General features: G+C 41.8%; 3 protein-coding genes across 6 annotated transcripts in view; 2 read left to right on the forward strand and 1 right to left on the reverse strand.

Moving 5' to 3' along the window:
• slc48a1a (solute carrier family 48 member 1a) overlaps positions 1-462 on the forward strand; it is a 4,854-nt gene extending 4,392 nt beyond the window's left edge. Inside the window, exon 3 of the mRNA XM_074642817.1 lies at positions 1-462. This exon is cut by the window's left edge and continues 881 nt beyond it. The gene's annotated coding sequence lies outside the window, so the exon portion shown is untranslated.
• A 14,088-nt stretch (positions 463-14,550) lies between these two features.
• LOC141772132 (solute carrier family 26 member 9-like) lies at positions 14,551-29,408 on the forward strand. Its single transcript, XM_074642808.1, has 21 exons — positions 14,551-15,157; positions 16,166-16,292; positions 16,513-16,652; positions 19,575-19,685; positions 19,839-20,014; positions 20,121-20,285; positions 20,362-20,514; positions 21,639-21,721; positions 21,839-21,986; positions 22,068-22,181; positions 23,291-23,368; positions 23,464-23,559; positions 23,656-23,762; positions 23,853-23,922; positions 24,011-24,103; positions 24,191-24,331; positions 24,456-24,698; positions 26,751-26,805; positions 27,143-27,279; positions 29,071-29,130; positions 29,240-29,408. The coding sequence occupies exons 2-21, from the start codon at positions 16,168-16,170 to the stop codon at positions 29,249-29,251; spliced, it is 2,307 nt and encodes a 768-aa protein (XP_074498909.1). The 5' UTR covers positions 14,551-15,157; positions 16,166-16,167; the 3' UTR covers positions 29,252-29,408.
• On the reverse strand, positions 24,123-57,628 carry tmdd1 (transmembrane and death domain 1). Of its 4 annotated transcripts, none has more exons than XM_074642816.1 (5): positions 57,490-57,628; positions 56,899-57,087; positions 55,963-56,157; positions 55,043-55,195; positions 24,123-24,234 (listed from the first exon to the last, which is right to left on the reverse strand). In XM_074642816.1, the coding sequence occupies exons 1-5, from the start codon at positions 57,554-57,556 to the stop codon at positions 24,167-24,169; spliced, it is 672 nt and encodes a 223-aa protein (XP_074498917.1). In that variant the 5' UTR covers positions 57,557-57,628; the 3' UTR covers positions 24,123-24,166. The 4 variants fall into 4 exon arrangements, with proteins under 4 accessions (XP_074498917.1, XP_074498915.1, XP_074498913.1 ...); XM_074642814.1 differs by lacking the exon at positions 24,123-24,234 and adding an exon at positions 53,100-53,488 and having other exon boundaries at positions 56,038-56,157; positions 57,490-57,627; XM_074642812.1 differs by lacking the exon at positions 24,123-24,234 and adding an exon at positions 53,100-53,488 and having other exon boundaries at positions 57,490-57,627.
• Between the last annotated feature and the right edge of the window lie 14,461 nt (positions 57,629-72,089).

Here is a 72,089-nt window from a genome sequence, read left to right on the forward strand (position 1 = left end):
ACCACATTTTCTTTTAGAAGAACTGAAGAAAAGGCATTGCTGTGGAATTTGTGCTCTTCATCTTTTGGTCCACCAGGGGGAGACTTGCTTTTTTCTGTCAAGAGTCCACTGGAAAATTATGACATTCCTCTTAAGAGAAAACACAAATGAATTTGATAAGTAATTGCACTTTAGTATTTGATATTGATGCCATTGTTTTGCACACAAATCCTGATACAATTGAAATAGTCATGTTTTACAAGTCTCACCCTTTTAAATGTTGAAATACTCTTATTTGTATGTATCATTTATTTTACAGTTAGTATGATTTGTAAGTTAAACTAGGCTTTGTACGTGGTTTAGCTCCAGCTGTTGCTCATGTCTACCCATGTTCAAATGTATTTTTGTTGATGAGAGAATGAATGTGAGGATGCTCATGTAAATAGAAACTGAACCCATTAAAGTTGCATTTATTGTTAATTACATGATGTTGTCTCCTTGCTCTATACTACACACGGGGCTTGTTGAAGAAAAATGCCCCGACCTTGGGCCAGCAAAAGATAGGGCGTCTTTCTTCAGCACTTTTATTGTTATAATAATTAAAACTATTGGAGTTCTCAAAAATCAGGTTCAAAAATTGGTCGAGAGAAGTCAACAGATCTTGATGCAAAAGTGTTTATTTCTGTCATCAAAAACAAACACGAGTCGTCAGTTTGAACTGAGGACTGACTTACATGACAAACCAGTCCTCCTTATATACCATGGGCTTCATTCACAATTCTCTTTCATGTTCTTTAACCTTGGTGGGCAAAATGCCCAAAACTCATTATTTTCTTGCAAACTCAGCAATTCGGACTTATTTTGGTCCCATCGCTGACAGATTTACCCGATTTTCTGAACTTTTTACCCCGAGCTTCCTCCATTCATGCCACCAGCTCAAGGTGTAAAATCTCAGAGCCTCCTCATCTTGCCTACAGCATCAGCCCCCGTTCGTGTGTCGCCACTCGCTTGCAAACCGTTTTGGCAAGTGCTTCTGGGAATCCCGGTGGGGGGTCTATCTGGAACCATCCTCCTGAGACCCACCCTTGCAGTGGGAACTGCTGTGGTTGTGTGCCTGGACATGGCACTGGAACTGGGTGTGGGGGTGGATCGTGGACTGGAGTTACATATCCTGATGGTCCTGGTCGCTGAGTCATCCATCCTGGCTCTGCTGGTCTCATTTCCATGGATCCCTGAAGGCTTGGTCCTGCTCCGGAGGGTCCTGGAACACGTCCTTGTTGGTACCATGGATTACGAGCTGTAGGCACCATGTAAGATCCCTGAGAGGCACACCCCAAGCCTGGAGCCATCTGGGTTTTGGTCATACTTTCACCAAACATCCCTTAAGATAATCCATTATTACATCTACTGTACGTTTCCCAGAATAGATCAATATTTTATCCTTATATAAACTATAGGCACATTTGCATCTATCAGAGAGACGTTTAACGCCTTTCCTTCCATGCTCGGCCAGTGTGGTATGATTGCTGAATAGTACGGTATGTCCTAAAATTACCATGATAACCTCCATCTCACCCTTGGTGAATAATGGCATGCAACGTTCCCAACTCAACTGTACCAAGTCATAGGTATACTTAAATGTTACTATACTACGTTCTAAACAAATTCCTTTAAATAATACATGGTTATATGTACGCCACTTTCTACACTGAACTTCTGCAAGGCGAACGATGGGAGTTGATGACAGCAATGGATACCCTTCTGACTGCACCGAAAAGCCAAGATATTGTGGGACTGTTTTTTTATGAAGGTGGATGGGTCCTTTTAGTAAAAGATCTAATACAGGCTGAACAGCTTTATTATATTGTTTATCTGTTTTACCTTTGTTTTTTATCTTTGTTTTTCTTGCTATTAAGTGTTCCGCCATTTTGGATATTTGTTTTATAGTCGAGGTGCCAGTTCTGATAAACCTTACCTTCTCCTAGTGGGTTATGTTCATAGTCTGATTTGTTCAACAGTTCGCTGTCAATCTGTGTCATAGCTATTCCAACCTCTGCGTCTTCGTGGATGTGAAGAAGAAACTGTCAAGTTACTTAGTGCAAGTGCTCTTACTAATCATCAGTCTAATCAAAGGAAACACGCAGCCTGTGGGTCTACTTGTTTAGCTGAAAACTGCATCCATTGGTAAAACATATTCTGTTCCCATCCTGTCGTTTTCAAATTCCCTGTCCTCCTTTGTAGGCTTCTACTTGTATGCTTATTTTGGTGGGATTTTGTTAAATTGGTCCTAAATGCAGATACTACCATGTTAACTTCTGTGCATCGTTTCGTTGAGCAATTAACCATTACTCTCACCTCCCCTTCAATCACGCATCGCTCGTCTGGAAGATTGTCCAATTTAATACCTTCTAAGCTCAAAATCAATGGTTGGTTGGTTATGGCTGATCTGGTATAGATTAGTTCAATATTTTGTAACCCGGCCACTTAGGAGAAACCCAGACTATTAGAACCCGACAACGCCACTCTGGGAATTTCCCCAGAGAATAACCCAACCAAATTACACTAGTTCTTTGATAAAGAGATGGGGCAGAGATGTGAGTTTCAAGTTTAAAAATCAAATAACTTTTATTTAATTCAAAAATGGTGATTAGTTGCTGCAATGATAAAAGCTGCAAGAGAGGCCAGGTTAGAAAAAAAAAAATTTATTACAAAAATAGAGTTAAAATGTTTAAAAAAAATGTCAGTACACCACTAACCTTACCAGTACAGGAGGAAGGGTGCCAGGGAAATCCACAGGAGGAACGGAGTGAGGGAAGAGGAAATGCAGAACACTTCACCACCACCAGTAGTTGGAGAAACACATATTTACTTACACTCACACTGCAAGGTAAAGAGCACACAGGGGTTAGGAGGACACAGCAAGCCACATGCAATAAGAACCCCAACACAGGAAGAATCCCTCCACCCAGTGACCAACCACCTGCAAGGATATAGCAATCCAACCGTCCTGTTAACTGGCAGAGAGCTAGGAATGTTCACTTCCCGATTACCTATACAACAGTTGGCTTACAGATAAACAAAATAAATACCCCCTTTCCTATTAAAGCAAGAAGCCTATGTTGGTGTTGGGCCACCACTTTAAACAAAAAGAAAGAAGAGAATTAACAAAAGCAAAACACAGTAACCCAGTGCCACTGGTGCCTTCCATGGGGACTTAAGCCTCTGTGCTCACTGAAGGGGTGGTGACTGCAGCGGGCCCTGCTGGTGTGGGTAGTTGGGGAGGAAGGACAGTTGTTTCCAGAGCAACTGTGGGCATTGCCCTCCTTGTTGGCTGGGAACAATCCACCACTCGCCATCCGGTTCCTCCCATCCCTCACTGGTGGTGGCTCCACCAGATCTGGTCCGCATGGAAGAGGGGCGGTTAGGGGAATAGGTCACAACGGAGTTCGATGGACATGTTTGGTCTCTCCTGGACTATCCAGAGGTGCAATAGAGTACACGGCTCCCCCATCAGAGGGGGTCTTAACCACTTGATACTTCCTGGGACCCCAGACATCCTGCATCTTCGCTCTGCCTCGAACATTGTGGTCTCGAAGGTAGAGTACTTCACCCTCTGTCAGGTTGCCACCGGACACATGTTTGTCATTCCGCTCCTTCCGGTAGGGAGCCGCTCCTTGAATCCGTTCCTTGGCACCGTCAAAGGTAGTCTGGAGGGGCAGTTGATGCTCCTGCAACTAGTCGTTGAGTGTACCCCCAGTAGGCTCCTGTATTCTGCCAAGGAGAAAATCCACAAGTAGGTGAGGTTCTTGACCAAACATTAAGAGATGTGGCGAGTCACCAGTGGTCTGATGGGTGGTGGTGTTTTAGGAAAAGAGTACATGTGGGAGGTAGTTGGGCCAATACAGCTTCTTGGTAGGCGGCTGGTTACGCAACAGTGCATGCAAAGTCCTATTGAACCTCTCGCATTGACCGTTCCCCTGAGGATGATAAGGGGTGGTGCTTCTGTATGCCGTAGAGATTGCAAAGCTGCTGGATCAGCTGACTCTCAAAGTTCTGTCCTTGATCAGAGTGTATTCAAGCTGGCACTCCGAACCTGTAGAACCATTCCTGGACCAGCACCCCTGCCACTGTGGGAGCTCGTTGATCCCTGGTGGGTACAGCCTGTGTGAACTTAGAAAAGACATCAGTCATTACTAGAACTTGCTCTCTCCCGTCCCGGGAGCGTTCTAAATAAGAAAATTCAATGGCCAGAATTTGGTTGGTCGAGAGGCCAAAAGATGGCCCATGGGTGTTCTCACAGTAGGGTGTACGGGTTTGGCCAGAGTGCACCAGTCACACTGCTGACACCAGGTCTTGACATCTTGATACAACCCTGGTCAATAACACCGTTGTCTTACCAAGTCCGTCGTTCTCTCCACTCCGCACTGGTTTTGAAAATGTCTGCCGTTCTTTCTTGTCAGGGACACGCTTACGGCGCCAAAACTGGAGGAAGACACTCAAAACAGGGTCTGCATGCTGGATGGCAAGAAGATGGTCAGAGGAGTAGGAGGGGAGGACAGCCATTGACATTTGGGTTACCTTTAACAGTTTATCGGTCCTCCGGCACCTCAGGGACTCGGGAAGGGCGGTTCCGGGAAGGGCTGTTCCCAGCCTGGGGGTCAACTGGCGTTTTGGTGCTGCCTGTAAAGGGAGTCGGCATTAGCGTTAGAACGGCCTGAGTGGTACCGTATGGAGAAATCGAAGTGTGGCCCACTGCTGTTCTGTTGCACCCAACCTTGCAGTGTTAAGGTGGCTGAGGGGGTTGTTGTCAGTCCACACTACCCACTTTTGGCCCAGCAGGTACTCACGAAACTTCTCAGTCATTGCCCATTTTAGGGCCAGAAACTCAAGTTTCATTTAGCTGTAGTTGGGCATGTTTCTTTCTGACTGCGTCAAAGATCTGCTGGCATAAGCTATCGGCCTCACTTTGCCATCATGTTCCTAGGAAAGTACCGCCCCCAATCCGCTGAGGCTGGCATTAACCTCTAGAATGAAAGGTAGAGAAAAGTTAGCGTAGGCCAACACAGGGCTACTCACTGATTTGGACTTCAGATCCTTGAAGCTCTTTTCACATTGATCAGTCCAAAATTCCCCAACTTGCTTCCAAGATGGTCTTTTTGTGTGACTGTCTGCAATGTCCGAAACCAGGTGATGAAGAGGAGCTGCAATCTTAGCAAATCCCTCCATAAATCGAGTTGCTCAAGATGTTCATCTATGGTGGAAGAGAACACGATTACATCATCAAGATACAGTAGTAAGGTCTGAAAATGTTGAGCGCCAAAGGTCCTTTCCATCAGCCTCTGGAATGTGCCTGGTGCGTTACAGAGGCCGAAAGGCATGCGGTTAAACTCGAACAGGCCAAAAGGAGTACAGAAAGCTGTTTTTGCTTTGTCTTTCTCAGCTACTGGTACCTGGTTATAGCTGCTTGCCAAATCCATTGTAGAGAACCACCGCCTGACAGAGCATCAAGGGACTCCTCTATCCAGGGTAGAGGAAAGGCATCCCTGCGAGTCTTGCTGTTAAGTTACCGGTAATCCACACACATTCGCAGGCTGCCGTCCTTTTTCTTGATAAGGACTATGGGGGAAGCATAGGGGCTGCAACTCTCCCAGATCACCTGGGTCTCTCTAAGAGCTGGTTGATATGGGCCTTCACAGAATCATAATCTGAGGGGGGGACTCTCCTAAACCTCTGCTGTACTGGCACATCATCCAGCAATTGGATTTCATGCTCAATAAGGTTAGTACACCCCAAATCCCCTTCAAAGGCTGAAAAGACGGACTGATGCTTTCTTAAAAGGGACCTGACCTTAGTCTGCTCTGCCTTTGAAACATTACCCAACTCGAGGGACTCAATAGTGTCTGAAACGTTGCTCACCTGCCCTGCCTGAGACCTGATGGTGGCCATGGTGCCCAACCCCTCTGGCTCCTTGGGGACCTCATTGTATCCTGCCGGTAGGCTCAGAATCCCTAGAGCACAACGGGGGTACAGTTTAGTGTCAGTAGTTCCAACATTCACCACTGGGATGTATGCAGTACCTCGGTGCACAGTAACCATGGCAGGAGATACTAGCAAGCCTGAGGGGAGGGCATCATGGTTAGTAAAAGGCTCAAATAAAGCTGCTTGAGAGGAGGAAAAGCATTTCTGGGTAAAGGTTGCTGCCACCAACTTAGCAGTTCCCGCCAGTGTGTAAACTGGGTGTCTCTCCCTTACCCTAGCAACTCCACTGGCACGTGCTGATGGCCTGACCCGTGCTTCATGGCACTCCTGTAAATCTTGCCTCCAGACTTCTGGAGCCTCTTTCACAAGTGGGAGATCAAAAAGGGATGAAGCATGTTACCCAAACAACTCTGTATAGCATTCAAGTATCACATTCATGCCTAGTATACCAGGGACAATGGGGGAAGACCCTGGGAGGTCCTTTGTGACTACGATTCCCCTATTAGAAATGACAGTACCCAGTCCAGACACATCAAGCTCTACATACCCCACATATGGAATGCTGAGTCCATTAGCTGCGTTTAATTGCAGCCATTGGCATGCATGAGGAGATCTGCTAAAATGCTGATGGAAAAAGGTTTCACAAGTATCAAGTAGTCATAATACCTCTACCCCCCCTTACATACGGTGACATTAGGGCAGGGACTCACAATTTGTGAAAGAGACTGCTCATCTATTGGACCCTGAAATCCTGAGCCTGTAATGCCCCCTTCTGAATTGTGGCTCTGGAAAACAGAGGGAGTTAGTTTTCTGATGGCTGACTGTGTGCAGCTGACCTCTGCATGGGCCGGGACTGGGGGTGCTGTACATGGGGAGTAACCCTTTCATTGTCACAATTACGGGCAAAATGACCTAGCTGCTGACAGCGTCTACAAATCACAGGGCCATTATTTGGAGGCTGGACCCATCTTGAGGGTTTCTGTAACTGCAGAAGGCACTCAGAAAGTTGATTAATTTGTTCCTGTTGTTGTTTTAACATGTCTTTTAACTCTGCCATCTCTGATTGAGGTGGCACACTGCTGACTGCTCATTTGATAACCTAGATGTATGGGCGGCACAGATTGAGGGGACTGAGAAGCTGCGTGGCCTACCTTCTGATGGTCTACCTTCCCTCTCCCACCTATTAGCTTCACTTCGTACATCTAGCAGCGTGGCGCACATGTTCAATAAACAAGTCCCTCAACAGAATAGCAGAGTTAGGCATCACCTAAGGAGCATTTCTCACAATTTTCTCCATGAGCTCAAATAAGACATGGGAATATTCCTGTAATGACTCGACCTCTAGCTGCTTTCTGGATAAGAAATCCTTCTGCAAAGCAACATACGACAGTGAACACCCATACACTTCCTGCAGAATGGACAAAACCTTCTCAGGGTCCTCTCGATTTTGCTTGGGCCTATATTTAATTTAAATTTCCTTCCAAGTGATCATAAATGAAGCATGCCTGCTCTATGGGAGCTAAATGCCGGGCCCGCATGCTAGCACGAACCTCTTCAACCCACTCTACTATACCCATCCCCATATTACCACGAAACATGGGCACTTTCTCTCTTGTGGCAAATAGAGAAGGCGTTCAGGGGCCACACTAGGAGGGCAGGAAGACCCAGTAGGACCAGAGTCAGAAGTAGTGCCTTGTGCCACAGTAAGCTCCCGTACCAGGCTTTCCTTTTCAGCCCTGAGCTGTATTACCAGGTCCCCCAAGTCCTGCTGTTTATCCTCCATATCTCTGAAACAAAGTCAGTATGTTGGATTGTTAGTAGGAAACAAGAGTCCCCAGAGCCATTATGTAGATCCCTCCCCAGAAGATCAGATTTGTCGGTGAGTCCCAACTCTTCGAGTTGAATTACAGACCAACTGCTGGTTTTGTCCCGTAAGAAACCAGGTTACACTTTTTTAAAGGAAATAAAAACAAATCAAAACCTCAGAAAATGCCCCACGTGTGATCCTCCAGCATGCGAACGCACACACACCGTATCCTACGCTCTTCCAATAAAGCTGCACGAGCGTCGCGGGGGGGGGGGGGAGCTAAAACTGCAAACGGCACCTGCAAAGATGCCATGGAGATTATTAAGATTAACACGAATAACATCTATAAAAAAGGAAACCGGTAAGGGGCATACCTTAGTCTGATGTTCATCTCCCTCAACAGCAGTAACGGGGCAGAACAGAGTGAGCCAAGCCTCCGCTTGGCCACCAACTGCTCCTTTTAAGGGGCTGCTAGACTAGGGGAGTAATCAAGGTGTCAACTGTTCTCAATCTCAGTGATTAAGGGGTGTGGCGATGGGGGAAAGCTCACCCATTACAATTTGATCTAGCATAGACAATCTCTGTTAATTTATCTGGTGGTAATTTACTTTGTTTTACTGCTATAGTTCCAGCTGCTAATGCGTAATTAATCAACAACTTTTGCTTTATGATTGATTCTAATGCTATTAGTCTGTTAGTTTGTGATCCCATGCACATTAGATGTTGGCCTGTATGCACCCCCAAAATTTCTGCTTTATCCCTAATATCTTGACTGTTGTCTTGCTAAATTGTGCTACAAATGTGGTCCATTGTCTGAGCTTATCTCTTTACACAAAAACTTGATTATGGATTTACAATCCAGTTATGCTGTTGGTACTGCCTAAATCCACCTATTGAATCTGTCAATCACAACCAAAATATATATCTCAACCTTTCTATCCGTTGAGTCATGTCCACATAATCTATCATAGATGCCTAAAAGGGCTTGGGGGCCGAAAATGTTTTTCTTGCATTATATTTTATATTATATTTTGCACACTCTTTCACACTTTCATGCAACATTCTTTCAACTGCAGCTGCTAAGAATGGTGTCCACCAAACTGCCTGAAGGCGTTTAATCACTTCCCCCTTGCGCAGTGGTCTTCTCATGACCATGTGCATTTTTAATAACAAAACGCAATAATGAAATGACTGATAAAAAAGGACCCTTTTTTTTATACAGTCCTTTCACGAGGATCGGCTTTCTCTTGAGCAGTTATTGAGGAAAACAGAATTGTGAGAGGCTCACATTCTGTCACAGATAACGACGGGGCCATGTTAGTACCTATGGTCGCTTACTTAGCTGCTTCGTCTGCTAAGTTATTTCCTGTAACTATTAAAGAGCCTGTTCTTTTAGTGGGCTGGACACTTACTAATTGCAACCTCCACTGGGAGTTGCATGGCTTCCAGTATTGCAGAGACTGCCTCCCCATGTAATGTTGGGATGCCATTAGCCCTATGAAAACCTCTTTGCTTCCAAATGCTATCGGGCATATGACACACACCATATGCGTACGCAACTTTTTCCCTGTGCTAATTTACACGCGACAATCAAAGCTTTGATTTCTGCTAATTGTGCAGAGCATGGTTGAGAACCTTTAGTTGCCTACACAGTTAGGTATCATCTTTATTTAATTGAACAATGACATATCTTGCCTGATTCCCAGTAGCATCTCTGAAATAGGAACCATCTACAAATTACATAAGGTCTGCCGTTGTTGGCCAGTTGTAAAGGTCGTCTTTGGAAAGCAAAGGTCGCGGCAGTTAACCGTTGATAACAAGGTAGTAGGCATGTCTCAATGTTGTTTAGTTTGGTGCTATAATATGCTAGTGGTTGTCTATGTGTTGGCGTATCTTGCATTAACATCGCGCTCACATATCCTAATCGCTCTGGGACATATAAATGAAAAATCTTGGAGTAGTCTGGGTTCCCAAGTGCTGGGGCAGTCTGCATGTCCCCCTTTAGCGCTTGAAAGCCCCTTCAGCCTTCTCTGTCCACTGCAATTGTGCAGAGCTGTTTTGTTTGTCATGCAGCTCATGTGAGGGCTCGCAAAGGTGCGGTTTTGACAGCATAATCACAAATCTATAGCGGCTGTACCCCACAGTCCCCTGAAAAGAGCATCTGTCCCACCACTTTGCGGTTTGGGAGCTTCTGTTAGTTTCTATTCGTGATGGGGCAATTAGTCTATTATTTCCACATAGTTTAAGTATTCAACTTTAGTTTGACAGAATTGTAATTTCTCTCTACTGACTTTGTGTCCCCCTTTTGCGAGCACTGTTAGCACTGCAATTGAGTCTTTCTCACACTGATGTTTTGTTGGTTTACAGGTTAACAAATCGTCCACATAGTAAATTACAGTACTTGGAACATCTTGATCCAACGCCCTATTTAAGATTGATAAACTTTCGAGAAAACTTGACCTTCAATGTAGCCCTTAATAAATGGAAGCAAATAAATATTGTTAGTCTGGATGTAATGGCACACTGATCACAAATCAATTACCGTGTACCAAGTGCATCAGGTGGATTAGTAAGTAATGTGTGGGGATCAGGTACAACAGGCGTTTCAGCATCACAATGGAGTTGACGGCTCTCAGATCATGCACTAAGCGATAATCATTAGAGTGTGGCTTTTTAATTAGAAAATTGGAATATTGCAGGGGCTATTGTTTGGTATTAAGACTCCTGCTTTTAATAGACCCTCAAATAGTGGGTCTAATTCGTCTATAGCCTGTTGCTTCAGTGGATATTGTTTCTGTATGGCAGTCTAGCATGTGGTTGAAGTTTTACTCGTATGTGTTGTGCTGATTTAGCTAGTCCCACATCTGTCTTATGTTTTAACCATACTTCTTGTGTGACCTCATTTGGCATATGTTTGTGTTCTGATGTTAATAGCGTGTGTGTAGGTGCTCTTTCATTTGCTATCACTTTCTCTGCTATTGTTTCATAACATGCTGTATTGGTATTTTAAAATATTGTCTGTTTAATGACGTATGAATATATTTGTTATCAGTGGGCTTTCATTCCTGCAATTTCGACTAATATGTACCATCGGGTCGAGTTTGTGAGATTCAGGAGTTTTGAACTAGAAACCAGTCTTGTAGTTCAGTGGGGAATGTTACCGCCACTTCTGCTCCTTGTGGTCCAATGTAGGAATTTTCTTCTGGACCGGCTGTGTAAGGGGTAGCACCTGAAGTTTCCCAGAGAGGCCTTGACTGATGAGTTGGAGAAGGGGAGTTTTAAGCCGTTTTTTCCAATACATGAGCGCACATGCATGTCACGGCTATAGTGGGTTCATCTCGTGGTTGTGATGAGACAACCGGTGCCATTAACTTCCCCTCAGGCTCCTCTGGGCCTCCCTATTGCCAGTTTGCTGCCGGTCCTGTCTGCGGTTTTGTTGGGCAGTCTCTCTGACGGTGACCTAACTTTGACAGGTTTCATTTCCCACCTGAGCTTGGTCCAGGCGAGGGTTGGATTGGGAGCGCCTGTATTGCTCTCTTCTTCGTCCATAACGGACTGGTCCTCCCCGTTGTCCTGGTCGTCCCCTGAGGTGATGAATGCCGCTTGGTGTGTTAGGGCCAACAAACACATGAATTGATGGAAGCGATTCAGCCACAAAGTTGTCTGGCCTGCTAGTTGTGGAACCTGTTGGATCTGAGGGTGGGCCACTGCCTGGGGAGTGGTTGGAACCTGAGGTGCCATCGTTGCGGCTGGCTGAGCCTGGTCAATGGTTACCACAGGGGCTTGGGCCCTGGTTTTGTCCTTCTTAGGCTTGGTCGGTTCATTCAGTTGTAGTTGTGTCAGCTTGTTTGCCAAATATTTATTAGCCTCTTCTTCTTTTTGTTTCTCTTTTCTGTGGTTTTCCACATGGTGCACAATGTGCTCTGAGAAGAGAGGCCACTCCATCTTTATCTCCTTCTTTTCTTTTGTCTGTGTCTGCTTCTTCATTACATATGCCTGTGTGTGCCTGCACCCTTCTTGTCTGAACCCACCTAATATTTCCCTTTCCTTGGCTCGTTTACCTTCCCGCTTATCAATCGTGTCTTTAGCTTTGTAGTGTTTTATGTTAGTTTCCACTTCATCGCAACAGGTTTCTTCTAAGGTGCCTTCTTTTGGCCACTGTCATCTTCCTGATGTTCTTTTATGCCACCTCTTAATGCACCGTTGAATCTGCTTTTTGGGATCTGGGAATTGTTTTATTATCAATTCCATTGGTGTTGATGACGCATCGTCCTTTATTACTGTGGATTCCATGTTTGTTTGTCTGGCACTACTGGCTGGTGATTCGAGAATGATCTAGCTCCTTGTTTGTATCTTTTGTTGTTTTTAACACAAATATTTTGCCCGCAGTAGTGTCAGGCTTGTATTTATTTTCTTCTTGTGGAGTCAAATGTTAACTTCTCTGTCCTGTGTCTTGAGGGATTTTAAGTTTGCCTGTTTCCCCCTTGACTCTTCTTAAGGACAATGGAGGCACAGTCCAGGATTCAGTGCCACTCATTTTTTTCCTTGTAGCTCGTATTCTTCCGGTGTTTCAAAATATTAGACTCAGAGGAAGCGTAGTGGCTGCACCAGGTTCTTACGGAGGCTGCTCCAGCATTGGGTTCAAATGTAAATGAAGACACAAACCCTTGTATTGTTTCCCCCCACGGTATATCTGAAAATTATTCTTGTACCTGATTTAAATTCACAATCTTTGTGACTTGTTTGTCTTGTTTCTGTTTCACACATTCCGGTGAGAAAGGTTCAACCAAAAGTATTTTATTCAATGCGGTAAGAGATTATTATTAGATATTATTATTGTTTACCAACTACTTGTTATTTAATAATTGGTTAGTGTCTATAACTAATCAACTACAGTTTTACGAAGCAATTGATTATTGTTAACACAAGTATGTGTAATGTTTACAAAATAAGTAATTTTGGTTAATAGAGCAATTAATTATTATTTGTGAAAGTACTTTGTTGCTGCCTATAAATAATCAATTACTGTCCATGAAGCAATTAATTATTATCTTCCAAGTGACTTTGTTATTGTTTACAAATAATCACTTTTGCTTGCTCAAAAAGCAATCAGTTATTTACAAAGTGATTGTTACTGCTGACAAAATGATCAATTACTAAAGCAACTAATTATCATTTACTCAGTAGATCATTTATTGTTTACAAAACAATTAATTATGACTGATAATTGGTTAAATGTTTATTAGATAATCAGTTACAGTTTACAAAACAAATGGTTAATATTTGCAAAAGCACTTTGTTATTTAAAAAAATAATCAACTGCAGTATACTAAATAATGAATTACTGTTAACCAACAATTAATTATTATTTTACAAATTAATTTGTTGTTGTTTACAAGTTAAATGACTTTATTGTTCACAACGTATTTGGTCATTGCTTGCAACACAATCAATCACCGCTATACAGGAGCAATCAACTATTGCTTGCAAAAAAACAACAACCTTCCACCGTTCACACTATAGTCAAAATACTGTTTACACAGCCAATCAATTATTGCATGCAAAAATCCACTATTAACAACACACTGTCAAAGAATTTATTATTGTTTACCGAAGTAACACAAAGCAATTCATAGATATTATTATTTATATGCAACTATTATTGTTTATGTTTTGGATTTATGTAATCACTTAGTGAGAGCAGAATAGAATAACACTTTAAAGTATGAATCTTCCCAAACTAAGTCACTGAAATACTGGTAAGGTAACAGTTACTATACAACAATACTATGATAATACTGCCTCTAATTGGTAACAATGATGAGAGTAATCAGTAACTATGACCTTGGCAAATAAAATAACACTTTAAAACTGCAAATGTCCCAATAACTAGGTATACCACAAATACTGGTTAAAATACTGGAATGATAGGCACTTTCTGACTTTGTAAGTGACTTTTTATGCATACTTATTGTTTTTTATTGCAACTAAGGTGACAGGTTGTAAGCAGAAGAGTTAGTTTAGCTCTGAGAATATCAAGTGAGTGTACAGTGGAAGTTTGTGCAGAAATAAATGCTGCAGCTCCTCCAGACCAACAGAGGTTTCCCGTGTCTTGTTTTCTCCTGCTGCTGAGTGAAGGGACAGCGTTCCGGAGCGAGCAGGAAAAGTTAATAATAGTTTTTTATTTTACGTTTGGTCAGCTAACATTACTGCCAAGCATGTGAAATAGAGTGATATTGTGGGTTTTAACTATTAATTCACATGTGTTTCCCTCCTGTCTTCACTCACACACACACGCACACGCACACGCACACGCACACGCACACACACAAGCCCCCACTTTTGCTTTGCTGTCTTCCTTCACCACGGGCACGCTCACTCACTCACTCACTCACTCGCTCACTCAGCCCCCACCTTTTTTCCTCTGACTTTAGAACACAGTCATGCGCAATACACCCTCTTTTATTTTTGAATAACTCCTAGATTTACACAAATACGGCGTTTAAGAACATGGTAATTCAATCAATTTTGTCTAAAATATCCTCACTATTTATAATTGGCAATGTGTATAGCCTTATTAGGAGGATATTTTTACTGGACAGGGTGCTTTTTGTACACCCTGTGCTTTTTTGTATTTACAGTTTATTTGTATACATAAAAGCGGTTTCATAAAGCACTTATTTACACTGATCTGGCCAATTCGCTGTACCACAACTGGGTTACAGCAACCACGCGCCAACTGCCGGTGAAGTAAGCTTAACTCGGTTTTGATCTAAACAACGACAGCTTTCACAAACATAACAACTAAACACCCTTATCTTTGTACACTTCCCCATACACTTATGCTTAAATGTCCACACTATTTTCATCAGTGTGTCATATACTTCCCTACATGCTTTACCTTTATTTATTCTTTCCTAATGTCATCCAAAATTACTACCAAAAACACCAAAACATGCAGTGAGCCAACATGCAATGCATACACTTTCAGCAACCGTTCATCAACGCTCCACCCTCTTTCATCCTTCCCGGTGTTTACACACGCAATACTTAGACATACGGTACATGTATAGTGTACAGTACATCTACTCTGTTTTCAGACATTTTAAATTCAGAATTTCTAAAAATAAATGATCATCTTGTCACAGCATCTTCAGCACCCCGAGTCTGGAAATTTGAGTCTTGAAAAGTATGGAATTTTGAAATGGGAAATGTGAAGGAACAAATCAACAATTTAAATGATTCAGCTGTCCCTGTAATGGTTTTCAGTTTCTAAGCTCCACCCAGGAGGTGTAGAGGGTCTTTAGTAGTGTAGCTTGATAAGTAATCAAACAAGTGGAGAATACACACATCTGAGCCAAATGCCTGCAGACGTTGTGCTTCAACAATAAGGTACAGTGCTGTCATCTTTTCACACTTCTACATAAGCTAATACAGAATCAGAGCGTCTAAAGCGTCTTGACATTGAAATCAACGTGTACAATTCTAGAGGTCAGCTCATTACTTGCTGCTGTCATTTTGATTAATTTATCAATGACCTCATAATTCAATTCAATTCAATTTATTTTTATATAACGTCAAATCACAACAGAAGTTATCTCAAGAGGCTTCATATATAGAGCAGGTCTTAGACCGTACACCAGAGTTTAGAGACCCACAAGATCCACCAAGCGCGCTGTGGCCAGGAAAAACTCCAGAGTCTCTCTGCCAGGTCCTCATAAGAGGACAATGGCAGAGATTAAACGGAACAAAGACTTTTACCAGACACATATTGATGACTGAATAATTGAAGCTAATATGCACTGGATTCTCAACAGGTGTTCTTTTGTTAAATGGCAAGGAATCTCTTTGCAACTCTGTCTTTATATTCAGTTATTTATTCTTGAGCTTTAACCCTCCTCCTTAAACTTTGTTTTACAATAACAAGCACTTTTTTGCCTTCAGCGAATTAGATTTTCTTATAGAACATGGATTGTGGTAGACTTGTCAAATTTTTTTCTACAGTGCGCCGACTGTAAGACGCAGAGTGATCTTGTGCATATGCTATTATTTATTGAGCAAATATGTTAGCAGTCCAACTACCTGTTGGCTGATCCTTCACTCTTCAAGGTTAGATTAAGGCTGTGCACTTGAAATGTGCCACCTAAATGTAAAACAACAGAAGTGCAATCCTAAAGATCACCATGTGTCCATAACTGTATGAATATAATCCTCAAATTCTGTTTTTCTTTAAGGGTGAAAAATCAACTTGTTTAAAGCTGTAAAATTAAATTGATGAAACTTTGACTCAATTAATGACTATAGGAAACTAATTCCTCATGTAATTCCTCAAATTGCACCTTGAGGACGTAGCATAAGAGAGAGTTTCCTATGGTCTTCATGTATTTCAATATGCTATAGCCATGCACCGGGACCGCCCACGCTATGTGATTGACAGGCCGGCATATAACCTCCCGGACTTCGACAGAGAGTTTGACAAGAAGAGTCGACAATTCCCCGTCGGAGAGAAAGTGAAGAAACTCTTCAGGTACAGAATTGCAATCTCGCCACACAGACAACACAAACTACATGTCTTCCCATCACACAAACTCCTCTACCTCTGACAAGCTTTGTGTTGTGATCAGACAGTGGAGAGCCCTGTAGCTATGACTCAATATGAAGTTTAGACATGTGTTATGGACTTTTTCACAGTAACAACCAGAAAACCCGAGCTCTTCAAAGAGATTCCCCTTGTTTGTTTCTGTCAGATGCTCAGCTCTGAGACTGAAGGGCTTGTTATTCAGACATCTGCCTGTACTGAGCTGGCTCCCCAAGTACAAAGTGAAAGAGAACCTGCTGTGTGATGTCATCAGCGGGGTCAGCGCCGGCACCATTCAGGTTCCCCAAGGTCAGTTAGTACTCTGCTCTCTCTGATGCCTCTGTATAAACCCACTGACTGAACCTAGTTGCATCAGCAATGCTCCGGTATATAACATAGTTGGCCTCATGCAGCAACATTCACTTAACCTCATTTACTTTCTCTTAATTTTCTGTTAAGAGAAAAAATAAGAGAAGTCAACTCCAGATGCACCAAATGTTCTAATCCCTCCAAATCTACTCTTCCCCAGATGTAACCCAGATGTACTGAATGATGAACCCTACTTGATCATAAATTGGAGGCGTGTTGACGATGGTTCATTATTAGCATAGGTAACGCCCCTAAACACTATATAAGGGAAGGTATTAGCATAGGTAACGCCCCCTAAACACTATATAAGGGAAGGTATTAGCATAGGTAACGCCCCTAAACACTATATACGGGAAGGTATTAGCATAGGTAACGCCCCTAAACACTATATAAGGGAAGGTATTATTATAGGTAACGCCCCCTAAATACTATATAAGGGAAGGTATTATTATAGGTAAAGCCCTCTAAACACTATATAAGGGAAGGTATTAGCGTAGGTAACGCCCCCTAAACACTATATAAGGGAAGGTATTAGCGTAGGTAACGCCCCTAAACACTATATAAGGGAAGGTATTAGCATAGGTAACGCCCCTAAACACTATATAAGGGAAGGTATTAGCATAGGTAACGCCCCCTAAACACTATATAAGGGAAGGTATTAGCATAGGTAACGCCCCTAAACACTATATAAGGGAAGGTATTAGCATAGGTAACGCCCCTAAACACTATATAAGGGAAGGTATTAGCATAGGTAACGCCCCTAAACACTATATAAGGGAAGGTATTAGCATAGGTAACGCCCCCTAAACACTATATAAGGGAAGGTATTATTATAGGTAACGCCCCTAAACACTATATAAGGGAAGGTATTAGCGTAGGTAACGCCCCTAAACACTATATAAGGGAAGGTATTATTATAGGTAACGCCCCCTAAATACTATATAAGGGAAGGTATTATTATAGGTAAAGCCCCCTAAACACTATATAAGGGAAGGTATTATTATAGGTAACGCCCCCTAAATACTATATAAGGGAAGGTATTATTATAGGTAACGCCCCCTAAACACTATATAAGGGAAGGTATTATTATAGGTAAAGCCCTCTAAACACTATATAAGGGAAGGTATTAGCATAGGTAACGCCCCTAAACACTATATAAGGGAAGGTATTAGCATAGGTAACGCCCCCTAAACACTATATAAGGGAAGGTATTATTATAGGTAACGCACTCTAAACACTATATAAGGGAAGGTATTATTATAGTAACGCCCCCTAAATACTATATAAGGGAAGGTATTATTATAGGTAACGCCCCCTAAACACTATATAAGGGAAGGTATTATTATAGGTAAAGCCCCCTAAACACTATATAAGGGAAGGTATTAGCATAGGTAACGCCCTCTAAACACTATATAAGGGAAGGTATTATTATAGGTAAAGCCCTCTAAACACTATATAAGGGAAGGTATTATTATAGGTAAAGCCCTCTAAACACTATATAAGGGAAGCTATTATTATAGGTAAAGCCCTCTAAACACTGTATAAGGGAAGGTATTATTATAGGTAAAGCCCTCTAAACACTGTATAAGGGAAGGTATTGTGCTGTGTGCAAATACTCACATGCTCAAGAATTGGAGAGATGCCACCAAAATGCTGTTAGAAGAACAAGGATTTCACCTTCATTTTACCAGGAGTCCCATTGGGATCAGAAATCTCTTTTACAAGAGGGACCTGGCCAAGGTGGCAGCCGTACAAAATCACAACACAATAAAATACAACATATACAACATGATATACATTAATTCACGTAAAACAGAGGAACAACTGTTTAACCAACAACAACCACATGCCTCTATCACCACATTTGATATGATGCCCTTGAATTCAATGCATGCATTAATGCATTTGCACTATGGAGGGAGCATGCATATAAATGACAGTGCCATTTGTTATGGTGTTATTTTCAAGCAGAAACTCTTTTAACTGTACATTTTCCTGGGATTCAAAGATCTTAGCGAGGATTGAGAGTTTGGTCAACTATGTCATACTAGCTTGTTGTGATGAAGGCTAAATAATTTAACATCATTTTGGTGAGGAAAAACTGTCATGGCCATTTTCAAAGGCGTCCCTTGACCTCTGACCTCCAGATCAGTGAATGTAAATGGGTTCTATGGGTACCCACGAGTCTCCCCTTTACAGACATGCCCACTTTATGATAATCACATGCAGTTTGGGGCAAATCATAGTCAAGTCAGCACACTGACACACTGGCAGCTGTTGTTGCCTGTTGGGCTGCAGTTTGCCATGTTATGATTGGAGCATATTTTTTATGCTAAATGCAGTACCTGTGAGGGTTTCTGGATCAATATCTGTCATTGTTTTGTGTTGTTTATTGATTTCCAATAATAAATATATACATACATTTGCATAAAGCAGCATATTTGCTCACTCCCATGAGTATTAAATACAAATCTTCCTTAAAGTACATTTTGAACAGAATAAAGATGTGCAATTAATTTGCAATTAATCGTGATTAACTACGGATAATCATGCGATTAATTGATTAAATATTTTAATCAATTGACAGCCCTATTACTTACTTATTATCAACTAAGATGTTTTTTTCTTATCTTGCTCTCGACCGCTCGTAAAATGTTCTCTTACCTAAGAGAAGAGCAAAAATAGGAAAACATTGGTAAATCAAAGGGTACTAACAAAATAAAAACAAATGATGGATACGAACAAAAATAAGTGGAAATTTGTTCTTATATCGCTTCCTGCATGAGGCCCATAGTGTTTGTCATTTTCTATATGTTGTCATGATTTGTGTGACAGTTATTAATATGTTTCTGTTCTTTCCAGGGATGGCATTTGCCCTCCTGGCAAACCTCCCTCCTGTCAACGGCCTCTATTCCTCTTTCTTCCCCCTCATCCCATATTTCTTCATGGGCACTGCTCACCAGATGGTCCCAGGTAAATCAGAGTGATTTATCTACAATGATTTCATATGATGACAGTGAGAAATTGCCAGAGCTGCACAGTGCAGATCAGCTGCACTCAGCCTGAATCTGCCAGTTTGCAGTATGGCAGAGAAAATAGAAGTGACACACTGCTCTCTATGTCTAGGTACGTTTGCTGTCCTCAGCATTATGGTGGGAATGGTGTGTCTCAGGCTGGCCCCAGAGTCGAACTTCAGTCATTTCAATGCCACTCTTAATGCTACAATAGTGAACACAGAGCTGATGAATGAGGTCCGTCTGGGAATATCTGGAACCCTGGCCTGTCTCACTGCCATCATACAGGTATGCGGCACTAAAAGCTCCGTCTTTTAACATGAACGTTTGATAGAAATGTGAGGTACAGTTTCATGTAAAAGTGACACATTGATAACTATTTATGTCTGTACAGATTGGCCTTGGCTTCATGCAGTTTGGATTTGTAGCCGTCTATCTGTCAGAATCCTTTGTCAGAGGCTTCATGACGGCTGCAGGATTGCAGATCCTCATCTCAGTGCTCAAGTACATCTTTGGCATCCAAGTGCCACCTTATAGTGGTCCGCTGGCCGTTGTATATGTAAGTGATTCCTCATATTGGGGTCAAAAGACTTTGATTCGTCATTAAAAGATGTAATTTTAATTCTTTCTCACAGACTCTTGTGGATATTATACGTGGCCTTCCTGATACCAACATAGCATCGTTAGTATTTGCTCTGGTCAGCAGCATCATTCTGATTGTGGTGAAGGAGCTGAGTGCACGCTACCGCCACAAGCTGCCCTTCCCCATTCCTATGGAGATCATAATTGTAAGTAACTTATAGTTAGTCATTTCTCTGAGAACACAAAAGTGCACTTCTCTGATTTTTGTTTAATTTCATCAACCTGTTATTTTCTGTGGAGGACCTGCCAAAATCAAAAATAAATGACTTGATAAATAAATAAATAAATATGTCATTAAATGTAGAAAAACATATTAAAAATAAATGTAGCTATTAATTGATAAAGTGCTACATAAATTTATATTTCTGTTTTAATTTACTTCTTTATTTATTTATCTTTGTATTAATTCCCTTATTTATTTACTCTTCTGTTTAAAGGGACTGTTTGTAAGAATCAGAAATTGCTTGTTAACAGCGACACCTGTGGCCGCTAAGTCAACGAAAGTCAGCGTCGGGCTTGCGCTTGTGCTCGCGCTCATGCTCGCTCTAAATAGACATGAGCGAGCATCGCTCAAAACAGTGAGGCGACACATGTATGTGTGTGTTATCGCATGGGACACCGACCCGGATTGATTTATACGTGTAAGAAGTTACAAACAGTACCTTTAAGTTTTACCCTTTTATTTATTTATGTATTTATTTTAATTTTTTACATTGATTTATTCATTTTTGTTTTTATGTATTTATTTATTTATTATTTATTTATTTTTAAATGTATTTATTTATTTATGCACAGTTTCCCCTTTGCATTTCACCCCTTATTTATTTCCCCAAACTTATTTATTTCTGTATTCTTTTCTCTATACATTTCTTTACACATGTCTTTTTACTTTTCTTTATGCATTTCTCCCTCATTATGCAAATGAGGAGGCTGTCACACAAACATATGCTAGCTAGCAAGCTAGCTAGTTAACGGTGTCTGCTTCTGCTTATCAACTCAATTAATACAAAGATAAATAAATAAATAAGAAAATTAAAACAGAAATATCAATTTATGTCACATTTGATCAATTAATTAATGGCTACATTTAATTTTAATATTATTTTTTACTACATTTAATGACATTTATTTAGTTATCAAATCATGTATTTATTTATTCATTGCTTTTTTGATTTTGGCAGGTTCAATCCTCCATCATTTTCTAGATATATGACAAATATACAGTATAAGGACGATAGTGGTGATTGATCCCTATTCCTGTTCTACACAGGTTGTGGTGGCCACAGCCATATCAGGCCCTCTGCATCTTCCTGAGATCTATCACATGGACATAGTTGGAGAAATTCCTTTGGGGTAAAGCATACATCAACATACTTAGAATCATTGGTTGCTTCTTTACTTAAAATGACTCATGCAACTAATTTTTTCACTGTTCAATTTAGATGTAATTCTTGTCTCTATATTTTCCAGATTCCCAGCACCAATCCTGCCAACAGTGAGTCAGTGGGACGACATGTTGAGCACAGCTTTCTCCCTTGCAATCGTGGGGTATGTCATCAACCTGGCTATGGGCAGAACACTGGCAGCCGAGCACGGCTACGACGTGGATCCAAACCAGGTAGAAAAAAGGCATATTTTTTACAAGCTCAAAATGTGTATTTTATTCAATTCTGTAAATACAACATGTGTGTCTGTGCAGGAAATGTTGGCTCTTGGCTGCAGCAATTTCCTTGGGTCCTTCTTTAAGATCCATGTGATCTGCTGTGCTCTGTCTGTAACCCTGGCTGTGGCCAGCGCCGGTGGAACATCACAGGTGAGTGCTGCGTTACCACTCCAAGGTACTATAACTGCAGTGGTAGAAGAAGTACTGAGATCTTTTACTTTAGTAGAAGTAGTAATGATGAAGAAATACTCTGTTAAAAGTAAAAGTCCTGCATTCAAAATTTTACTTAAAGCTGCAAATATGGATCAAGATTCTGTTACTGTAATGCCTATTTCTCGCCTCAAATGTTTTCAGAAACATGTTTTAGTGTACTAAGCATTACAGTAACAGAATATTGATTCATAATTGATTAGTGCTGCCTAGAGTTTCGTACGCAATGATTGACAGCTGCTGTAGAGACTGCTTGGCTCTAGTAGGTTGTTTTTCTTCAGCGCTGTGAAATCTTGCAAGTGCCATCAGAAGTACTTGGAGGACACAGGATTCTTTTTCAGATTATTTATCAGGATATAGTGACAATTGTATTACTTTTCTTTTATCATATATGCTCAAAGTGATCAACTACAGCTTTAAGTAAAAGTACAAAAGTATTGGCATCAAAATGTACTTAAAGTACCAAAAGTAAAAGTCCTCAATATGCAGAACGGCCCATTTCAGAATGATATATATATTATATTATATTATATTATATTATATTATATTATATGATATTATTGGATTATATTTATTGATGCATTAATATGTACATTATTTTAATGTTGAAGCTGATAAATGTGGGGCTTTTTTTTAACTATATACCCTGCTGGGTAGCAGTCAAGTCTTATCTTTATCCATAACACATACATCCATACAATACATCATAAAATTATATTTTGTATTATTAGTCTGAAGCTGAAGCTAACTAATAATTAAAGTTATCAAATAAATGTAGTGGAGTAAAAATTACAATATTTGTCTCCAAAATGTAGTTTAGTAGAAATATAAAGTACCATAAAATGAAAATACTAATGTAAAGTACAAATACCTCAAAATGTAACTTAAGTACAGTACTAAATGTACTTGGTTACTTTCCACCACTGTATAATTATTGTGTGTAATGCATGAAGTGCCATGTCATGAATGTCAAAAATAGTATGTACTATAAGAAAACAACAGCTCAAATTGCTAACCTCTACTGCACCTCTGTTGCTGCCCTCTCGTAGTTTGCCAGTCTGTGTGTGATGCTGGTCGTAATGGTTACCATGCTTGCATTGGGAGCCTTCCTGAAACCACTTCCAAAAGTAGGTGGACATGGGAGTATCATACTTGAAAAATGAGACAAAACATTTAAGTAGAGGTAAGAGAATGATTCCCTGTGTAATCTTGGTTTCCCCAGTCAGTTCTTGGAGCCTTGATTGCAGTGAACCTGAAGAACACGCTCCTACAGCTCTACGATCCCTACTACTTATGGAAGAAGAGCAAATTGGACTGCGTAAGTCGAAGCCTGCAAGTCTGCAATATTGCAGAACAATGTGATGTCTTTTTTTCCTCCATATTTGATCTTAATCTATTGTTCTTTCTCTTCCAGTGTGTGTGGGTTGTGTCATTCTTGGCCACATTCTTTCTCAGCTTGCCTTATGGAGTTGCGATCGGAGTGGGCTTTTCTATCCTGGTAGTGATATTCAAGACACAGTTGTGAGTAAGCGCTCTGTTTTAAAAAAGGACAATGCAGCAGAGTGTAAAGTGTTAATTAATGTATTACTCATTATATTAATGTGTTCCTAGTCGTAACGGTTCTGCAATGGCTCAGATTATGGATACAGATATCTACAAAAACCCAAAGGTGTACAGTAAGGTATGAGAACTAAGTATTTGTGTATATTCTTGTTGTGACACATAATATAAGGGTAATTGCATCTAATCTTTTCGCAATAACTCCACAGGTCATGGCAATAACAGGTGTGAAAATAGTGAACTATTGCTCACCACTTTATTTTGCAAATGCTGAACTATTTCGCCAGAGGGTCATCAAAAAGGTACAGTGAAAAAAATGACCTCTTTGCTGTCACTCGAGGTTAGCCAGGTTAATGTGGAGGTGTTTACATAGGCATGTTTGTGTCTAGACCAAGCTGGACCCTGGCAAACTGATCCTGGCCAGGCGGAAGTTCTTAGAGAAAGAACAGAAGGAAAAAGTGAAAGAGGAGAAGAAGGACAATGAGACCAGAAGGAGGAAACCCAGCTCTTTGGCTAACATGAAGGCTCAGGTGGATATATGATACACGACACATAGATGTTTGACCTAACAGCTGATATTTTCATAGATTTTCTGAAAATACAACATGTGACCTTTTCTGTCCACCTCTCTCTATGTATTTCCTCTAAATCTAGACCATATCTCAGCTTGAACTTCAGAATGACTTTGATATGAACGAGGTCAGTGCCAACAAAGCTGAACCTCCCATCAGCTATGTCAACTTCAACCATGGTGACATTGAGCTGGGCGAGCAGGCGTCTGACCAAGAGTCACCCAGTCCCACACTGGAATCCCAGCCCATGCCCTTCCACACCCTCATCCTCGACTTGGCAGGGGTCTGCTTCATCGACCTAATGGGCATCAAAGTATTGCTAAAGGTTAAAAGCTTGTTTGCAATACTAGATTCACTTAAAACAAATGGTTCTATATTGAACCTTTTTAAGTCATAGTTTTGTACATTCAGTATGCAGTATTATACTTATATTATATACTCTAAAAGGTTCAATAACAAGCATATTAGAGGGTTCATTCAAAAGAATCTTTGAGGTTCTTTGTAAGCACAAAAGGTTCTTTAGATCACAGAAAAAGTTTCCATTTAAAGAGGAACTGCACGCTATACGATATCCAGAGCATTAATTAGAAGCAAACAACTATTTGCTATGTAAAGATATCGAGGAGTAATGTCTACCTGAGCAGAGAATGAAGTCGCTCTCCCTCTGTCTGCGTTGTAATCCGAGCTTCTCCATGCTTTGTTTACATAGCCGGGCTGGCCGCACGTGCCTTTTAGTGCATGTTAGTGCCAAGCCCCCAGGAAGAGCGCCAGGCTTTGAAGCAAATTTTCGTAGTGGCCAAACAGCGGTACTACAACTTCTGTGTCCATCACATTATGACATTGGGCCCAAAAAGACTTTTCCCCAAAGACATACATTGGGAAAGAGACGTCTGTAATTTGGTGGGTAATTTTTTTGAGGTAAATCAACTTCCCATTATGAACACTTGATTAGCACTTATTATGCACTGATAGCCGAATCCAGAGTTATTTCCCTTCCTCCTTTCATGTGAATGAGCCCCAGTCCGAGGCTAGACCGAGGCCTGGGAGGCGGAGTTAAAGGAAAACACTAGTGCGCCTGCTCTATGGGCCAAATGGATGCGGAACATCGCCGGATGATCCGGATAATTTTATCATTCAGCACTTGAGCCATTTTGCCTTCTTGCGCCACTGAGCAACTCTCATAGGAATGAACGGAAGCCCGCCAACAACGCTGTATCCAATTCTCTTTATACATTCATGGTTAGTGCATGTGAGCATGCCCCACTGGCTAACTCATGGCTGCCGCTCTGCACTGCGCTTATAACTGATAATGCAGAGGGCGACGGTGTGGAAGCGTAGGGCCTAGCCTCTTGTTACCCCCCAGGTTAACACAGTTAGCTCTGTCAGCACTGTTGCCATGGTTTGCAATGTTAGCGCTGTTAGCACCATTAGCTTCGAGCCACCGGCTCAGCCTTCGCCATGTTGAGAGCTGTGTGGAGGCAATAGAAATGCTCTGAATTTTGCGCTTAGTACCTTTAAACTTATTTTTGGAACTGTAAACTAAATGATATGACTACTGTGATGAAAAACATTAATTCTGGTGTTAATATTCTCAACACACCATCTAGGCTACTGTTTTAAATCAGCCCTGAACTTAGCCAGGCCAATAGAGTTGACCAGTTGGGACTAATCTACATCATGAAACATTACGTTTCCACTCAGAGACTGCCCCCAATCTCAGCCCTTCGCTCACTTTTTTAACCTTTTTCAAAATTATGGCTAATGTTAGCTACCATAATTAGCTCAGCTACTCTCTTGAAATATAAAAGCTTTTATAAAAACTGCAAGAAGACATACTTGTGGAGCCGTTATACATTAGTAATTAGTAATACATGAATAACCTAGCTTATTTAAATTGTGTTAACATTACAGGAAACTTTAAATTTTCAGTAGATGGTTAATATTAGCTAGAATTGACAAGCTAGCCACTAGTCTTAACTGATATTTAACTGACATTTAAGTTAGCTGACACAAGCACAATCAGAGCATAATTCAACAGTTGAAATGTTCATACTAAAGAAACACAGACAGTTGAAATCTGAGAGAATCGTCTAAATAAAACAGAGCTACTAACCTGGATTAGGCCAAATTGTGTTACTGCAGAGCGCCTCAACACAGTCTGTCTGCAAGTCAAACAACCCCTGAAACATAAAAGGTTCTAATTTCTGTACAAATCGATTGAACCTTTTTGTGACAAAAAGTTCTGTTATTTGTGAGATTGAACCCTGGCGTTCCTTACTGAACCTTCTTATGAGAGAACGTTTAAGTATGGGTGTATACAATCATAGTTATTTCAACATGTCCATGAACAGTCTCCCTTCCTTTATTTCCCTCACAGATGAACTCAAGCTACGCGATGCTGGGCATTAAACTATACCTGTGTAATGTTCAAGGTAAAACCTTAAATGTCTTAAGTGCATTTCACACCCGTTGGCATAGAAACAGACCTAGTCATTCATTCAACATTAAGTCCATATTTAGTCTTTGAAGGACACTGGTAGAAATGAGTGTACAATTGTAAATTAAATAAAAAAAGAGATTAAATGTCTGAACACTTGTCGGGAGCATGTGACTTCCATTTCCTAATGAGATAAAGATATATTGGTGATACCGGTAATTTGTTCTTCTCTTGGCTTTTATTTCTCTTTAAATACCACATGAACGTCACAGCAAAATCACTTGTTTTGCTCTATTTACGTCCTTGTGTGTTTGTTGTCTTGCCGCCTGCAGCCCAGGTGTATGAAGAACTGGAGGTTGGAGGAGCGTTTGATGACGGCAATATTTCCCGCAGTAATCTCTTTCTTTCTATCCACGATGCCATTGTGTTTGCTCAGCAGACCTCTGGAGAGAGGCAAGTCTCCCCAAAGGTAGGCTCCCCACTGTATGAAATAACCGTATCATACAAATCCTTTTCATAACATCACATACAAACACCTGCTGTTCACAGGTCCTAAGGTTAGGGATATAGGCAGAGATTAAGACGAGTAGAAAAGAAGGATTTCTTTTCTAAGTAACAAATTCCTCTTTTTAGCACAGCTTTTGTCACCTTATCTGGTTCAATAAGGGTAAACAGAAATATCACACAGGTTTTTGAGACACACTAAGTGCCACAGCAAACAAAGTTGTAAATTAGGCCAAGGTCATGCTGCATATTGCGTGTATGCTGTGTGCCTGATTTTGTCTTCTCTTACTGCCTGATAAGCATAGGTAACTTTTTAAAGCTAGGGTTGGTAATGTTGAGAAACTAACAAGAGAACACTAGATTTGAAAAATGATCAAACCGAAAAACCCAGCCCAGAAAGGCACCAAGTCGGCAACACTGACAGTCCGTCCCTTCAGGCCTCCCTCCAAAGACACTCCCCCAAAATTATCATTATGAACATAACATGGCTATTGTTAGTACTCACCGCTGTCAACATAGCAGCTTGTCGAAGACTTCGGTTACGGTTAATAAGTGCACGGCAGAGTGCTATGAGGGGTGGAAGGAACAAAAATGAATTGATAAAAATGGAGGTGATGAAAATGGATGGGAATTGAAAAAAGGAGTGATAAATTATCAAGTGATTTGATTCATTTATAGCCGATTTGACAAACAGTCGTGATATGATGAAAACAGCCATGTTTCATAATTTTCCCTGTCTTACATTCATCATTCACAACACAAAATTTCCATTTATCATTTAAGGAAAGTGGCCTCAGCGGTGGAAGTAACAAAATATAATTGAAGACAAGGGAAGTGATGAAAATGCGTATGAATTGAAAATGGTAGTAATGAAAATGTATGTGAATTGAAAAATAGTGATATTTATTGATTACACTTGATAACACTTGATAATTTATCACTCCATTTTTCATTTCACATTAATTTTTACAGCTTAATTTTTCAATTTACATGCATTTTCATCACCTCCGTTTTTATCAATTCATTTTTGTTGCTTCAACCCCTCAGAGTACACGCAGGCAGGCAGGCAGGCAGGCAGGCAGGCAGGCAGGCAGGCAGGCAGGCAGGCAGGCAGGCAGGCAGGCAGGCAGGCAGGCAGGCAGGCAGGCAGGCAGACAGGCAGGCAGACAGGCAGACAGGCAGGCAGCCCGCCCAATCATTTCATTCGGGCCAAATGAAATGATTGGACGGGCTTATTTCAGTCCTGCAACAGCCACAGATGCCAGATTTTATTTCTTTTTTTGTTAGAGCATTTTAGTTATTGATTTCTGTCTGGATGTAAAGAGAATTTCAACAAATTAACAAAAACTATTTTTGAAGAACATTACCAACCCTAGCTTTAAGCATTTATTTTTCAGCCGGATTAAAAACACAGGTTATATGGATAACAATGTTGCAAAATTGCCCATCTCCAATTCACAATTTATTAAAAGACGTTATGTACTGTGTGTTGCCAGTCTCAACTGTCAAAAAAAAACCTTGAAATAAAGTCTCTCTAAAAACTGGTGGATACTCAGAATGATTTAAATGTGTTATTTTTTATCATATTGTAACCTTCTAGTGTGTGATTACTTTAAAGATCACTTTAGAGCTACTTTAGCCAAAGTTTACCTGTAACATCTGTATGTCTTCTACTACTACCAACATTATTGTTGTAAGTGATTTTAGTGCTTGACTGTTTGACTTTAAATATGTACATTCATTTTGTTGGCTGCAGGCAGAGAGAGCGAGACAGGAACTTGCCTTTAACATTAATGAGGAGAAGGATCTGGAGCAGGTATGCACTAGTTTGCCCATACAAGCTACACAATTACAATATCACCCTACTTACTTTTATCCACCATGAAGCCTTTACTCTACATCTAAGAGTAGTTTTACTTTCGCAGGAAATGTTTTGAGCACCGATTGTTGCAGTGAAGATGAGCAGAAGAAACATGCCGAAAAACGGTTATCTTCAATGTCAGTAATTATGGAAATGTATTGTTGCCAAAATGCTTTCTGTGCTTGATGTTGTATCCCTTTGCTGATTATCGAAATAAAATGTTTTACTTTGTGGTTGGGCTGAGTAATACTTGACTCCACTGACAGGGGGTGGTACATACCAGCACAAGAGACCCCAATAACAAGTAAGCGCTGGGCAGATAATGAGGGGAACTCTGAGGCTCAGTTCGCCCACCCCTCACAATAACTGTGGAGTGAACCTGCTGACTGCACATACAGAAGTGTTCCTGTAATTAACTGAGAGTGTGCACGGCCACAGCTGTGTGGTACAGCCAGCTGAGCAGTCTGTCCCCGAGGAGGCGAGACACTGAGAAAGGCTAAACACAAATGAAAGCAGGAATACATTAGCAGTTTCGTGACTTCGTTGTCTTGCATCATCCTCCATCAGGCGGAATAACAACTAAATGCACTTCTAATTGTTGCCAGTTTCATCGGTAGAGTGACTGTAACAAAGAGAAATATATGTGGGCCGACTACCTTGTGTTTGTGTAGCAGGTGCTTAAAGGCATGTGGTGTCTAGCCTCGCAGCAGGCTGACAGCGGTGTTGGTATGCTTGTGATGCATGAATGGATTTATGAAGCTATTAAGAAATCATCCTAAGGTATCCTGGCACACATCTGCTCCCTCTGCTCTCCTTCTTCTCTGCATCAAATTGGCACCACAAGTGATTACAAGGTTTCTTTGGCCATCAGCTTTAATTTGGAGCTCTGGGAAAGTCTCTCATCACTTAATGTGTGTGTGTGTGTGTGTGTGTGTGTGTGTGTTTCATGCCCTCAACTGCAGCTCATCCTTTTCTTTCTTTTCTCCCTCATTGTTTTGAGACTGTCTGTCGAAGCCCTTTGCTGCTTTGGTCTGATTGAATTCATTGGTATTTTAGGGAAATATTCAGATTAAAAGAATTTAGTTTGACCATCGTTTTTCACATGGTTATGAGCCATTATGTCACTCTGTACCGCCTCTCTTGTCTTTAAATGTTTGAATGTACATGTATAGAGAACTTGACTGTCTTTTCACATACAATATTATGTCCCAACTGCATACATACTAATTCTAAGCAGGGTTTGAGCATGTAGTGTGTTCACACTGGAGAAATGACTAAATTAAAAGAACAGTGTCTAATATTGAGGGGGATTTATTTCTAAAAATTAAATATAATATTAATAAGCATGTTTTCTATAGTGTATAATCACCTGAAAGTATGAATCGTTATATGTCCATTGCCTTAGAATGAGCCGATTGCATCTACATACGGAGTGGGTCCTCTTCACGTAGTCCGCCATGTTGCACCGCCATGATTCTACAGTAGCCCAGAATGGACAAACCAAACACTGGCTCTAGAGAGACATTCGCGTTTTCACATTTTCGCGTCAGCCACTGTAGTTCTCCTACACACTTGGCACATGGGTAAATTTCAGTTGGTTGCATTCTACAACCTCACTGCTAGATGCCGCCAGATTCTACACACTGCACCTTTAAGTATTCAAAAGAGTCTCTATGCATAGGCTACTAAAAATGCTTTATTGTATGTTTGTTGTTGATGTACACTATAGTCCCACAATGCAATGCACAGAAGACATTGAGGCATTGCCCACAGCTGCAAAAGGTGGTAGTACTGTAGGACAGTATACCCAATACCCAACCTTACCCCAGCTATGGGTCAAATAGTCGGCGAGATAAGAGTCGTAGCCTAGTAAGGCAACTCATCTAAGAGAAGTTTCACTCTGAAATCAAAATCACGGGCAGAATGGGCTCGTTAGCTGTGGCAGGCAACACATCTATTGGAAGGAAACCATAAATAAATTACCCCGGTCCACCAGGATGGAGGTTGAGCAAGAGGGTAATCTCCTCTTCTTGTAAAAAAATTATCTGTTTACGGAAACAGGGACTAATAATATTTTTACTCATCTTGGAACCTCAGAGTACCAGCAGAGTTTTGCAAGCATGAATGTCGTCAGTGAAAGCCAAATAGAAGCTGACAACAGGAAGAGTATTCTGGGCACAAGATCATTGATGAAAGTAGGTTATTGGAATGTTCCTACAATGTATGAGACCGGAAAGCAAGCACAGATGTTGAGGGAAATTAAGAACTACAAGCTCTACATCCTTGGTATCAGTGAGTGTAGATGGACAGGGTTTGGAAAGAATGTGGCACAATCCGGAGAGTCAATCTTGTTTTCTGGAAGAAAGGATGACAAACATCAAGAGGGTGTTGCTATTATTCTCAATAAGAAAGCTGCTAAATCCTTGATAGAATACCATCCAGTCAGCGAGAGGATAATAAGAGCACGTCTGAACACCAAGCCAATAAAGACTTCCATCATTCAATGCTATTCCCCAACCAATGATGCAGAGGAAGAGGTGAAACAGGAATTTTACGAGAGGCTACAAGCAGAAATAGAAAGAATCCCAAAGCAAGACCTCACAATTATTATGGGAGATTTAAATCAAAAGTGGGAGGAGATAATTTTGGAAACGAGAGGATAATGGGGAAGCATGGCTGTGGCACTATGAATGAAATGGAGAACACCTTGTGGAATTCTGTGGCCTAAATAACTTTGTGATAGGTGGAACTTTATTCCCACACAAAGATATCCACAAACTGACAAGGGTGTCACCTGGAGGAAGAGACAAGAATCAAATTGATCATATAATGATCAATGGCAAATGGAGAAGGTCTTTGCAAGATGTAAGCGTGAGACAAGGAGCTGATGTAGGAAGTGACCATCATCTCGTTACTGCTAACTTCAGGCTTAAATTGATGAAATCTGTGTCACCACCCAGCAGCAAAAGAAGATTTGACATTGGAAAATTACAGGATGCAAAGGGAAAACAGGACTTCAAGCTGGAACTAAGAAACAGATTTCAAGCTTTAGATAGTTTAAATAGAGAGGATGACAATATAGAAACAGTAAATGATCAGTGGCAACAAGTGCAAGATGTGTACAGAGAGACAAGCGAGAAAGTCTTGGGTTACAAACGACAGGTGCACAAACAATGGATAACACCTGGAACTTGGAAATTGATAGACAACAGAAAAGACCGGAAAAAGAAAATATGGCAGACACATTCAGAGAGAGTGAAAGAAAGACTCCGAGAACAATATTGTAATGTAACAGAGAAGTCAAAAAAGCCTTAAGAAAGGATAGATGAGAGTTTACAGATGGATTAGCTAGAGAGGCTGAGAAGGCAGTTACAGAACAGAAGATGGGGCAGGTCTACCAAATAACGAAGAAACTGTGGAAAGAAAAACAACGGGAGTATGCCAGTAAGAGACAAAGATGGTATAATGTTAACATCAGAAAAGGAACAGCAGCTCAGATGGACGGAACACTTGAAAGAGGTACTCAACAGAGCAGAGCCAGAAACAACAGCAGATATATCCGAAGCTGACAAAGATCTAGAAATCAGCTCCGAGGCACCCTCAAGAGTTGAAATGGAATTAGCCATCAAAAGCTTAAAGAACAACAAAGCTCCAGGAAATGACCAAATATCAGCAGAGCTATTTAAAACCGACCCAACCCTCGCGGCTAACATTCTACATCCATTGTTTGAGAAGATATGGCAAAATGACACCATCCCAAATACTTGGCAAGAAGGAACCATCATCAAGCTACCCAAGAAAGGAGACCTAACCAATTGTAACAACTGGAGGGGAATTACATTACTTTCCATCCCAAGCAAAATATTCTGCAAAATATTGATGAACAGAATGAAAACAGCAGTGGACAGTAGGGATGTGTCTGTCGTGAACGAGTCTTTATTAATTCAAGGCAGAATGATAGGACGATCTTCTCCGCGCCACGGGACTGACACAGTTGTGTTATCGATGTCCATGCGACCAATCAGGTGATGACAGACAAGGATCATACCATCAAGCAGGGAGGGGCGGGGGTGTGCGGTACAGGTACAGAGCAGGAGGGAGAGGAGGAGAGAAAGAGAGAGGAGTGTGGTGCGCGAATAGCAGACAAGATGAGAGACAGTCGGAAACGAAGCAGCATGTAAAATGATGGTATTCTGGAAATGATAAGGCTTAGTATAGTTATATTGAATAATTTAAGTGATATATGTGCACACATACTATTCATAGGTCAAAACTGAGCTAAATTTGACTGAACTATAAAAGGCAGAAGTGGTCAAACGAAGAGCTGTTTGGGAGCTGAAAGAGCCGGCTCTTCTTGGTGAGCTGAGCCAAATGATCTGGCTCACTAAATGAGCTGGAATTCCCATCACTAGTGGACAACATAGTAAGGAAAGAGCAGGCAGGATTTAGGAAAGGAAAAAGCTGCAATGACCATATTTCTGTATTAAGAATATCATCTAGCAATGTACAGAGTGGCAGAGACAACTCATCATCAACTTCATTGATTCTGAGAAAGCATTTGATAGCCTCCACAGGGACAGTCTTTGGAAGATTCTCCGACATTATGGAATACCAGCAAAGATAGTATCACTTGTGAAAGTGTTCTACACTGACTTCAGATGCATGGTAGGATGCACAAATGACACCAGCTTCCTTGTTAAATCAGGAGTGAGACAGGGGTGTGTGATGTGGTCCCTGTTGTTCATTGTAGTTGTGGACTGGGTAATGTGAACAACCTTAAACAACTCAAACACTGGCATCAGATGGACCCTCTTTTCCAACTTAGAGGACTTAGACTATGCTGACGACCTCGCTCTCCTATCACATCTACCAAGTCACATGCAAGACAAAACATCTAGACTACAGAAGAATGCAAGCAGCTGGGATTTAAGATCAACATCAAGAAAACAGAAGTCACGTCCCTCAACATGAAAGAACCACCTGTCATAGAGCTAAATGAACAATCACTGACATGTACGTCATCTTTCACATACCTCGGAAGCCGGGTAACATCAGATGGTGGAGCTGACCAAGACATTATGGCCAGATTAGGAAAAGCAAGGACAGCATTTCTAAGACTTGGAAACATCTGGAAGTCGACACATATAACTATAAACACCAAGATAAAGTTATCCACCAACTGTGTACTATCTGTCCTTCTATATGGTGCTGAGTGCTGGAGAATGACTGAAAGAGACATACTGCAAGCTTTCCAGTTTTCACAATACTTTCAGAAAGATCATGAGGATATTCTGGCCTAGGAAGATTACAAACCATGAACTACACAGAAGGACAGACAGGGTGCTTGGACATGGAAACAATATTGATAAGAAGAAGATGGAGATGTCATGGACATGTATTAAGGAAACCATCTGATGACATGACAAAAGTGGCATTGCGTTGGACACCAAAGGGAAAACGCAAAAGAGGGAGACCCAAAACAACGTGGAGGCGAACCATCGAAGGAGAAATGAAGAGGAGAGGATACAGCTGGAACAGCATTGAGAAGAAAGCAAACAACAGAGATGAGTGGAGATCCTTAGTCCTTGCCCTATTAGCCACCTTTCGCAACAAGGACTAAGTAAGTAAATAACTGAAGGACAGTAAAATCTTGAAAAACTAAAAATACGTATTAAATCTTTGGAAAAACATTTTGCATGGCAAAAGTATTGTATAATTTCCTTATAAACGAACGGAAAAAAACTGTATACCAAGACAATAAGTATCCAGGGCGGACTGGGCCTGAAATTCAGCCAATGTTTTGAGATGGAGAGACCTTTTACTGTGAGCGACCAGAGGGCGAGAGCCGAAAAATACAAGTGAAGCGGATGCAGAAAGGGATGCTTTCCTGCTAAATGTGTGTGTGTTGAAAACTTCCACTAGCAGAAATACAAAATGGCTGCAGATGGATAGTGGCGGGTTGTTTTGTTTAGTAATAATAAAATGTTTGATTGTTTGAGGGAAGGATTTACGTATTTTAGTAGGCCAGCCTGGAAGTCAGCATCGCACTGGTTCCCTCGACAAAAAGCCAATGGGATTTTTCCATTGGATTTTGGATTATTGCAGAAAATAAACTCTGTGGCAAACAAGCATTTATAATTCTTACACGTTTTGATCAGCAAAATAATCTTCATAAACAAACATCACTTTTATGATTTTTGAAGTGTGAATGCAATCACCAGTAGTGAAAAGCTAACATTAGGCTATAAAAAAAGTACACCACGGTCACAAGACTTCACGTTACTACCACTAAAGTAAAGGCGGACTAGTATTTGGGTGTTGATGTTTTGGGCTCTAATTTAAGCAACCGCCTTTTTTAAGACACCAAAAATCTTCAAAGCTCACGAGTGGGATGTTTACTGACTTATTTATGTTGTAGAACAAAACATGAAAATCTATAAGTTTGTGTTAACCACAGCAACGTATTCTCATACAACGGTTCATGTGATATCTTACGAAAAGTTATGTCAAGCAACACATGTCCTTTTCCGCTCGTTACATGCATACAGTCTTTCAAAATAAACTTCCATCTTCACAGGAAACAACTTGGTTAGGTTTAAGCAACAGAAGAACTTAGTTAGGTTTAGGAAAATATTGACTTGGTTAGGTTTAGGCAATGAAACTACTTGGTTAGGTTTAGGAACAGATTGTCTTGGTTAGGTTTAGGCAACAAAATTACTTAGTTTGGTTTAGGAAAAGCTCATGGTTTGGGTTAAAATAACAAATTGGCGTTACTTAAGTACAGATGTAACATAAATAAATTAATGTCTTCTGGTTTCACACTGGACACGAACACCGGCCTCCTAGGCAAAAGTCTGGTGTTTTTTGACCAACCCATCCACCCGAACAAAAAAACATTGACTTTGAGAGGAGGGAACCGGAATGCTAACTCATTTCCGCATTTTTGGACTCATTCCTGCACCACTCTGTTGTATCTCACATCTGGAATAGACCCACCTATGAGTGCTGGGCAACCCTTTGTTACTCCCTGCTCTCATTGCATTTAAATTTGTGGTGTATTGCTTTTATTTTTTTTTCATTCATCTAAATTTACTATAGGCCTTTTAATTTGACCTTCTTGATATTGTGCCATATAATTAGTCTTTATCAGTAAAGCTATAGGTAAAAAGAAAACCCTATCTCTTCTGGAGGTCAAATGATGATTACACTGAATATAAAATGCTTCTATTTAAATCCCTTTTCTAAATTAGATGCTGTTATAATGGACTAGCTTCTCAATTCCTGTAATTGCAAGTTCACATAAAAATTAATTTTACACCCCTTGCACATTCATTGACCATGATGGTTTAATTAACAAGGTCCCTTTTAGAAATTTGAGTCGGAGAGATTTATGTATTAAATTTGTTTACACGCCCAGTGGTTTCATACTATTGAGACTAATTGCATGATGTCAGAGAGTATCTCCTCGTTGAGTCACAGGACCTTGTCATTTAACGCTTGCCTGCTTTTCTGAAGAGCTGTCCCTGAGAAAATATTCAGCTCTGACCTTTCGGAATCAAGATTTAAATGTGGAGGCCTTAAACAAAGAGCCATGAAGCCAAATTTTATTAAAAGACTGTTGCTTAAATGGGCTGTGGGCTTGTAACAGAGAGAGGGAATGTGGATGACAGAGCAACCAAAACCATTTCTGCAAATTTAAATAATGGCTGTTTGACATTGATCAAGCTATAGCAGTCGGTGCTTTGCATATGCATTTCATAGACCTATGTTTGGGGATCTATTCTGCTTAATTAAAAAAACAGTTTGCAGCCAGGGAATCATAAATCTTGATTGTGCAATGTCAGCAAATTGCCTTTGGACAGGGTTTGTTTACAAAGTTGCTGAGGGCAAATCTGACCACTGATAGCTAGTATTAATTAATGTTGCGCATTGTCTCATTCCAGTAGTTCAACAGCAATTAAATGCACCAACAATGGAACATTTCTCTGGTGATTAATTAAGGCATAAAATGATTGAGTCTGCGTCTCTGACTGGAGGATGCTTAATTATTTATAGTTAAATTAAGCCGCAACCCTGTGTCTGATGGAAAACACTGCTCAACCTGCTCGGCATTTTTGCTTTTCTCTTTTGCAACTCGTACATTTAACAAGTTCTTTTAATTTCACAGTAATATTAAATGTTTATCGATTGATTAAGATATTTAATTGGCATTAATTGCATGATTGTCCATAGTTAAAAGCGATTAATCACACATTTTTGATCTGTTCAAAATGTACCTTAAAGGGAAATTTGCCAATTATTTAATACTCTTATTAAACATGGGAGTGGGCAAATATGCTGCTTTATGCAAATGTATGTATATATTTATTATTGGATATCAACTAACAACACAAAACAATGACAGATATTGTCCAGAAACCCTCACAGGTACTGCATTTAACATAAAACAATATGCTCCAATCATAACATGGCAAACTGCAGCCCAACAGACAACAACAGCTGTCAGTGTGTCAGTGTGCTGACTTGACTATGACTCGTGGGTACCCATAGAACCCATTTACATTCACTGATCTGGAGGTCAGAGGTCAAGGGACCCCTTTGAAAATAGCCATGCCAGTTTTTCCTTGCCAAAATTTAGCAGAAGTTTGGAGCCTCCTTTGCGACATGCTAGTATGATATGGTTGGTACCAATGGATTCCTTAGGTTTTCTCGGTTCATATGATGCCAGTATCTTCACTCTGGCTTTAAAATGAAGCCCAATAAAACCTTAAAACTTGTGTTAAAGTTGGGGTAAGCAGAATTTTTTTTGGCATCGTTGGGCAAAAATCCATAATAACCTTTCAGCATATTGTAATTCAAGTGTTCTGAGAGAAAACTAGACTTCTGCTCCTCCTCATGGCTCTGTTTTCAGGCTTTAAAAAATCTAGCCCGTGACGGGAGACTTTGACCAATCACAGGTCATTTCAGAGAGAGAGCGTTCCTATTGGCTGTGCTCCGGCTGGTGGGCGGTGCTCAGATGTTTCTGAAAACATTTGAGGCAAGAAATGGGCATTACAGTAACAGAATCTTGATTCATATTTGATCAGCGCTGCCTAGTTTGACCGTTTGATCGGTGTTTGCGAGTGGACAGCAGACTCCAGATCAGCTCTAATTGGTTGTTTTCCTCCGGTCTGGGAAGTCTTGCAGATGGAGCACCGGAGGACACAGAGGCACATGATTTTTTTTTTTAGATTACCTGTCTCAAGCACTACTGTCTTGTTTTATAAAATAACGTTTTTTAATCATATTTGCTCCATTTCTACCCACTGCAGCTTTAATACGTTAAAGAAATTTGTGGCGTTAAAAAAAATGTGCGTTAACGCGTTATCATGTTAACTTTGATAGCCCTAATTAAAAGTAATCACTGTGTTGCTTATTTCAAAAGACGCTGACCTTTATGGAAAGATCAAAACTACAAACAGAATTTGAAATTGAGGCTGCAGAAAAGCTCCAATCATATATTTTTTATATGTTTGTTTTGTGGGAAACGAAAGAAGGAATAAATTTGAATTTCATGAACAATAACGCAAACCAAAGCTGGCACAAGAAGATAAAGCTGTAGAAAGATAAACAAATTTGACCTTCCTTCTGAACACGCCATCAAGACAAAGATAGATTTTGCAGCTATCGTGTTGGGCAGAGAGTCATCAGCGAGGTGTTTTATCAACCCATCAACTCATTAAACCGAGCGGCAGGTACTGTTTGCTCTCCCGTCTTCTTATTAGATAAAAAGACCTGCAGTGTGATGACTACAGATACTAGCTCCTTACTGAGCCGTTCAGCATCAGCGGGGAAATTAGACAAGACAATGCAAAACAACGCAGTGTGGTGCAACGCTAAGGGAACTCATTAGAACGCTGCGGCATGGGAGGAAGCCGCGTGGTGCTTTGCAACATGTCATCAGGGGTGTTGTGAGTGTTATTACACAATCATAATTTGATAGCTTGTGCACAATTACTTCATTAATTTTAAGAATCTGGCATGATAAACTAAGGACATAAAAGAAGAAAAGCTTTGATGCAGTATGGGGAACCAGTTATTGTTGTATATTTGTCTATTGAATGATCAATTTCAGAGGGGATTGACATTTCATGTTGCCTGGGGATTTTCTCCAAGTCTTTGATCTATTTGATAAGATCTTCATCGACATTGACAGGATGTCAATATAGCTGTGAATATATGGTTATAACCACATGTTTTTGCAGGAGACAGGGTTGTTTGAAGAGATGATTAGACTCGTGCACCATACGAGTAAAAGGCTGCTTGGAAAGTCTACAGGAACCATCAGTTTCACTTCACTTTTTGACATACTATAAAAGTCAGGCTTGAAGAATTGAAGCGTCAGGAATGTGGCTCAGCTGACACTCCAATCAGATATAGAGACAAAGAGCAGCCGTGTCTGAGCGTCTACAAATGTCTGTCAGGCAGAGCAGGCTGAGACCATTAACCACACAAGCATTAGTGAAATTACCTCCCGCTCCAACTGCTTAAATATATCAGAATCATTAACACAAACATTTGCAAATTAGCTTTCCAGCGAGCTCAACATGAAAGCGCTGCATCCATTTACAGTCCTCCATATGGTACTCAGTCATTTCAAAGCTTACACACTGAAAGTAAGGGGAAAGGTGGAAGAGAGAGAGAAAATGGTGGGTTTGAATAGAAGTGTTTTTCACTGAAATTGTGGTTCAGACCAGTTTGATTCGCTCTCTCGTTGTCTGGTGTCCCATGGGTGCCTCTGTCTGCAGAGCACCTGTCTGAAGCTCAGAGGAGGAATCTCTGCTTTTATCTACAATAAACAGACAACCCAGGCAGCCATTATCCAAAGGCCTTTATTGCTTTTGTTTACCTCTCTATTATGACGCACCTTTCATCGGGGGAATTCAACTGTGCTGCTGATTTGTTAACTCTTTCAAATTGGAGCTAAATTAAATTGACACAAAGCCTGTTGCCTTGACTTTGAACAGTGTGTCATGATATTATAAAACATGAATATATTGCATGCTTTAAGCTCAACACAATGTGCCTTATGCAGTGGGTAACTCCGGGGTCTGAAAAGTGAAGCCAATGCAGGAGTGCCTTAAACTGTCATTCTTTCTAATAGCCAGCAGGGGGCGACTCCTCTGGTTGTATAGAAGTCTATGAGAAAATGAGCCTACTTCTCTCTTGATTTATTACCTCAGTAAACATTGCAAACATGAGTTTATGGTTTCAATCACTAGTTTCAAGTCTTCTTCAATACAGCATGATGTTCATTTAGTAAATGATGGTCCCATTTAGAGTCAGATAGACCATAAAGCAGGGGATGCTTTAGGACGGGGCTACCACAACGTTGTCCGTTCTGGACCCTTCTTAACCCTTTCACAGTGTGTTTTCAGTTCATGAAAGTTAATTATAACCTTTTTGGATGCCTGAAAATGTCTTACTCAGCATGTACTTAGCTCCACCCTCTTGTGTCACTTCTGGTTGAAAAAAAAACATGGCGACATTCGACATTCAGACATCTTTGCTTCACTTTTGAAGAAGGACATTTGCAATCCAAATGTTTTTAGTTGCACATCTACATGCACACAAGTACCCGAGACATTACACTCACAGCTTTGGCCTTTTAACCATGTTTAGGCTGATGAAGCATTTTCCCGTTATTGTGACAACAGCCCTTCTTGGTGATTCAGTGTGCCTTGCTCTCTTCAAACAGCTGTCTAACTGCACCACATTATGACCATCTACTCTCCTCTCTCTTTCATTTAACAACTACAAATCTTCATGGTATAACCGTCCACAGCTGCTCTTTGAGGCAAAGCAATACAAAACTATCCAGCCAACCCAATCTAGGCGTATAAATAGCAAGAAATTACAAGGACATTCTGCTTGTAATGAGGATGCATTTTAGGCTTTTCACGTGTCATTTGTACGCCACACAATAAAACTACTGTAATGTCTGCAGTAGGTTTAGGCACAAAAGCAGTTAGTTGGGTTTAGGGAAAATGTCATGGCTGGGCTTAAAATAAGTAAAATATGTACGGAAACATAACATAGGTATGTAAAACACATCACTAATGTAACTTACAAAACAAAACACCCGTCTCCTGGTTGAAACGAGGATCTTATATTGATGTTTAAAAGTCTTGTGTCGGTCAGGGCCGTTGGCGTTCGATACCGCCGCACAAGGCATCTCTTAGCACCAGTATGAAATGCATCAGGCGTTCTATTAACTGCAATGTAAACCCATATGTGGCAACAGTAAACACTCAGAGAAAGTGCACACAGGAATGTGGTGATGTAGTGTAAAGAGCGAAAAGACACACAGGGCGGGCGGGAGGGTCGTGGATGGTCGAATAAACACAAGGCTTTTATCCAGTAGACCGCTGTTTGTGGAAAAAGCAAGAATGGTGTTGTTATTGCACCCTAGATGCCTTGCGAATTATTGTGCCATTCATATGCCTTTTCATGCAACTGGGCTGATCGAGTAAATGTCAGTTTGGAAAATATACTTGTGTAAAAGTGAATTACTGCCTCGCTGTTGTATGACTGCCAACCAGTCAAGTCGCAGTTTACATCCATGTTTGTCCAAAATGCCATCGCTTCATCAATTAATCCTATTATATCTTTGTGTGAAATTGTCATAATTAGCATATGATTTATTGTGTTATGGCCAAACACGTGTTTTATGACGTCACAGTGAACACCACCAAATTCTTATCAGTTCATCCTTGAGTTCATGTGGATGTTTGTACCAGATATAATACAATTCACTCCAGGTGGTCCTGAGATGTTGCTTTCACGAGACTGGGATGGACGTCACAGTGACCTTGACTTTTGACCTTTGACCACCAAAATGTAATCAATTCATCCTTAAGTCCAGGTAGATGTTTGTGCCAAATTTGAAGAAATTCGCTCAAGGTGTTCCTGAGCTATCGCGTTCACAAGACTGGTCAGGATGTACTTAGGTCTGGATGGACGGACAGACGAATGGACAACCCAAAAACATAATGCCTCTGGCCTCAGCTCGTGCTGGCGCGGAAGCATAAAAAAATGTTACTCATTAAATATATTCCATTACTTGGGCTATTACAGCAGAAATAATCTTCTCATACTCTACCTGAGAATGTGAATCCAGAGTGACTTTTACTGCTCAGTGTCTCACTTTGATACAATGTAAATATATATAAGTATTCACATTATTTTCTATTTTAACAGCATGCAGATTTATTACAGCCATTCAAAACTGATCATACGTAGAGTTAAAATACAATTCTCAACCCTCATTTCATTAATTGTGTTGTCTGCTGTAATGACCTGTCGTGACCACAGGATGGCACTGTGGCTTTATCTGTATACCCACAGAGCCGCTCTCCTCTGATCAGCAGGAAGAACTTTGAAGAAGTCTCAGATTCCCCCAAGGAAACCATGAAAGACAAAGTTGTGAGAGCTGGAGCCGAGGCGATTAAGAAAAAAAGAAAAAAACGTATGACTGTAAAAGAGCTGGTGTTGTGATCTTGTTTCCTGTGATCCATAGATATTGAGCAAAGGGAGAGTGATGGTTGAGTGGGGACTGCAGCACCTCAGTGGCCCCGTAGATGAATGAAGATGCAAATGGAGGGAGGGGGGGAAGTTAAAGCCTTCAGTGACACTAAGCACACCCCAGAGGCCCCGATGCAGAACGCTCAGCCTCAGCACATCAAGGACACAGCCTCTCTGTCTGAGCGCCCCCTTGGCACGCATCACATCCCGTCCATCTCCATTTTCATCCAGACAAACACTTGACTCCTTTCGCTGAGCCGAGCCAACGACAAGAGACAGATGTGCCCTCCGCAGACAATCCAGTTTGATAAGCTGCTGTGCTGCTCCACAAACTGTTAAATAACCCAAAAGAAACCACCGGAATAAAAAAGAAAAAGCCCTGTTTTACATGAGAATGGATACGCCTGGAAACCGTACCCTCGTACGTTGGCTTCGCCTTGGCTGTAAATGTCAATTTCATGTCAGATTCTTTCTCTATTCATCCATGACGTCTGTGATTGCTTCATCCCTTTGCATGAGAATGGCTTGAAATGAACGTCGGCCTATTCTGGTGCTCATTTTCAGCGCCATGTGAATGAAATGCATCTTAAAGGGCCCTGGTTGGAAGCAGACAATCACATGATCAGGCTCGGCTCTATAGAATATGAAATTGTGCGCTGTGCTGTATATTTCTAAAGTTATGCAGTGTGCCTCAACAGGCTCGAGGTGTTTTTATAGTTTTTCTTTATCCGCTAAGAGCAGCTTCCCCTGCGGGACCTTGGCTATGCTAAGGAATGTCACAACCATGATGCAGGCCCCGTGTGGCATGTTGTTTCTGTGAGTCATTCAGGCATACAGTACTATGGCAGGTGAACCTGTCATAGTCAGCACCTGCGGGATCCTAACAGCCAGCAGGGGAAAACTGAAGGACAGAGGAAGTTTTGTTGTGAAGAGTTCTGCTGTGCCACCTGGGAAGCTTAGTATTGAAGGTGAAACACAATGTTGTCCTGAAGGCACATGGGGAGAAAGACAAACCTTACATGCCAAATATGCAAACATTAGGGCTGGCAAAGTTAACGCGTTAACGCAAATTAATTTTAACGCCACTAATTTCTTTAACGCATTAACGCAACTTGCGATTTTTAGGTTGTAGCGGCTCAGTTTTAAAGCTAGTGAAGATACTGGCATCATATGAAACTAGAAAAATCAAAGGAATCCATCGGTACCAACCATGTTATACTAGCTTGTCGTGAAAGAGTCTAAATAACGCTCCAAACTTGGAAAAACTGTCATGTCCATTTTCAAAGGGGTCTCTTGACCTCTGACCTCCAGATCTGTGAATGTAAATGGGTTCTATATGTACCCACGAGTCTCCCCTTTACAGACATGCCCACTTCATGATAATCACATGCAGTTTGGGGCAAATCATAGTCAAGTCAGCACACTGACACACTGACATGACATGACATGACTTTAAAAGCAGATCACAGCTCCCAGCTGGCGGTACCGTGAGGTGGTCGGCTTATTATTAACACGGTGTATTTCTGTGTAACGTATCGGCGGATGCCTCTCTCATTCTGTCTTTCTGTCATTCTGTCATTCTTGTCTTTCATCCCGTCATCTACCGTTTTTTTCTTTCTCACCGCGGACGGTCATCAACGCGTCATCTGTTACACTGCTCATGTGTTATCCCCTGTGGTCTTCATGCTCAGACTGATCGGAATTCTTAAAAAAAATCATGATTCCGGATCATGATCCGGATCGCCACCAAAATCTAATGGATTGTTCGTTGTGCTACACCCCACCCCTCCAAAAAATGTAATTCAAATCCATCACAAACTTTTGGAGTAATCCTGCTAACAGACATACAGACAGACAGACAGACAGACAGACAGACAGACAGACAGACAGGCAGGCAGGCAGGCAGGCAGACAGAAAGACAGGCAGGCAGGCAGGCAGGCAGGCAGACAGACAGACAGACAACAACAAACCAATGCCGGTGAAAGCAATACAATCAAACTGATTTTGTCACTGATGCTTGCTTGCCTCGCATGCTGTTTGGAGGGTGTAATATGAAGCTACACACATCTCAATACATTAGACCAGCCATTCTCAACCAGTGTGCTGCGGCACACCGGTGTGCCGCGGAGGCAGTGGTACTAGATTATTTTTTTATTATTATTTAGCAAAGTGAACAGGTAAAACCTAAAGGAGGTAAGATGCCAGCTGCCGTAAAACCAAAGCCTATTGAAGGAGGCTGAGACACGGGCAGACACGGGTCTTGTATTGGGTATAACACATGCGCAGTGTAACTGGAGCTGCGGTCGTGCGTTGCGATCGGCTCAATTTCGGCGAGTGCAGAGCAGATATTACTGCGCATGTGCGGTACCCCGAAGGCGCGTTGATTAAGTGTGACCCAACCTCCTTCAATAGGCCTTGTGTAAAAACACCAAACATCATCAGGTAGAGACAAAGGTGTTTGCCACTGTTAGCTAGCTAACGTTCTCGGATGCAGTGAGACAAAATGGATCGGTTTTTTATAAGCGAAAAAGTGATGTGGGAGACAACCCTGCGCCAGTAAAAGCTCCGAAGCGTGTGGTGAGGAAATATGAGAAGTGCACACATTTCTGGAAGAGCAGCACTCCCCTCTTGCTGAGCATTACACTGATGGTAACGTTTGTGCAAAACTGGCCTACTTATCAGATATATTTGACCAGCTCAATATATCAATGCAAGGCAGAAACAGCACAGTGTTTTTGGTTTCAGACAAAATTGAGGGCTTCAAGAAAAAACTTATTCTGTGGAACAGAAGAGTCAAGGAGGGACGATTTGATGTGTTTTCACTCCTAAGTGAAACTTTGGAAGCCACTCCTCATGTCAACATATCCAGTGTTATAACCCAGCATTTGACTCAGTTGTCAGGAAAGTTTACAGACTACTTCCCAGAAGATGCACGAGATGGAGACCTTTGGATTTTGGACCCTTTCTCTGTGGATCCTGCTTCAGAAGACATAGCTCTCTCCACTGTGTTGGAAAATGAACTGATGGAACTATCAGCAGACAGCAGCCTGAAGCTTCAGCTCACACAAGTAGACCTTGCTTCATTCTGGATACTGGCTGCCAGTCAATATCCCGCTCTGTCAAAACGGGCAATCAAATTTCTGTTCCCTTTCACCACCACCTATTTATGTGAGTCAGGGTTTTCCATTGTGACTGTCACAAAATCAAAGGCAAGGAACAAACTGAAAGCAACTTTGAATGCTACTCTGCGTGTCAGCCTCTCACCCATCCCACCACGACTTGATCTCATTATTTCCCAGAGGCAAGCCCAAGTGTCTCACTGAGGGTAAGCAGAATATGTATTTTGTGTTATGATCTTGTTCACAAAAGCGTGGACTCAAATGCAGCACACAAAACGAGAGTTTTAAAGGTAGAACAAAAAGAATATTTATTCCAAAAGGTTCCAAATTAATCCAATGAGCAGAGTGCAGGAGTGAGCAGGCAGGTGGGGAGCAGCCACAGCTGGCAGGTGACAGACCTGAGCACAGAGCAAGAAAAAACAAAGTAAGTCCAAAAACAAGAGCATGAGCAAAGTCAAAAGAGTTCAATCTAAGAGAGCCTGAATTTGTCATATACCACTGTGGGTGACGGAACGATCTGGCGATGAGTGGCAGGAAGACCGGGGTAGATATACTGCAGGTTTGATTGATGATTGATGGCAGCTGCTCCAGCCGAGCCCGCCCAGAGGAGGAGGAGGAGAAGGAAGGCCACACCTCCCGACACACTGACAAACTAGACAAACCAGGGGAAAACACACAAGAGACAAAAGGACAGGGAAACATAGGAAACAAAAGGAACTTCTAGACTAAAGGTAGTGAACATAACAGTACCCCCCCCCCTTAAAGAGAGCCTCTAGGCGATCTACCAGGTTTCCCAGGATTAGCCTGGTGAAACTCCCTAACCATCCCAGCATCAAGGATGCGGGAACGAGGAACCCAGGAGCGCTCCTCTGGGCCGTATCCCTCCCAATCTACCAGATACTGAAGACCCCGGCCTCTACGTCTAACATCCATCAGTCGTCTGACTGAATAAGCTGGCTGACTGTCAATGATCCGGGCGGGAGGAGGGGGATTGGTTGGAGGGACCAGAGGACTGGTGAGAACCGGTTTTAGCTGAGAAACGTGAAATGAGGGATGAATCCTAAGAGACTTAGGCAGGATGAGTCTGACAGTGGTAGGATTAATAATCTTCTCAATTTCAAACGGTCCAATGAAACGGGGAGACAGTTTTCTGGAGTCGGTCTTCAAAGGTATATCTCTGGAAGATAACCAAACTCTCTGACCTGGGATGTAGACGGGGGCCGGGGTCCTGTGACGATCCGCGATCCTCTTGTTTCTCTCTGCTGTCCGAAGCAAGGCAGCCATAGTGTCCCTCCAAACCTTGCGGCAGCGTCGAAGGTGATGCTGCACAGATGGCACCGCCAACTCCTCCTCTTGTGCTGGAAACAGTGGTGGCTGATAACCTAGTGAGGCCTCAAAAGGAGATACACCAGTGGCAGCAGAAGAGAGAATTATGCGCATATTCAATCCAACATAACTGTGAACTCCACGAAGTTGGATTAGTAGCAGCGACACAACGTATGGCAGATTCCAAATCCTGATTAGCCCTCTCAGACTGTCCATTCGTCTGAGGGTGGAAACCAGAAGACAGACTGACAGTGGCTCCGAGGGCTTGACAAAAAGACTTCCAAACTTGAGAGATGAACTGAGAACCACGGTCTGAGACGATGTCCACGGGAATACCATGCAAACGAAAAACATGATTAGTCAGGAGTTCAGCTGTCTCATGTGCAGAAGGAAGCTTGGGAAGACCAATGAAATGAACAGCCTTGGAGAACCGATCAACAATGGTAAGTATCACTGTCTTACCATTAGAAGAAGGAAGACCAGTGACAAAGTCCAAGGCGATGTGGGACCAAGGGCGACCAGGTATGGGTAATGGGCGGAGCAACCCTACAGGCGGCCGATGAGATGTCTTTCCCCGGGCACAGACTGTGCAGGCGAGGACGTATTCCTTGACGTCCCTCTCCATGGTGGCCCACCAGAAGTGTTGTCTGAGGAGTGACAAAGTCCTACTCATCCCAGGATGGCAAGCGAACCGGGAAACGTGTCCCCACTGCAGGACCTGGGAGCGAACTGACACAGGAACAAACATTCGATTAGCAGGGCCAGTACCTGGATCCGGTTCTTCACGTTGAGCCTCCCGAACCGCTGACTCAACCTCCCAGGTTAATGTCCCCACCACCAAGGCTGCCGGCAGAATGGTGTCTGGAACATTTGGTGATTCCTCTGACGAAAACTGCCGGGACAAAGCGTCAGGCTTGATGTTCTTGAAACCAGGGCGGTAAGTAATGGTGAAGTTGAATCGACCAAAAAATAAAGCCCACCGAGCCTGGCGGGAATTCAGTCGTTTGGCTGACTGGATGTAGGCAAGATTCTTGTGATCAGTCCATACAATAAACGGAATCTCCGAACCCTCCAACCAGTGTCTCCATTCCTCCAGAGCCAACTTCACTGCCAACAGCTCTCGATTCCCCGCATCATAGTTCCTTTCAGCTGGAGACAGGCGTCGAGAGAAAAAAGCACAGGGATGTAGCTTCTTATCGGGTCTGGAGCGTTGGGAGAGAACAGCCCCCACACCAATGTCCGAGGCATCAACCTCCACAACAAACTGAAGAGAAGAGTCATGTTGCACCAGGATGGGTGCGGACGTAAAGCGGTCCTTTAATAAGGCAAACGCCTGATCCGCCTCAGGAGTCCAGCGAAAAGGAACAGCAGGAGATGTGAGCCTGGTCAGTGGCGCAGCAATTCTGCTGTAATCACGGATAAACCGGCGGTAAAAGTTGGCAAATCCAAGGAAGCGTTGTAAGAGCTTTCTGGAGGATGGTTCAGGCCACTCTGCCACCGCCTTGATCTTGTCCGGATCCGTCTTCACCTGCCCACTCTCAATGATGTAACCAAGAAATCCAACAGAGCTGACGTGAAACTCGCACTTCTCAGCCTTCACAAACAGTTTGTTCTCCAGTAGTCTCTGGAGCACTTGGCGCACATGAAGCTGATGTTCTGCGAGGTCAGAGGAAAAAATCAAAATGTCATCCAGGTAGACAAACACAAACCGGTCCAAAAAATCTCTCAAAACATCATTAACCAGTGCTTGAAACACTGCAGGAGCGTTAGTCAGTCCAAAAGGCATCACTAAGTACTCAAAGTGACCCAGTGGTGTGTTGAATGCTGTCTTCCATTCATCTCCTTCCCGAATCCGTACCAGATGGTACGCGTTTCGCAGATCCAGCTTGCTGAAGACAGTGGCTCCCTGTAGTGGTTCAAAAGCAGTGCTGATTAATGGCAGGGGGTACTTGTTCTTTACCGTGATATTGTTTAACCCTCGAAAATCAATACACGGGCAGAGAGTCTTGTCTTTCTTGCTAACAAAAAAGAATCCTGCCCCTGGAGGCGAAGAGGAAGGTCTGATGAGGCCTGCAGCCAGAGAGTCATTAATGTAGGTCTCCATAGCACCTCTCTCAGGACGTGACAGATTGTACAGGCGACTCGAAGGCAGAGTGGTACCAGGTAATAGCTCAATAGCACAATCATACGGACGATGAGGTGGCAAGGATAACGCTCTCTCCTTACTGAAAACCTCACCGACATCATGATATTCAGGGGGCACAGTAGACAAGTCAGGAGGAACACAGGGCGGAGGAGCAACACTAATATCTACTGGTGGTAATGCAGACTGCAGGCACGAGGAATGACAAAAACTACTCCAGCCCATAATCTTACTAGTCGACCAGTCGATCTGGGGGTTGTGTAGCTTTAACCACGGGTGTCCGAGAACAAGAGGAGTCTTAGGGGCAGAGAAAACAAAAAACTGTATTTGCTCACGGTGGTTTCCAGACAGAATAAGAGACAGAGGTTCAGTGCGATGAGTTACTAATGCTAAGGACTTGCCGTCTAAAGCACAGACTCTGACAGGAGTCTCAAGGGGTTCAATGCTGATGCCAACCTGAGAGACTAACTCAGTATCCAAAAAACTCTGCTCTGCACCGGAGTCAATCAACGCTAACAGGGGCAAGGACATTTTACTCATACACAGTTTAGCAGGTATTTGAGTTCGAGGTCTAGTGTTGGTGGGGACATCAGTTTTACTCACCAGTATCCCCACAGCTACTGGTGAGCCCGCTCTTTTGGGCGGAGAGGACATGCAGCAAGGAAATGTCCGACTTGACCACAGTAGATACACTCACCCGCTCGGATCCGTCTCTGACGTTCAGCGGGAGTGAGATTAGCCCGTCCCACCTGCATGGGTTCATCCGAGCGAGCAGAGGAGCTGGAACCGGAGCCGAGAGTCTCTGACGGGCCGGAGGCAACTCTCGCGAGAGTAGGAGTAACAGCAAAGGAGTTCACGGGAGAGTGGGACTTGTAGTTCTTCTCCCGGCGTCTCTCCCGCATACGGTTGTCCAGTCTTATGGACAGATCAATAAGAGCATCAAGGGAGTTAGTATCATCACGGACAGCAAGTTCATCCTTTAACTGCTCACACAACCCGTGTAGAAAAACTCCTTTTAATGCCTCGTCATTCCATCCAGCCTCCGCAGCCAGAATCCGGAAGTCCACAGAATACTCCGCCACACTTCTTTGACTCTGTCGTATGTTAAGCAAACGTTTAGCAGCGTCTCCAATACATACAGGGTGATCAAAAACTTTCTTCATTTCACTCATGAAACAATCATAGGACAAAGAATTTATCCCTCCTCTTCCCAACATTGCTTCAGCCCAGTCCAGTGCTCTCCCTCTTAACAGTCCCGTAACATACGCTACCTTGGCCTGGTCTGTCGTGAAGGTGACTGGTTGTCGGGAAAAAACCAGAGAACATTGGAGCTGGAATCCTTTGCATCTCCCCAAATCACCGGCATATGGTTCAGGTGGAGGAACAGGTGATTCTCTGAGTGGCTGAGGCGGAGAAGGAGGAGGCAGAGCGGGGGATGGGGCTAATTGGCCTGAAATTGTCTCCAAACATTTTCCCATCTGAGACATTTGATTACCTAAGTCTTGTTGGGTCTCTAATAAACCCTGAAGTAATTGGTGATGTTGTCCTAACAAAATATCATGGCTGGAAACAGCCTTCTGAAAAACATTTGTGTCTGCTGAGTCCATTGTTAAGGCCAGATCGTTCTGTTATGATCTTGTTCACAAAAGCGTGGACTCAAATGCAGCACACAAAACGAGAGTTTTAAAGGTAGAACAAAAAGAATATTTATTCCAAAAGGTTCCAAATTAATCCAATGAGCAGAGTGCAGGAGTGAGCAGGCAGGTGGGGAGCAGCCACAGCTGGCAGGTGACAGACCTGAGCACAGAGCAAGAAAAAACAAAGTAAGTCCAAAAACAAGAGCATGAGCAAAGTCAAAAGAGTTCAATCTAAGAGAGCCTGAATTTGTCATATACCACTGTGGGTGACGGAACGATCTGGCGATGAGTGGCAGGAAGACCGGGGTAGATATACTGCAGGTTTGATTGATGATTGATGGCAGCTGCTCCAGCCGAGCCCGCCCAGAGGAGGAAGAGGAGAAGGAAGGCCACACCTCCCGACACACTGACAAACTAGACAAACCAGGGGAAAACACACAAGAGACAAAAGGACAGGGAAACATAGGAAACAAAAGGAACTTCTAGACTAAAGGTAGTGAACATAACATTTTGGTCATTACAGCTGACAGTGGCATAACACATATCTACATCCCAGTTTATTATTTGTTGTATAAACATGTTAGGTTTTTTACTCATTTATTTGGGAAGGTGGTCCTCGGAAATTTTTTGACAATCACAAGTGGGCCTTCAGTTGCAAAAGGTTGAGAACCCCTGCATTAGACCTCTCTGTGTTGTACACATTACATTCCCTCTAGATTTTGTTTTCATGAACCCCCAACCTTAAAGTTCAAACTGCGCCTATGGTTGTTAATTGATTTCCAATAATAAATATATACATATACATTTGCATAAAGTAGCATATTTGCCCATTTCCATGTTGACAAGAGTTTTAAATACTTGACAAATTTCCCTTTAAGGTACATTTGGAACAGATAAAAAATTTGCTATTAATTTGAGATTAATTGCGATTAAATATGGACAATCAATATTTTAGCAATTAAATATTTGAATCGATTGGCAGCCCTAGTAAACATTATTATTAAGTAGTACGCATGGGCATATGCATTCGATTATTAATGAAAAATAGCAAGTAGTATAATACGAATATGGAAGAACATGCAGTATGTGTCAGATTATTTAAGTCATTATTTAGGTAATAAATCAAAACTCTAATCCAGGATGCCCTTTTGGCCTTTTAGAGCATTGCTCATGCAGTTCTGCTTGGCACTATAATTTCTTTAAATGCTGATTTATGAACTAATTGTCTGTAATTGCTGCTTAGTGCCACTGTTAATCCAAGCTGTCTGCCTCCTGAAGCACATTAGGCCAGATTTGTATAATGAAGTAATTAGTTCAATTACGAAGAAGAAAGTAGGGATGGCGTAAGAAACTGGGAAGCAGAAGCTAGAAAGCGCCCCAGTGCCACGAGCGTGTTTTCTGTCTCGCTATTGTGAAACAGCAGAGTATGTGAAAACAGCCTCGTTGTGAGCAAATGATTTTCTTAATTAACAAAACAAAGTTAATTTGAATCTTCTAATATGTCTTCTGTTAGGTTTCTGATGCCAGTTTCTGGACCGCCTTCGCTGCAGCATCTCACATATCAAGTTATTTCAGCTTGCTAACAATCCTCGCTACTTCACACGTTCAAAAAAATATAGCTTTTCTATTTGGCTTCTGTCACCCACCAGAAGCTGCCATCACAACCAAGAGTGCTCCATTGTCTGCTAGCATTGTCATTGTTATTAGTCTTTTTGGATTGCCTGTGGAGGTATCGGCAGGCTCCGGGGGAAGCAGGCGCCAGGCTGGATAATTAGTTGTTCTCCGATGCCAGACGGGCACGTTGCCGTCATTTGGAGGGGAAATGGAAAGTGGCATCACTATCGCAGTAACACCGGAACAACCTTTGGTGTGAGGGCTGGGTTCCAGCGCATCTGTCACACCACTAGTCATCTACCCACTGGCAAGACAATAATGCTTACCAGTCTAGCGACACACAGCATGGATAATTACTTTATCTGAAACGGCATTATTCTTGTCATGTTTGTCATAATTAGTCGTGGTGCGGTGGAATCGATATTGAGTTTTTGTGTTGGCTTGGCTGATTATTGTGGACAAAGAGATTGGAAGATTTGGGCATTTTAAATCTTCCATGGAAAGAGACATCTGAGAAACAAACAGAATGTCTATTTTGCCTTTATTTATGTATGTATACTAGTTGTACATGCACTAAATTTGTTAAAATTCACTTTATTTTTAAGGCTTCTTGACCATTTAAACCCCTAAGCTGCTTATATTTTCGATTATCCCAGAAGCTGCATCTTCCAACACTGCATCTCCAACCCTGAGATTGCTCCTGGTGACCCTGGGGTGACGGCTCTGCTGGTTACCACTGGAGACGTGTATGATGACGAGGAGTATAGCGACGCCAGTGAGCAAGGTGCCTCCGAAGCCCAGCAGGATGCCATACAAGAGGGGCAGAGCTACATCCAAAGGCCCCTTCTGGTACAGAGCGACGGGGGCCCGCTCCACGATCAGATCCAGGTCACGCCATGTCAGATCCCTCACTAACACACAAACAGGACAGATACACTAACCATCTCAAAGGACTGTGGGAGCATTTTTGTCAAGTTTTAACTTGAACGAAACACCCGAGAGAATACAAAAAAAGAAAGAAATGGACAGGTGATAATTACATTTTTGAATTTTGAGGCGTACTGGGAAATACTCCTCATACAGTGAGAGTGTTGATGTTGAGAAGTAATGAGTTGGAAGCATGCCCACGGCCACCAAATCTAATCCGGCATCTCATCTAAACACTTAATAGATTCAGGGTTCAGTGGAACATTATATAATTTGTCATTCAGACAGTCTCCAGAGGGATAACCCAAAAATCCTCTCTTGACATCAATAGCAGAAGATATTTGGGCATGTTAAGGCTCAGTTCTCTATCTCCATCACTAATTCTATTTCATAGTGTGTCAAACTATTGCCGGGTACATACCACACGAGAATCAGGTCGATTTTGGGCCTGATTCCCCCCTCCCGACGATCGTCAGCAAAGCCCTGATTTGTTTGATGGTTCTAAATATGATCTTTCCAGATATTCCTGTGGTGTGAGGTATGTTAACAGTGTTTTTTACTTCCCCCAATCGGCTTGGAGGTCTATCCTGGCCACACCAATCTCAGATCGTAAACATTAATCATTTCAATATTTATGATCGGATGGACGGTCGAGGACGGTCGATGATGCAGTCACGTGGGAAAGAACGAAAGAATGATAACCAATTGAGGACCAAGCTGACTGAAACGGAAGGATAACAACTGTCATCATGGCTAATGCAAAACACAAAGCATAAAGTAGCAGTAAGATGGACCTCAGAAATGGAGGACCAACTTGTTGATTTGTGAACGTGAGTGGTTATTTAATATAGGTGTGTTCCGATCGCCGAGTAGTTCCCTGTGAAGTGGACTGCACAGGCTGTTCAGCCATGCTAAGTAAGATTCCAAACCGTAGGGAGTAAGAATGCTCAGTTCAAAGGGAACTTTGAGCTGTGTAGGGAAGAACTGAACAACTGCTCTTCACTTCACTGCAGGTTGACAAGCAAGATTACCCATCAGTCATTGCACCTCGCTGGAGCACTAGCATATAGCTATAGCATATAGCTATGCTAGCCACTAATGTTAGCTGCTGTAGCACTCATGTCGCAGCTGGCTTTGTGTTCTGGAGACGTCGCTGTTCGGCGAGTATTGCTGAGTTTAACGATAATGTTATTAATATCTAACTATTAATTCAGCATCCCGGCAGGAGGTATTCAATATTTAATTTCAGCAGTGTAAAATGTCCACAGTGGCAGCAACAGGTATCTGAGGTGTTCACGTTACCAACTCACAGAGGAAGTGATGTCTGTGTTGGTGACTTTGCAGGGTGTTTCGAATGGAGGAATTTAGTTTGGCCTTAGCGTTGCTCATCACACACTATAGGAACAAAACTATTCAATTTAACATAACATGTCGTTATGTGTGGGGTCTCTCACATTTTCAAAATCTGTTAAGATCTGAAAAATCTTTTAGTGTGGGCCAGCCTTAATGTGACTCTTTCAAGCTTTAACATAAATTACCTCTTCTTTTTCTGAGCGTCTGGCCTTCACGCGGTTTCTCCTTGGTGTCGGGTTGTTCTAGCGGGAAGTTTAAAGAGTTGACATATTCGTGATATTCTTCAACGTAGCGTTTCAGGTTCAAGACTTTTTCCTGGTTGATGTTCTTCCCTACTTCTGTAAAAACACAAGCATAGGTATCTCTCTGTCACTTCAAATGCCAAAAGAGTATGCATTTCATCCTATAAAAGATCGTACATTTGAATTTAATTGTTGTTTTCTCGCCCAGAACATAATTAGTTCTGGCAGGAGAGCAACTGCCATCCTTCGGTTCAGAATAAAACAAAATGAACCGCTCAAGTTCCTACATATAAGTAGATCTCTTCAGAACTGCAATCAAGTGTACGATAATTGCTGCATTCTGCATCCACACAGTCTTTTTTCATCAAAGCCACCACTGCCCCCCCCCCCCCCCCCCCCCCATTCACCCCCCCTCTCCATGTCTTATAACTCATCTCTTCCCATCCTCTCCTTGTCATTTTTTTTTTTTTCCTCCAAAGCTGCTGATGAAAGGAGCAGATGGTTTGTTCTGTGGCTGGTGTCATCTCCACTGAGTCCTCTGTCAGATCATTTACACCTCCTCCTATCCAACGCCACTCGGCTGCGGCGTTGTGTGCACACCGGACTGCAACACATGCCAGAGACTGGCAGTGTGCAAAATATGCCACTTATGAAGTTCCAATTAAAACAAATCTCAAAGTAATGAAGCAATTACGCGCTGTTGTTAAAGTCTCGAGGAGGCCTTCTTGACCGAAATAAACCAATTTTGATAATACACCGACGTGTACCCAAATGAGGCTTTGTTCCAATTTCTTTTTGTCAAGGGACATGCTGAGACAACACTGTACATAAAGAGTGAACTATTTTCATTTGAAACCCATTACCTTTGTAGCACCACACAGAATTATTCAGTGCTACAGGAGGCACAAGTGTTCTTTCTGTCTCCATTTGTTTCTCACCGATGGCAATGTCTGTTCTGCCAATGTGCTGCAAGGCGCGGGAAAGCCTGTCGTAGTAGGTCTGCTTGCCGTACCTCAGCATCCAGGCTGTCAGGGTCGTCCGGCACCACTCCTCACTATCTGGTAAACACAAAACATATGGCCCTCAGACAGGCAGGTCCCTGACTGTCAGCTCACTGGCAGGAAGTCCCCAAGCTGAGCTGGACATGTGAGAAACAGACAGGTCCCTGGGCGGCTTTCATTTCTACCTTATTACAGCCAACAGCATGTAACTCTTAAAGGATAGGTTCACATTTTGCCAAGTCCATCTCTTAAACCCGAGGCCTCTGGCTCAGGCCTTTGCTCGAAAATGACATAACCAAAATGAATAGTGTATCTTTGCAATAGGGCTGGACAATTTAGAAAAAATATCTAAAAGGGCTGTCAAAGTTAACGCGATAATAACGCGGCCACTTATTTCTTTAACGCATTAGCGCAACTTGCGATCTTTAGGTTGTAGCAGCTCAGTTTTAAAGCTAGAGTGAAGATACTGGCATCATGTGAAACTAGAAACCCTAATGAATCCATTGGTACCAACTAACCGTATGCTACATTTTTGCAAGAAAAAAATGTCATGCCATGTTATGATTTGAGCATATTTGTTATGCTAAATGCAGTACCTGTGAGGGTTTCTGGTGTCTGTTGCACTGCACGGTATGTAAAAACTCTCTTTTTGCTTTATTTGTGTGTGTTTGTGGGTTGCCGTCAAGTTTATATTGTTACATTAAATTTTTTTGCAAGTTATTTTACTTTTACTTGAGACATTACATTAGACATCTAGTGCCAAAGACGTGTTTCGGATGAAGATGATAGGCCACTAACCGACAGCAGCAGAGGAGTCTCTCTTGGCTCGCTTAAGATCGAGTTGATTTTTTTCAGGTGAAAGGCGCTCAAGGTGCTGGACGATGTTTTCCTCCGGGTGAGAGAGGGCGAACAGAAGGTCCTTGCACTCCTGAGACGTCAGCATCTCCACTAAACGCTCCAGCTGATGGACCCCGATGTCTTCTGCCACTGAACAGCCATAACACACACTAATTACAATAAGTGCTGTAATAACTCCAGAAAGAACACCAGTTTAGCCAACAGGCAACAGGACCAAGGCTTGTACTCAACCGTCACATGAAGGCATGACAGTACACTGTAAATTCCAGTTAATGAAGCGTAATGCTGACACTTCACAACATTTCTGCAGCATGCTTGTGCTTTCAATTAGCAAATGCTGCTTGTGTGGCGTGAAACTGTCATATTACCCTCCTCAGCTGCTTAAAATAGAAACTGAATAATCAACATTTCACGAACACAGAGAGCAATCAGCAATTTCTGTCTCACTGTGAGTGTCTTCAGTTGAATTCTTACAACGTGCTGACTGCTGATGTAACTGCACCTGCCACCCGTAGGAACATTTGCTCTCACCTGTGTCCTCTCCGAGTGTTGAACTCAGACGTAGAAAGAAGAACAGACAGAGTTTCCAGACTTTCATGTCAGCTGAAGTAGTATAGACTCAGTATGTGCTGCTAACAATATATGAAGTTTATTTTCAAAACTTATAAATGATCTAGAATGTGTTGAATTGTAAACAGATTAGCATTCTTTGCCTTTTTGGAACAGCCAATCACCATGCAAGAGACATTAATGCCATTAAGAAGATGTTTATGGATGATTTTTTCCGCACAATTTCTAAATGATAGAAGTATCAGAAAGTTTAGGAAGATTTATGAGGGCTGCAACGATTCTTCTCCTTACTGATTAATCAACCATTTCTGGTTAGTAAAGTAATTGTTTAGTTGATAAAAATAATACAAAAATCCCATTAAAAGATCTGATCTTTCAAAGTGCTTATTTCAAATTTCTTTATTCATCATATGCACAACAATTACAGCAAGCAGTCGTTGGCAATGAAAATCTTGAGTCTCAGGTACCCTTCAACAATGCTCATTCAAAATATCTATAAAAAAAAAAAAAAGTAAAAGAAAAATGTGAATGAAAGACATAAAATAGTGCAAGTTAAACAAATTAATATAAATTGATCACACATTTTTTATCTGTTCAAAATTTACCTTAAAAGGAGATTTGTCAAGTATTTAATACTCTTATCAACATGGGAGTGGACAAATATGTTTGCTTTATGCAAATGTATGTATATATTTATTATTGTAAATCAATTAACAACACAAAACAATGACAGATGTTGTCCAGAAACCCTCACAGGTACTGCATTCTGCATAAAACAATATGCTCAAATCATAACATGGCAAACTGCAGCCCAACAGGCAACAACAGCTGTCAGTGTGTCAGTGTGCTGACTTGACTATGACTTGCCCCAAACTGCATGTGATTATCATAACGTGGGCATGTCTGTAAAGGGGAGACTCGTGGGTACCCAGAGAACCCATTTACATATCTTGAGGTCAGAGGTCAAGGGACCCCTTTGAAAATGGCCATGCCAGTTTTTCCTCACCAAAATTTAGCGTAAGTTTGGAGCGTCATTTAGCCTCCTTCGCGACAAGCTAGTATGACATGGTTGGTACTGATGGATTCATTAGGTTTTGCAGTTTCATATGATGCCATATCTTCACTCTACCTTTAAAGCTGAGCTACAACCTAAGCATTGCATGTTGCGTTAATGCGTTAAAGGAATTAGTGGCATTAAAACGAATTTGCGTTACCGTTTTATTATCGCGTTAACTTTGACAGCCCTAATTAAAGGATATCTATATAGACTATCATTGCTTGGAGCTATATGCACTTAAAAGTCTGACATTATTAAGTAACTAAAATACATTTAGAGGCCATTGGGGAAAAAATCCATTCCATGCCATTGAGACCAGGAGGGTGCATTTATATTTATGTGAGTGCACCCAAATACATAACCATGAGCCAAAAATATGTTGCTTCGCTTTGTGGTATTATTATTATTATTGTATTATTGTCCCTAAAGGAGATTGATTGAACCAAAAACAAAACAGATCCCGGGAGTGAGGGGGCCTGCTCACAAACCTCCAGATACAATGCTCTGTTTTATTTCAAATTCTATTGAACTGGGAGGCTTTATCCAGACCAGGGCTGGTTGAAAAACCCTGCACAAAAACTACAAAGCCTATAGCCTCCATATGGAATCTGTATCACCTGCATTGCAAAGTGTGTAATGCACATATTGTGGAGTATAAAATGAAACACTGAGGTATGGAAAAAGTAAAACAGCAAAGACTATCATGTTTGTCTCTCCCTTTGTTGTGCACTACTGGAGAGACGTGTGCTGGGAGTATTTGAGATGCATCTCGCTAGCAGGGAGAAACATGTTTAATGGCGTTATTGTGTGGGCTACAGTGAGGGCATGTTTTAAATTGTTAATAAGCTTCATTTGCCAAACGGTAAAGGTTGTTTGTGTGGGCTGAGTCTCAAATTCTCCATGTTGGCTAATGAAAAAAAATCCTGCTCAGGGGCTGACAGCAACAGAAAGTTGGATGTGGGTGGTATAATGGCTCTGTAATAATTTGAGATGTTGAAAGAAAGAAAGAAAAACTGGGCACAAGGTCAGGATATTTATTCAGATTAGTGAGTTGCTCAGTAAAGTGTCTTATTGATGAAAATACATGCATAGCATATATTATATATTTCGCAGGAAAAAAACATTCAAATATATATAATACAATGTAGAAGAACAGTATGATCTGGTGAAAAAAGATCCAACATGCAGTCAAAATGAGAGTAACTTCTTTGACTTTTGAATTGGACACCTTCCGGTATTGTGTTAGCTTGTGAAGCAGTATCCCCATGTCTCTTACACTTCACACCACTGAAATCTGGTTTAATACAGACACAGACTCCGGTGGAATGAAGGATAGAACACATGGGATATTCTTGTAGGAAGGTTCTGAAAAATAAGACACAAATTTACATAACACAGCCTTGTTCATTTCCAATCTGATTCTGATTCATTACAGTTTTCCCAAAGTGCTGATTTTTAATGTTAAGCTGGAGGCCGGATGGAGGCCGACCCTGGCACCTGGTGCAGACTGTATGATTTATGAGGAAGAGCCTCCAAGGTTGAGGGAGGTGGGGGTGAGTTCAGCAGGAACTGGATGTTGGCCTCTCCCTTTTCTTGAGTTTAAGTCTGAGCCTGAGCCTGAGCGAGACCAGGCCTGCCCCTGCGCTGTGGCTCCAGGGTTTCAGGCTGTTGTTGAAATCCTGAGCTCTGGCACGTTATCACAGGACTGAGCTGAATGACTGTTTAGTCATCGGTGATGCAACCCCCACCACAAGCCCACTGCTGCCACCAGACACCACGGCCAGCCCCGCTATCTGCCCGCCTCAGAGTCCCGCTCCTGGGGAAAGACAACCCCACCTGAACACATCGCTCACTCCCCACACCTGAAGCTTTCCGATAGTTCTCCCTCTTTTATGCACACCTTTTCACAAAGCTGCTCCCCTATACGCCCAAAAATCTTTCTTGGTCCTGCTGAATCTCAACACAAAGGCAGCTTCCATGTGATTTCTCCATGAATTCACCACTGGTAACAAGTTCTAGTTGTAGCTCTAGACAAATCTACCATCTGAAGTGTTTGCAAGATTAGGCTTTAAGCTTTTTCTATGCATAGATGGATGCCTTACCTCGCTTAAAATGCATTACTCACCTTGTTTACTCCTTTAGTTCCCCAGCGACTCTGTGAATGCAAATCAAACAAACAAAATTGCTCAAAGCAGTCTTCACGAGGGACTGAAGGTACAGCCGACAACGTGCTATCTGTCTTCTCTCTGGCTTTTTTCTCTACCTGAAACAGGTATTGGTGTTTTAGAGGACCGCGCCGACCAATAAGGTGCAAGCACCCGAGTAAGGACCGCCCATTTTTAAGCCGTAAAAAGCCGCCACACCCTGCCCATGTGGCGCGGTTTTATTGCCAAGAAACACCCAAGAAAAAGAACTAATAAACACAGAAACTGGAATCAAAGTAAAGGTAGTATTCCCAAAAGTGCTGTGACCATACAACAGCTTTAGTAAAATCATCAATTTCTTTTTAAAATCTCTTATTAACACAACAGACACAACATCTCACACACTTCAAAGGCTTAGAGAGGAAGACTCCGAGGAAGGCATAAACTTACAAATGAATTAAAGGAGTTTCATGTAATATTCATCTAATAAGGGCCTCCTCATGTTCATTATTTGATGCTGTAATTTGCTCGTTTTTGTCTCGCTCTCTAGAGTAAACCGCATTCTTCATTAGACCAGAGAGCATCTCTGAAGCATTTCACAAGCCCTTCCAACCCATTTTCATAAAAAATATTTAAATGATAATTAATGAAACAGTGGCAAAAAAAGAAGAATTGCCTTTGCAGTTAGTTAAATAGCTGTCTATTCTACCTCCTGAGCACCATTCAGCCCTAAAATCACCATAATCCACATTGTAATATATTAGCAAAATAACAGTGCAGTTAACTGAACTGCCATCTGTGCAATAGGTAGTGTACTTCGTTTCCAGGCACATACATAAATACATTTTATTAACAAGAAACTCTGCAGCTCTGTTCTCCTTCCTTTCAGCCTTAAATGAAAAATGGGGCGACACCCGACATCCCTCAATGTGAAAGGAGCGAGTTTTTTGAAAAGAATTCCTTCCCCCCTCACAATGGTAGGGTGGGGGTGGGTGGGTGAGGAAGAACAGCGCCTGCACATTCCTGAGGTAGAGCGCTGCACCAAGCCTTCTCACCTGACAAGATATTTCTTTCGAGAGCACATTCATTTGAGCCCAATCTTCTTTATATGTGATTTCACTGACAAGGACACCAATATCTTTGAGTTATGAGCTGTTGTTCTCTGGAGACAGACAGTGCTTTACCTCTATGTTCTGTGTGGGCCAGATAGCTCTGGACAGTGTGACTTGTTCGGGGTAATCTTTTGGACCTCTGGGAGGTGACAGCTGAAAAACGAGCCTCTAAAAGCACTCGCAGGCAGCCCCGCTGCGTCTGGATTACTAACCACTCTGAGAGAGGCTGTTGGCCATGTTGCCTTACACTGTGAACCGTCTGAACCAATACTGTTGCTTAGTTTAAAACATATATGCAAATAAATACATCAAATAATTCTGTTTTCACAGCTAGACTGTATCAGTGTGAATCAAATGCATCAACTGATGTCTCCTTGAAGTCTCTGACAAAGGTTTGTGCTGTTTTTGGGGAGCTGCCTCAGATGAGATCAAAAGCCCGGGTGTTAAACAGCAAAAAAGCCTCGTGTTTACAACATTTTTTATTGATATTACTAAAACAATATTCCAAAAATGTGAACATCAAGCACTGAATGACAACAAATGGTCCACAAAGCGTGTTTGCCTGTTTAACAAGCTCTGCTGAGTTGGTTTGATTGCTGCTGCTTTATGGCTGCGCTTCAGATCAGATCTGGTCTTACATAATTGCAGTTTTATGTGTTTTACAATCCACCGGGGTTTCTGGGAAATAATCTCTTCAATGTCTCTCCGTTTGCTTAATGTTTCAATGCCAGGTTAGCCCAGAGGGTTCTATTGTTCAAAATAAAACAGTTTCAAACTGCTGTTCTTTTGAGCTTAAACATGTCTTTTTGTTCCCAGTGGGAGACATAACTCAAAGTTGACAGGTTGGTCAACATTCAACATTATGTTTTTAAATACCTGCACTTCTATATTTTGCTGGAATGAACAAGCCACATTACTGGTTAAGAAGCACAGTCATTCAAAGATGTTTTGGGGTGAGCGTTGACCCTTAGACAGAGAGATTTGTTGAATGAAGAGGTGCTGTATTTCAGCGCTACACTCCCTGAAGGCAGCACACACACAGAGTGGAGGCTCCGTTGAAACACGTCACAAATGTGAGGAATGTGAGCTTCAACACAGAATCCACATTTGTAGATTCACATGCATATTGTTAGTGTGAAAAAGTGTCATTACCGTAATCCTCCACATCTGCCATCTGGCTGAAACACTGCATTATTATATCATTATTATTATGGCTCTGTGATCAGTACATTCTATAGAAAAAGAAACGGAACATGTGGGAAACAGTGCCGTATTTCTCAGTGCAGGCTGTTCTCATACACCGTTTGTAGCTATACCTACAAAAAGTTATGCACTGTAATTCGTATATAACCCACACAATAATTTTTTATTTAATCCAAGTAATCACAAACCAGGAAGTATAAAGAGCGACAAACGCCGCAGAGGGCAACCCAGTTTCACTCCCAACTCGTCTAACATCGCCGATTGGGCAGCGCCCCTCGGTATCGGACACCGACGCACAGAGGTACCCTTTAGCGTCAGTTTGTGACAAACCGAGCATTCAACTAACTCCAATGTTAATCCACCCGCAGCGTTATTCGACGGTCGGAGCAAGTGACCTAGTATTAATAGCGTGAAAGTCCGCTAAGGGCGGGAGGGGCGTTGGATGGGTCAAACAATCACAAGACTTTCAACCAGGAGACCGGTGTTCATGTCTCCTGTGAAACAAAACGTTATTTTGTCAGGTACATTGTTACTCACGTAACTAGTCGGTATCGTCAGTCCCGTGAGTCACGTGACTCGTTATCATCAATCCTGTGAGTCACTAGTCACGTGAGTCGTTAGTCACGTAAGTCGAGTCAGTGAAGTTAACGCCAACCACGACCGTTTCCTAACCCTAACTAAGTGGTTGTGTTGCCTAAACCTAACTTCTTGTGAAAACAGAAGTTTATTTTGAAAGGACACTATGCATGTAATGAGCGTATCTTGACACGCCGTCCCAGTCCGATGCCGAGGGGCACTGACCAAGCGGCGGTATTTGACGAGTTGGGAGTGAGAATGTGTTGAGTAGGGAGGAGGTCGGGGGGGATGGGTTGGTCCAAAAACACCGGACTTTTGGTTAGGAGACTGCTGTTCGTGTCCCGTATGAAACCAGAAGTCAACGTTGATTTATTTGTCACGTAACTTCCGTGATTAAGTAACGCCACTTTCGGCGTTATTTTAACCCAAACCACATTTCTCCTAAACCTAAATAAGTAACTTTATTGCCTAAACCTAACCAAGTATTTCAAACGTAGTTATTTTAATCCAAACCACGATCTTTTCCTAAACCTACCCAAGTTGTTTCCTGTGAACAGAAGTTTATTTTGAAAAGACATTCGTATGAGAACGCACAATAATGAGGAATAACGTTTTGTAAGATATCATTCATTGTATGAAGATACGTTGCATTGACATGACTGCTTTGTATTAAATTCACACCTGAACAATAATCACTAAAAAAAGCTTTGTGGTCAATAAAGTTCCAAGTAAAATTTCAAAATAAGAGAGCTACGCAATAATTTGGGGTTATTGTGCTAGGTGCTAACCCTGGTAGTCTCAATTACTTTGCACTTGTGCCATTCAGTCAAATTGATAAAAAAGTAACATTTACAAACAAACTGAATGTAATCTCTAAGATGCATGGCAAAAGTGCTGTATGCCGTAGAAGTGTACCGCCACTCAAGAAATTTGCATCAATTTGCATCTACATTAAAATGCAAATGTAAGTATGTAGGGCTATAACACTAATCCAGAAATGTGTTCACCAATGACACGCACATAAACATATCACAGCTGTTACATATAATCATTGTTTATTCATTTATATAGCATGAAACATGTTGCATTACGAGCACACGTCATGTGCTATCGTTGCTTAATATTTATGTTTTGCATATCCTATGCTTCAGTGTAGTGAAGATGTATCTCGAAGATGTATTTCAAATGTAGTTATTTTAACCCAAACCACAATCTTTTCCTAAACCTTATCAAGTTGTTTCCTGTGAAGATGGAAGTTTATTTTGAAAAGACATTCATAGGTGAACGCACGATATCCTACGAACCGTTGTATGAGGATACGCTGCATAATGCATGACAGTGACATGACTGTTTTGTATTAAATTCATACCTGAACAATAATCACTAAAAACAGCTTTGTGGTCAACAAGTCAAATTTTAAAATAAAAGAGCTTCACAATAATTTTGGATTATGGTACTAACACTGGTAGTCTCTACTACTTTACACTAGCAGCATTCAGTCAAATTGATTAAATAGTAACTTTTACAAACAAAACTGATTATTTTTTAATGAAAATGTAATCTCTAAGATGCATGGAAAACGTCTGTATGTTGGAAGAGCTCACTGTCACTGCAGAAATTTGCATCACTTTGCATCTACATTAAAATGCAAATGAAGTATGTTGGGCTATAACACTAATTCAGAAATGTGTTCACTAATGACACATGTACATAAACATATCACAGCTGTTACATATGCTCATTGTTTATTCATGTATATAGTATGAAACACGCTGCATTATGAGCACGAGTCATGTGCTATCGTTGCTTAATATTTATGTTCTGCATCTTGTACTCCCATGCTTCAGAGTAGTGAAGATGTGTCGCAGAACAAACGGATGTACAAATCCCACCTTTGAATAATGACACAAAGGCGCTTTTCATTTTTAAATGATGGTATTTGCTCCAGAGGCTTTTGAAATGTATGGCAATTTGAATGTTTGTGTGAGATTCCTGGGTGTCGGCCTTGTCTGCAGGCTCTATAGCCCGAGGCCGTCCAGAGGTTGTCTTTCTACCTTGATACTCCCCTCATCTCTTTCTCTCTTTCTCTCTCTCTCGAACGCCTCATTGGATGATTCTGTTCTGACTTGCCTGGACAGGAATGCACCTACCTTCTAATGCACTTTTATGTTCAAGCAAATTGACAGTGAGGAGTGCCATCATTTTGCAGCATAAATATTTCATTCTCCATTTGGATGCAGATTTGAGATGTCACACCCAGAATACAAATGGGCTGCCTCTCTCTCACGGAAAATAACGGGGGCCCTGTGTGAATATGATTTGTGTGAGCTCGAGACAAATATGGTGCAATGAGATTAGGACTTATTGAGAATCACTGTCACTGTAAAAAAAACAACAACAAAATGATAAATAATACAGTCTGAATCATAATCAAATCCCACAATTTCAACTATGGCAGCAGCCAGCAGATGTAATTACCCAAATGTCCAACAGCTTGAAAGTTAACAGCAGGTCGGGTTTTTCAACTATATTTTGATTTTCCTTTCAGGAACTAGGAAAAAGAATTAGGGCTGTCAAAGTTAACGAGATAATAACGCGTTAACACAAATTTGTTTTACCACTAATTTCTTGAACACATTAATGCAACTTGTGATTTAGGTTGTAGCGGCTCAGTTTTAAAGCTAGTGAAGATACTGGCATCATATGAAACTAGAAAAACCGAAGGAATCCATCGGTACCAACCATGTCATTCGCTTGTCGCGAAGGAGGCTAAATAACACTCCAAACTTGCACTAAATTTTGGTGAGGAAAAACTGGCAGGCCATTTTCAAAGGGGTCCCTTGACCTCTGACCTCCAGATCAGTGAATGTAAATGGGTTCTATGGGTACCCACGAGTCTCCCCTTTACAGACATGCCCACTTTATGATAATCACATGCAGTTGGGGGCAAGTCATAGTCAAGTCAGCACACTGACACACTGACAGCTGTTGTTGCCTGTTGGGCTGCAGTTTGCCATGTTATGATTGGAGCATATTGTTTTATGCTAAATGCAGTACCTGTGAGGGTTTCTGGACAATATCTGTCATTGTTTTGTGTTGTTCATTGATTTCCAACAATAAATATATACACTCACCGGCCACTTTATTAAGTACACCTTGCTAGTACCGGGTGGTCTTCATCTGCTTCAAGGTTGGACGTGTTGTGCATTCAGAGATGGTATTCTGCATACCTTGGTTGTAACGAGTGGTTATTTGAGTTACTGTTGCCTTTCTATCATCTCGAACCACTCTGCCTATTCTCCTCTGACCTCTGACATCAACAAGGCATTTTCGTCCACACAACTGCCGCTCACTGGAAAGGTTCTCTTGTTGGGACCATTCTCTGTAAACCCTAGAGATGGTTGTGCGTGAAAATCCCAGTAGATCAGCAGTTTAATACTCAGACCAGCCCGTCTGGCACCAACAACCATGCCACGTTCAAAGTCACTTAAATCCCCTTTCTTCTCCATTCTGATGCTCGGTTTGAACTTCAGCAAGTCGTCTTCACCACGTCTAGATGACGTAATGCATTGAGTTGCTGCCATGTGATTGGCTGATTAGCTATTTGTGTTAACAAGCAATTGAACAGGTGTGCCTAATAAAGTGGCCGGTGAGTGTACATACATTGGCATTAAGCAAGCATATTTCTCCACTCCCATGTTGATAAGAGTATTAAATACTTGACAAATCTCCTTTTAAGGTACATTTTGAACAGATAAAAAATGTGCCATTAATCACAATTAACTGTTGACAATCATGCGATTAATCACGATTCAATAATTGAATCGATTGACAGCCCTAATAAGAATAGGTACAAAGTTACAGGTGACATCAGCCATTCTAAACTCTCATTCCCAGCCCCCATCCCTTCCAAGGTTAGCATACATACATAAATAGATTTGGCAGACAATAAACAACAACAATAATTTCTAAATAGTCTATACATGCAGATGATGTTGGGTGATAACTTTCTGTGGATTTGTCACCACGAGTGAACCCTTTCACATTACACACAGTCCATTGTCATTATAATAATATTGATTATAGTCACACTTTAAGTAAAAGGTGTCAATACATCGTCCTCCACTGCTATTGAATAAATAGAGTTGAACTAGTGGGAAACTTTTCCTTTCTTAAACACAAATTTAGGATAGAGGCCAAGTGCTCTTCAGTGCCATCGACTGGTCACTTCTCAGTGACAGTGGCACATCCTAAATGCTTTGAAGAGGACCTGTTTCCTTTAGTGTGTTATATAGTTTTTTGTGCATGTAAAAGGTTTGCAAAGCTCCACAGCCCAAAGTCCATGCTAAAGGGAGTTAGGGAGTTAGAAACACTGATCCTGAACTGCCTGAAACACCTTCGCTTGAAGTCCCGCCTTTTCTTCCGTAACATAGTGATGTCACCAAGTAACACATTTGCATAATACCTGGCTAGCGGCTAGTTTAGCACGCCGTCAAATAAAGCTATTTAGAGCAAAGCTGGAGTCTGAAGAATTTGTTTCGGTTGACCAATCCCAACAGAGTAAGCCAGCTGACCAATCAGGGCAGACTGTTCTTTTTGAGCCACTATGACAAAAATAAAGCGGTTTTTGAATATTAAAGCATGTAAACATGTTTCAGTAGAAGCCCAAAATACACATATGCACCTGAAAATAAGCATAATAGGTCCTTTTTAAAATGCTTGAAAACTATAAGACTTAAATGTAGCAACGTGTGTGAGCACCATGTGAAAAGTTGCTTCCCAAAAATGAATGTGTTTGGGCAGGAGGGAGCTGGATAATTCTCCCATTCATGTGTGAGACAGGGGGTCTGTCAGTACCCTGTGTTTATGTACTTCTCTCACTGACATGGCGTAATGGAACGCCGCAACGTTTTGCCTCATCTGAATATTACTGGAGCGTGAATGGCTAGTCAGTGCCTTCGCTGCAGAGCGTGACACCACAGACACCAGATCAGTTCTTTTCTTGCATCCAAACCATCAAAGGAAAACACATCACTCCATTCCCACTGTTGCCATGGGGATTAAACACATTAAGTCGTAATAAGAGGCATTGTTTCATTATGTTTGGCTGCACATTTTGCAGAATTTGCAACATTTTCTCTGCCAAGGCTGTGTTCCTTTAGTGAAACTACGAATACAAAAGCTCCCAAAACACTCCCATGTTTTCTTTTATAATGGTGCCTGCAGCCTCATCAGTGAATGAGTCTGGGCTTGTTTTTTGCTCAGAATACCTGTCTGGTTTTTCACTAAGCCTATACTTCTATAGAAACTGGGGACATTCCAGCTGGCTGGAGGTGCTGATTAGACTTGGTTTGTTTTGAATGACGGCGTACGAGGCTTCTTTGTCCGAGTGGTGGGAGGGGACTGGGGGCAGGCGTAGTTGAGAGGTCAACACTCATGTATTGACAAAGGTGAGACAGACATGACCAACACCCTTTGATTAGCTAGTCCATTAGTTAACCTGGTCACACAACAGAACAGACAGGGAGCACTTGGGTCAAATATCACTCTGCCGGAATGTCGTCTTGGAAAAGGTCTGATGGTTGATTAGAGGATTCGGGCTTCTGTGTGTTTGCGAGTGTACATGTCTGTGTGTGTGCCATGCATATGGTTATATCAAGAACTGAACTGTGCTGTCTGGATTATATGGAAATAACTGACAGTGGCTGTAAAGTTTCATGAGGCTGTGATTATCCTAGAGGTCACCACAGGTCATTTTATACAGTCAGGTCAAGTTTCAAAAAATGGTCTCACTACAATGAAATGTCTCCTATGGGGACTAACATCATTACACAGGAATACAATTGTACTCATTGGATCCATAAGAGTCTCAGCTTTACAGTCATACCCGATGCAATGTATGCAATTCCAAGACTGTTTAGGGACCCCAGTATGTAGAAATATTCAAATACAACATTTTAGAATAGGTGACAATAACACATTTATACTGCATTAAAAAAACGGTATGGTTTTTGCCCCAAACTGCATGTGATTATCATAAAGTGAGCACGTCTGTAAAGGGGAGATTCATGGGTACCCATAGAACCCATTTTCATTCACATATCTTGAGGTCAAATTTAGCCTAACTTTGGAGCTTTATATAGTCTGCCTCATGACATGCTGTCAGTTGGATTCTTTAGGTTTTCTATTTTCATATGATATCTGTATGTTCACTCTAGCTCTAAAACTGAACCTGCTACAGTCTCTGAAAGACAGTAACGTTGGTCGGGATTGCCTGCGAGCTTCATTTTTCAATTCAGCTGCAACTCGAGACATGAATTCCCAGCTCATATAATAAAGCAAAGGTTATTCAAGGTCTATTTCCTGAATCCTTGTTTTCAAAATACACAAATTCATAGATGGATTGATTTTTTTCTTTTCTTTTCCTGCTAACCTTAGAGCACAGGGTTTGGGTACCTTGACGCAGAAAGTCAATACATTGTCTAAGGGGACTGAGAGAGGTCACTGAGAGCCAATTTAGATTCTTTAGCCTCTACAGTCAGAAGTTAATCCGGAGACAAAACAAGCAGCAGAAAAAGTGACACGGTGTGACTGGGTGCTCACTGCGTCGGTTTGTCTCTTTGTAAAGGTTATTTGTTCAAATCCTGCAGGTGAAGAATATCCTTTCTTGCTGAATACTGGCTGTATCTCAAAATTCTCAAAAGACTCAAAGGTCTTTCAGCAAAGCACGAGCTCTAAATTAGATTTAAAATAATGACCGTTGACAGGTGGTAAAAGTAAAACAATCTTAGAGAAATAGTTTCGAAATAGACATTTTTGGGAAAAACGCTTATTTACTTTCTTGGAAAAAGTTGGATGAAAAGATTGATACCACTCTCATAACTGTCTGTGGAATATATGGCTGCAGCCAGCAGCCAGTTAGACTGGAATCAGGACAAACAGCTGGCCTGCTATTTCTTTTTTACCTTTGGATGGAGCTGGGCTAGCTGTTTCACCCTGTTTCCTGTCTTTATGCTAAATTAAGCTAAGATAAGCATATTTATTCTACAGACATAAGAACAGCATAAACTCATCTAACACCTCTTATTAACTGGATGCGATGCGAACGAGCAAACATCAGATTGGTTCAGTTTTTCCCAGTGAAGATGTCCTAACCTGCTCCGTGCGTCAGAGAACAGGCAAAGTGATTTATCGCTTGTTTGAAAAACTGCTTGCCTTGTATCTATTTATGCAAAGTTTCACGCACCTCCAACCTATTTTCACTGGTCAAAATCAACACTGACAGTAACTGACAGTAAATCAGTATCGCTCTCTCTCTATGTAATGGCGAGACATCGCTCGTAGTATATCTGGACAATTTTTTGTGCTCAATTTGCCAGAGTTCACTCGGTCGCTGTATGTATGGAAGAGGTGTGACTGTGCAACGTATCCTTACAATGGTTCATATGATATGTTATGAAAAGTTATTCCTCATTATTAGTGCGTTTTCCTACAAATGGTCAGCAACACATGACTCACGTGTCAATTTCCACTCCAGTCTTAGTCTCCACTTCCAGGTTAGGTTTAGGCAACTAAACCACTTAGTTACTTTTAGGCAACAAAACTATTAGTCAGTTTTAGGCAACATAACTATTAGATAACTTAAGTACGGAAATTACGTGACAAAGAAATCTATGTTGACTTCTGGTTTTACATGGGTACGAACACCGGTCTCCTGAGCAAAAGTCCAGTGTTTTTTGACCCACCCATCCACCCCGACCTCCTCGCTACTTGCCGTTTGTCACGTGGATTACATACATATGAACTGATTTACAGTGCATTACTTTTCATAGGTACAGCCAGGCCCGCCGTCAGGCGGGGTCAAAGGGTACAGCTGTCCCCGGGCCCAAGGCCAGGGGGCCCAAGACCAGGGGGCCCATGCAAAGGTCTATGGTTGACCCTTAAATGGGATCCAGAACAACACTTTACTTACTGACCTATATCACTGACAGTAAAAGTTAAATATATTATGATAAATAAATATATTGGTATCATTAAAACACCTTTCACCTTTATCATCTCATACCCCCCACCCCCCCGCTGTTATTGTGAAAATGGTTCGGTCGAAACTGGACCCGGAAAGCGGTGAGGGGTGCGCACCGCACGGTTGAAATGCGCCAGGAGAGGATCCGACGGGCATCCTTCTACAACGGGCGAGCGGCCGTCATTCACCTGCCGAGTTGAATCCTCCGGACAGACTGAGCGGCCGACCGACCCCACCGGAGAAATATAAAACTATTGTCGGGTCATTATGAAACTGTGGCGGGCGTAATTAACTGGAAACACTGGATCCTGATCCGCGTCCCTCAGCTGATCGATGAGAGATGACGTCACCTCTAGAGGGTCGGCCTCATACACGGATTCAGATGTCCCAAATCATAAATATAAATATGATGTAATGGAACTTCCTGCTGTAGGCCCCTATATGAT

The sequence above is a fragment of the Sebastes fasciatus genome, chromosome 8, assembly GCF_043250625.1.
Source record: "Sebastes fasciatus isolate fSebFas1 chromosome 8, fSebFas1.pri, whole genome shotgun sequence".
Lineage (NCBI taxonomy): Eukaryota > Metazoa > Chordata > Actinopteri > Perciformes > Sebastidae > Sebastes > Sebastes fasciatus.

Coding starts and splice junctions, on each gene's coding strand:
- LOC141772132 (XM_074642808.1), top strand. CDS start 16,168: ATGCACCGGGACCGCCCACGCTATGTGATTGACAGGCCGGCATATAAC. Junction 20,515..21,638: donor TTCCTATGGAGATCATAATT/GTAAGTAACTTA, acceptor TGTTCTACACAG/GTTGTGGTGGCCACAGCCAT. Junction 26,806..27,142: donor ATACCTGTGTAATGTTCAAG/GTAAAACCTTAA, acceptor TGCCGCCTGCAG/CCCAGGTGTATGAAGAACTG.
- tmdd1 (XM_074642812.1), bottom strand. CDS start 57,556: ATGAAAGTCTGGAAACTCTGTCTGTTCTTCTTTCTACGTCTGAGTTCA. Junction 56,158..56,898: donor AGACTCCTCTGCTGCTGTCG/GTTAGTGGCCTA, acceptor TGTGTTTACCAG/ATAGTGAGGAGTGGTGCCGG. Junction 53,489..55,042: donor GACGCTCAGAAAAAGAAGAG/GTAATTTATGTT, acceptor TTTGTGTGTTAG/TGAGGGATCTGACATGGCGT.